The sequence below is a fragment of the Cervus elaphus genome, chromosome 22 (assembly GCF_910594005.1).
Source record: "Cervus elaphus chromosome 22, mCerEla1.1, whole genome shotgun sequence".
In the NCBI taxonomy this organism is placed as follows: Eukaryota; Metazoa; Chordata; class Mammalia; order Artiodactyla; family Cervidae; genus Cervus; species Cervus elaphus.
The window spans coordinates 67,872,925-67,945,013 of NC_057836.1; positions in this window are offsets into that span (position 1 = coordinate 67,872,925).

Below are 72,089 nucleotides of genomic sequence, written 5' to 3' on the forward strand. Positions count from 1 at the left end.
CCAATTGCCCTGCCAAGCCTCGAGGAGAATCCCGAGTTGTCCCTCACAACTAGGCAGGAGTCCTGCCATCGCTGAACAAACACGTGTGTAGAAGGGTCATCCTCGTTGTAACTCGAGAATATACCCCAGGTTCCCGCCGCAACTCGAGATAAACCATGAGACTTCCCCCTCGCTGCGAGATGAGGCCTGATTCCCCTGCACTGCGTGCAGAGCAATACCGCGTTGCAGATCACACATGAAAGGAGCCTTGATTTTCTTGATGCCACTCCAGAGAAACCCCAAGAACACTGTTTCAAGGCTAGCGGGATCCTGAGGTCACTGTAGCAAAACGAAAGAGCTCCGTGGACCAAAAATCAACTCGAGATGAGAGGTTAGTTCCTAACTTCAACTCCAGAGGAATACCACCTTACCACAAGCACCTCAAGAGGAGGTTTCTCTCAGCTCTAGGTATGTCAGAGGGACCCTGAGTTTGCGGCCTCAAGTGGAATGGACACTGCGATGACCTGACGCGAAATAAGGCCGGATATCCCTGCAGTGACTTGAATGCAGGCTCGTTTTGCATCTCCCAAGACGAAAGGATGTCTGAGTCCCCTGTGGAGACCACAGAGAAAGACCTAGTTCCCCACCTCATCGCGACCGGAGGCCTCACATCCTTTGAAAATTCCAGAGGTACGCTGAGATCAGTGCCTCCAAATGAGAGGATGCCTGACTCCTCGGGAAACTTGATAGGAGTCCCAGGATTCCTGTGGCACTTGGAAATGGACCCTTGGTCTCCCGCCTCAGCTGGAGAGGTGTCCCAATTGCCCTGCCAAGCCTCGAGGAGAATCCCGAGTTGTCCCTCGCAACTAGGCAGGAGTCCTGACGTCGCTGAACAAACACGTGGGTGGAAGGGCCATCCCCGTCGTAACTCGAGAATATACCCCATGTTCCCGCCGCAACTCGAGAAAAACCATGAGACTTCCCCCTCGCCGCGAGATGAGGCCCGATCCCCTACACTGCGTGCATAGCAATTCCATGTGGCACATCACACATGAAAGGAGCCTTGATTTCCTTGATGGCACTCCAGAGAAACCCCAAGAACACTGTTTCAAGGCTAGAGGGATCCTGAGGTCACTGTCGCCACACGAAAGAGCTCCGTGGACCAAAAATCAACTCGAGATGAGAGGTTAGTCCCTGGCTTCGACTCCAGAAGAATACCACCTTACCACAAGCACCTCAAGAGGAGGCTTCTCTCAGCTCTAGGTATGTGAAAGGGACCCTGATTTTGTGGCCTCAAGTGGAATGGACCCTGCGATGCTCTGACGCGAAATAAGGCCGAATATTCCTGCAGTGACTTGAATGCAGGCTCTTCTTGCATCTCCCAAGACGAAAGGATGTCTGAATCCCCTGTGGAGACCACAGAAAAAGACCTAGTTCCCCATCTCATCGCGACCGGAGGCCTCACATCCTTTGAAAACTCCAGAGGTACGCGGAGATCAGTGCCTCCAAAGGAGACGATGCCTGACTCCTCGGGAAACTTGATAGGAGTCCCAGGATTCCTGTGGCACGTGGAAAGGGACCCTTGGTCTCCCGCCTCAGCTGGAGAGGCGTCCCAATTGCCCTGTCAAGCCTCGAGGAGAATCCCGAGTTGTCCCTCCCAACTAGGCAGGAGTCCTGACGTCGCTGAACAAACACGTGGGTGGATGGGCCATTCCCATCATAACTCGATAATATAGCCCAGGTTCCCGCCGCAACTCGAGAAAAACCATGAGACTTCCCCCTCGCCGCGAGATGAGGCCCGATTCCCTTACACTGCGTGCAGAGCAATTCCGTGTTGCACATCAAACATGAAAGGAGCCTTTATTTCCTTGATGACACTCCAGAGAAAACCCAAGAACACTGTTTCAAGGATAGAGGGATCCTGAGGTCACTATCGCCACACAAAAGAGCTCCGTGGACCAAAAATCAACTCGAGATGAGAGGTTAGTCCCTGGCTTCGACTCCAGAGGAATACCACCTTACCACAAGCACCTCAAGAGGAGGATTCTCTCAGCTCTAGGTATGTGAAAGGGACCCTGATTTTGTGGCCTCAAGTGGAATGGACCCTGCGATGCTCTGACGCGAAATGAGGCCTGATATTCCTGCAGTGACTTGAATGCAGGCTGGTCTTGCATCTCCCAAGACGAAAGGATGTCTGAATCCCCTGTGCAGACCACAGAGAAAGACCTAGTTCCCCACCTCATCGCGGCCGGATGCCTCACATCCTTTGAAAACTTCAGAGGGACGCGGAGATCAGTGCCTCCAAAGGAGACGATGCCTGACTCCTCGTGAAACTTGATAGGAGTCCCAGGATTCCTGTGGCATGTGAAAGGGACCCTTGGTCTCCCGCCTCAGCTGGAGAGGCGTCCCAATTGCCCTGCCAAGCCTCGAGGATAATCCCGAGTTGTCCCTCGCAACTAGGCAGGAGTCCTGACGCCGCTGAACAAAAACGTGGGTGGAAAGGCCATCCCCGTCGTAACTCGAGAATATACCCCAGGTTCCCGCCGCAACTCGAGAAAAACCATGAGACTTCCCCCTCGCCACGAGATGAGGCCCGATTCCCCTGCACTGCGTGCAGAGCAATTCCGTGTTGCACATCACACATGAAAGGAGCCTTGATTTTCGTGATGCCACTCCAGAGAAACCCCAAGAACACTGTTTCAAGGCTAGCGGGACCCTGAGGTCACTGTCGCCACACGAAAGAGCTCCGTGGACCAAAAATCAACTCGAGATGAGAGGTTAGTCCCTAACTTCAACTCCAGAGGAATACCACCTTACCACAAGCACCTCAAGAGGAGGCTTCTCTCAGCTCTAGGTATGTGAGAGGGACCCTGAGTTTGCGGGCTCAAGTGGAATGGACACTGCGATGACCTGACACGAAATAAGGCCGGATATCCCTGCAGTGACTTTAATGCAGGCTCGTCTTGCATTTTCCAAGATGAAAGGATGTCTAAATCCCCTGTGGAGACCACAGAGAAAGACCTAGTTCCCCACCTCATGGCGACCAGAGGCCTCACATCATTTGAAAACTCCAGAGGTACGCGGAGATCAGTGCCTCCGAAGGAGACAATGCCTGACTCCTCGTGAAACTTGATAGGAGTCCTAGGATTCCTGTGGCACGTGGACAAGGACACTTGGTCTCCCGCCTCAGCTGGAGAGGCGTCCCAATTGCCCTGCCAAGCCTCGAGGAGAATCCCGAGTTGTCCCTCGCAACTAGGCAGGAGTCCTGACGTCGCTGAACAAACACGTGGGTGGAAGGGCCATGCCCGTCGTAACTCGAGAATATACCCCAGGTTCCCGCCGCTACTCGAGAAAAACCATGAAACTTCCCCCTCGCCGCGAGATGAGGCCCGATTCCCCTGCACTGCGGGCAGAGCAATTCCGTGTTGCACATCACACATGAAAGGAGCCTTGATTTCCTTGATGGCACTCCAGAGAAACCCCAAGAACACTGTTTCAAGTCTAGAGGATCCTGAGGTCACTGTAGCAACACGAAAGAGCTCCGTGGACCAAGAATCAACTCGAGATGAGAGGTTAGTCCCTGGCTTCGACTCCAGTGGAATACCACCTTACCACAAGCACCTCAAGAGGAGGCTTCTCTCAGCTCTAGGTATGTGAGAGGGACCCTGATATTGCGGCCTCAAGTGGAATGGAGACTGCGATGCCCTGACTCGAAATAAGGCCGGATATCCCTGCAGTGACTTGAATGCAGGCTCGTCTTGCAGCTCCCAAAACGAAAGGATGTCTGAATCCCCTGTGGAGACCACAGAGAAAGACCTAGTTCCCCACCTCATGGCGACCGGAGGCCTCACATCCTTTGAAAAGTTCAGAGGTACGCGGAGATCAGTGCCTCCAAAGGAGACGATGCCTGACTCCTCGTGAAACTTGATAGGAGTCCCAGGATTCCTGTGGCACGTGGAAAGGGACCCTTGGTTTCCTGCCTCAGCTGGAGAGGCGTCCCAATTGCCCTGCCAAGCCTCGAGGCGAATCCCGAGTTGTCCCTCACAACTAGGCAGGAGTCCTGACGTCGCTGAACAAACACGTTTGTGGAAGGGCCATCCCATTCGTAACTTGAGAATATACCCAGGTTCCCGCCGCAACTCGAGAAAAACCATGAGACTTCCCCCTCGCCGCGAGATGAGGCCCGATTCCCCTGCACTGCGTGCAGAGCAATTCCGCGTTGCACATCACACATGAAAGGAGCCTTGATTTCCTTGGTGGCACTCCAGAGAATCCCCAATAACACTGTTTCAAGGCTAGAGGGATCCTGAGGACACTGTAGCAACATGAAAGAGCTCCGTGGACCACAAATCAACTCGAGATGAGAGGTTAGTCCCTGGCTTCGACTCCAGAGCAATAGCACCTTAGCAGAAGCACCTCAAGAGGAGGCTTCTCTCAGCTCTAGGTATGTGAGAGGGACCCTGAGTTTGCGGCGTCATGTGGAATGGCCACTGCGATGCCCTGACGCGAAATAAGGCCGGATATCCCTGCAGTGACTTGAATGCAGGCTCGTCTTGCATTTCCCAAGATGAAAGAATGTCTGAAACCCCTGTGGAGACCACAGAGAAAGACCTAGTTTCCTACCTCATGGCGAGGGGAGGCCTCACATCCTTTGAAAACTCCAGAGGTACGCGGAGATCAGTGCCTCCAAAGGAGAGGATGCCTGACTCCTCGTGAGACTTGATAGGAGTCCCAGGATTCCTGTGGCACGTGGAAAGGGACACTTGGTCTCCCGCCTCAGCTGGAGAGGCGTCCCAATTGCCCTGCCAAGCCTCGAGGAGAATCCCGAGTTGTCCCTCACAAATAGGCAGGAGTCCTGACGTCGCTGAACAAACACGTGTGTGGAAGGGCCATCCCCGTCGTAACTCGAGAATATACCCCAGGTTCCCGCCGCAACTCGAGAAAAACCATGAGACTTCCCACTCGCCGTGAGATGAGGCCCGATTCCCCTGCACTGCATGCAGAGCAATTCCATGTTGCACATCACACATGAAAGGAGCCTTGATTTCCTTGGTGGCACTCCAGAGAAACCCCAAGAACACTGTTTCAAGGCTAGAGGGATCCTGAGGTCACTGTAGCAACACGAAAGAGCTCCGTGGACCACAAATCAACTCGAGATGAGGGGTTAGTCCCTGGCTTCGTCTCCAGAGGAATACCACCTTACCACAAGCACCTCAAAAGGAGGCTTCTCTCAGCTCTAGGTATGTGAGAGGGACCCTGATTTTGCGGCCTCAAGTGGAATGGACACCGCGATGCCCTGACTCGAAATAAGGCCGGATATCCCTGCAGTGACTTGAATGCAGGCTCGTCTTGCATCTCCCAAGACGAAAGGATGTCTGAATCCCCTGTGGAGACCACAGAGAAAGACGTAGTTCACCACCTCATCGCGACCGGAGGCCTCACATCCTTTGAAAACTCCAGAGGTACGCGGAGATCAGTGCCTCCAAAGGAGACGATGCCTGACTCCTCGTGAAACTTGATAGGAGTCCCAGGATTCCTGTGGCACGTGGAAAGGGACACTTGGTCTCCCGCCTCAGCTGGAGAGGTGTCCCAATTGCCCTGCCAAGCCTCGAGGAGAATCGCGAGTTGTCCCTCGCAACTAGGCAGGAATCCTGACGTCGCTGAACAAACACGTGGGTGGAAAGGCCATCCCCGTCGTAACTCGAGAATATACCGCAGGTTCCCGCCGCAACTCGAGAAAAACCATGAGACTTCCCCCTCGCTGCGAGATGAGGCCCGATTCCCCTGCACTGCGTGCAGCGCAATTCCGTGTTGCACATCACATATGAAAGGAGCCTTGATTTCCTTGATGGCACTCCAGAGAAACCCCAAGAACACTGTTTCAAGGCCAGAGGGATCCTGAGTTCACTGTAGCAACACGAAAGAGCGCCGTGGAACAAAAATCAACTCGAGATGAGAGGTTAGTCCCTAACTTCGACTCCAGAGGAATACCACCTTACCACATGCACCTCAAGAGGAGGCTTCTCTCAGCTCTAGGTATGTGAGAGGGACCCTGATATTGCGGCCTCAAGTGGAATGGACACTGTGATGCCCTGACGCGAAATAAGGCCGGATATCCCTGCAGTGACTTGAATGCAGGCTCGTCTTGCATCTCCCAAGATGAACGGAAGTCTGAATCCACTGTGGAGAACACAGAGAAAGACCTAGTTCCCCACCTCATGGCGACCGGAGGCCTCACATCCTTTGAAAACTCCAGAGGTACGCGGAGATCTATGCCTCCAAAGGAGACGATGCCTGACTCCTCGTGAAACTCGATAGGAGTCCCAGGATTCCTCTGGCACGTGGAAAGGGACACTTGGTCTCCCGCCTCAGCTGGAGAGGCGTCCCAATTGCCCTGCCAAGCCTCGAGGAGAATCCCGAGTTGTCCCTCACAACTAGGCAGGAGTCCTGACGTCGCTGAACAAACACGTGTGTGGAAGGGCCATCCCATTCGTAACTTGAGAATATACCCAGGTTCCCGCCGCAACTCGAGAAAAACCATGAGACTTCCTCCTCGCCGCGAGATGAGGCCCGATTCCCCTGCACTGCGTGCAGAGCAATTCCGTGTTGCACATCACACATGAAAGGAGCCTTGATTTCCTTGGTGGCACTCCAGAGAATCCCCAAGAACACTGTTTCAACGCTAGAGGGATCCTGAGGACACTGTAGCAACATGAAAGAGCTCCGTGGACCACAAATCAACTCGAGATGAGAGGTTAGTCCCTGGCTTCGACTCCAGAGCAATAGCACCTTACCAGAAGCACCTCAAGAGGAGGCTTCTCTCAGCTCTAGGTATGTGAGAGGGACCCTGAGTTTGCGGCCTCATGTGGAATGGCCACTGCGATGCCCTGACGCGAAATAAGGCCGGATATCCCTGCAGTGACTTGAATGCAGGCTTGTCTTGCATTTTCCAAGATGAAAGAATGTCTGAAACCCCTGTGGAGACCACAGAGAAAGACCTAGTTTCCTTCCTCATGGCGAGCGGAGGCCTCACATCCTTTGAAAACTCCAGAGGTACGCGGAGATCAGTGCCTCCAAAGGAGACGATGCCTGACTCCTCGTGAGACTTGATAGGAGTCCCAGGATTCCTGTGGCACGTGGAAAGGGACACTTGGTCTCCCGCCTCAGCTGGAGAGGCGTCCCAATTGCCCTGCCAAGCCTCGAGGAGAATCCCGAGTTGTCCCTCACAAATAGGCAGGAGTCCTGACGTCGCTGAACAAACACGTGTGTGGAAGGGCCATCCTCGTCGTAACTCGAGAATATACCCCAGGTTCACGCCGCAACTCGAGAAAAACCATGAGACTTCCCACTCGCCGTGAGATGAGGCCCGATTCCCCTGCACTGCATGCAGAGCAATTCCATGTTGCACATCACACATGAAAGGAGCCTTGATTTCCTTGGTGGCACTCCAGAGAAACCCCAAGAACACTGTTTCAAGGCTAGAGGGATCCTGAGGTCACTGTAGCAACACGAAAGAGCTCCCTGGACCACAAATCAACTCGAGATGAGGGGTTAGTCCCTGGCTTCGTCTCCAGAGGAATACCACCTTACCACAAGCACCTCAAAAGGAGGCTTCTCTCAGCTCTAGGTATGTGAGAGGGACCCTGAGTTTGCGGCCTCAAGTGGAATGGACACCGCGATGCCCTGACTCGAAATAAGGCCGGATATCCCTGCAGTGACATGAATGCAGGCTCGTCTTGCATCTCCCAAGACGAAAGGATGTCTGAATCCCCTGTGGAGACCACAGAGAAAGACGTAGTTCACCACCTCATCGCGACCGGAGGCCTCACATCCTTTGAAAACTCCAGAGGTACGCGGAGATCAGTGCCTCCAAAGGAGACGATGCCTGACTCCTCGTGAAACTTGATAGGAGTCCCAGGATTCCTGTGGCACGTGGAAAGGGACACTTGGTCTCCCGCCTCAGCTGGAGAGGCGTCCCAATTGCCCTGCCAAGCCTCGAGGAGAATCCCGAGTTGTCCCTCACAACTAGGCAGGAGTCCTGCCATCGCTGAACAAACACGTGTGTAGAAGTGTCATCCTCGTTGTAACTCGAGAATATACCCCAGGTTCCCGCCGCAACTCGAGATAAACCATGAGACTTCCCCCTCGCTGCGAGATGAGGCCTGATTCCCCTGCACTGCGTGCAGAGCAATACCGCGTTGCAGATCACACATGAAAGGAGCCTTGATTTTCTTGATGCCACTCCAGAGAAACCCCAAGAACACTGTTTCAAGGCTAGCGGGATCCTGAGGTCACTGTAGCAACACGAAAGAGCTCCGTGGACCAAAAATCAACTCGAGATGAGAGGTTAGTTCCTAACTTCAACTCCAGAGGAATACCACCTTACCACAAGCACCTCAAGAGGAGGTTTCTCTCAGCTCTAGGTATGTGAGAGGGACCCTGAGTTTGCGGCCTCAAGTGGAATGGACACTGCGATGACCTGACGCGAAATAAGGCCGGATATCCCTGCAGTGACTTGAATGCAGGCTCGTCTTGCATCTCCCAAGATGAAAGGATGTCTGAACCCCTGTGGAGACCACAGAGAAAGATCTAGTTCCCCACCTCATGGCGACCAGAGGCCTCACATCATTTGAAAACTCCAGAGGTACGCGGAGATCAGTGCCTCCGAAGGAGACGATGCCTGACTCCTCGTGAAACTTGATAGGAGTCCCAGGATTCCTGTGGCACGTGGACAGGGACACTTGGTCTCCCGCCTCAGCTGGAGAGGCGTCCCAATTGCCCTGCCAAGCCTCGAGGAGAATCCCGAGTTGTCCCTCGCAACTAGGCAGGAGTCCTGACGTCGCTGAACAAACACGTGGGTGGAAGGGCCATCCCCGTCGTAACTCGAGAATATACCGCAGGTTCCCGCCGCAACTCGAGAAAAACCAGGAGACTTCCCCCTCGCAGCGAGATGAGGACTGATTCCCCTGCACTGCGTGCAGAGCAATTCCGTGTTGCACATCACACATGAAAGGAGCCTTGATTTCCTTGATGGCACACCAGAGAAACCCCAAGAACACTGTTTCAAGGCTAGAGGGATCCTGAGGTCACTGTAGCAACACGAAAGAGCTCCGTGGACCAGAAATCAACTCGAGATGAGAGGTTAGTCCCTGGCTTCGAATCCAGAGGAATACCACCTTACCACAAGCACCTCAAGAGGAGGCTTCTCTCAGCTCTAGGTATGTGAGAGGGACCCTGAGTTTGTGGCCTCAAGTGGAATGGACACCACGATGCCCTGACTCGAAGTAAGGCCGGATATCCCTGCAGTGACTTGAATGCAGGCTCGTCTTGCATCTCCCAAGATGAAAGGATGTCTGAATCCCCTGTGGAGACCACAGAGAAAGACCTAGTTCCCCACCTCATGGCGACCGGAGGCCTCACATCCTTTGAAAACTCCAGAGGTACGCGGAGATCAGTGCCTCCAAAGGAGACGATGCCTGACTCCTCGTGAAACTTGATAGGAGTCCCAGGATTCCTGTGGCACGTGGATAGGGACCCTTGGTCTCCCGCCTCAGCTGGAGAGGCGTCCCAATTGCCCTGCCAAGCCTCGAGGAGAATCCCGAGTTGTCCCTCGCAACTAGGCAGGAGTCCTGACGTCGCTGAACAAACACGTGTGTGGAAGGGCCATCCCCTTCGTAACTCGAGAGTACACCCCATGTTCCCGCCGCAACTCGAGAAAAACCATGAGACTTCCCCCTCGCCGCGAGATGAGGCCTGATTCCCCTGCACTGCGTGCAGAGCAATTCCGTGTTGCACATCACACATGAAAGGAGCCTTGATTTCCTTGATGGCACTCCAGAGAAACCCCAAGAACACTGTTTCAAGGCTAGAGGGATCCTGAGGACACTGTAGCAACATGAAAGAGCTCCGTGGACCACAAATCAACTCGAGATGAGAGGTTAGTCCCTGGCTTCGACTCCAGAGCAATACCACCTTACCACAAGCACCTCAAGAGGAGGCTTCTCTCAGCTCTAGGTATGTGAGAGGGACCCTGAGTTTGCGGCCTCGTGTGGAATGGCCACTGCGATGCCCTGACGCGAAATAAGGCCGGATATCCCTGCAGTGACTTGAATGCAGGCTCGTCTTGCATTTCCCAAGATGAAAGAATGTCTGAAACCCCTGTGGAGACCACAGAGAAAGACGTAGTTTCCTACCTCATGGCGAGCGGAGGCCTCACATCCTTTGAAAACTCCAGAGGCACGCGGAGATCAGTGCCTCCAAAGGAGACGATGCCTGACTCCTCGTGAGACTTGATAGGAGTCCCAGGATTCCTGTGGCACGTGGAAAGGGACACTTGGTCTCCCGCCTCAGCTGGAGAGGCGTCCCAATTGCCCTGCCAAGCCTCGAGGAGAATCCCGAGTTGTCCCTCACAAATAGGCAGGAGTCCTGACGTCGCTGAACAAACACGTGTGTGGAAGGGCCATCGCCGTCGTAACTCGAGAATATACCCCAGGTTCACGCCGCAACTCGAGAAAAACCATGAGACTTCCCACTCGCCGTGAGATGAGGCCCGATTCCCCTGCACTGCATGCAGAGCAATTCCATGTTGCACATCACACATGAAAGGAGCCTTGATTTCCTTGGTGGCACTCCAGAGAAACCCCAAGAACACTGTTTCAAGGCTAGAGGGATCCTGAGGTCACTGTAGCAACACGAAAGAGCTCCGTGGACCACAAATCAACTCGAGATGAGGGGTTAGTCCCTGGCTTCGTCTCCAGAGGAATACCACCTTACCACAAGCACCTCAAAAAGGAGGCTTCTCTCAGCTCTAGGTATGTGAGAGGGACCCTGATTTTGCGGCCTCAAGTGGAATGGACACCGCGATACCCTGACTCGAAATAAGGCCGGATATCCCTGCAGTGACTTGAATGCAGGCTCGTCTTGCATCTCCCAAGACGAAAGGATGTCTGAATCCCCTGTGGAGACCACAGAGAAAGACGTAGTTCACCACCTCATCGCGACCGGAGGCCTCACATCCTTTGAAAACTCCAGAGGTACGCGGAGATCAGTGCCTCCAAAGGAGACGATGCCTGACTCCTCGTGAAACTTGATAGGAGTCCCAGGATTCCTGTGGCACGTGGAAAGGGACTCTTGGTCTCCCGCCTCAGCTGGAGAGGCGTCCCAATTGCCCTGCCAAGCCTCGAGGAGAATCCCGAGTTGTCCCTCGCAACTAGGCAGGAATCCTGACGTCGCTGAACAAACACGTGGGTGGAAAGGCCATCCCCGTCGTAACTCGAGAATATACACCAGGTTCCCGCCGCAACTCGAGAAAAACCATGAGACTTCCCCCTCGCTGCGAGATGAGGCCCGATTCCCCTGCACTGCGTGCAGCGCAATTCCGTGTTGCACATCACATATGAAAGGAGCGTTGATTTCCTTGATGGCACTCCAGAGAAACCCCAGAACACTATTTCAAGGCCAGAGGGATCCTGAGTTCACTGTAGCAACACGAAAGAGCGCCGTGGAACAAAAATCAACTCGAGATGAGAGGTTAGTCCCTAACTTCGACTCCAGAGGAATACCACCTTACCACATGCACCTCAAGAGGAGGCTTCTCTCAGCTCTAGGTATGTGAGAGGGACCCTGAGTTTGCGCCCTCAAGTAGAATGGACACTGTGATGCCCTGACGAGAAATAAGGCCGGATATCCCTGCAGTGACTTGAATGCAGGCTCGTCTTGCATCTCACAAGATGAAAGGATGTCTGAATCCCCTGTGGAGAACACAGAGAAAGACCTAGTTCCCCACCTCATGGCGACCGGAGGCCTCACATCCTTTGAAAACTCCAGAGGTACGCGGAGATCAGTGCCTCCAAAGGAGACGATGCCTGACTCCTCGTGAAACTCGATAGGAGTCCCAGGATTCCTGTGGCACGTGGAAAGGGACACTTGGTCTCCCGCCTCAGCTGGAGAGGCGTCCCAATTGCCCTGCCAAGCCTCGAGGAGAATCCCGAGTTGTCCCTCACAACTAGGCAGGAGTCCTGCCATCGCTGAACAAACACGTGTGTAGAAGGGTCATCCCCGTTGTAACTCGAGAATATACCCCAGGTTCCCGCCGCAACTCGAGATAAACCATGAGACTTCCCCCTCGCTGCGAGATGAGGCCTGATTCCCCTGCACTGCGTGCAGAGCAATACCGCGTTGCAGATCACACATGAAAGGAGCCTTGATTTTCTTGATGCCACTCCAGAGAAACCCCAAGAACACTGTTTCAAGGCTAGCGGGATCCTGAGGTCACTGTAGCAACAAGAAAGAGCTCCGTGGACCAAAAATCAACTCGAGATGAGAGGTTAGTCCCTAACTTCAACTCCAGAGGAATAACACCTTACCACAAGCACCTCAAGAGGAGGCTTCTCTCAGCTCTAGGTATGTGAGAGGGACCCTGAGTTTGCGGCCTCAAGTGGAATGGACACTGCGATGACCTGACGCGAAATAAGGCCTGATATCCCTGCAGTGACTTGAATGCAGGCTCGTCTTGCATCTCCCAAGATGAAAGGATGTCTGAATCCCCTGTGGAGACCACAGAGAAAGACCTAGTTCCCCACCTCACGGCGACCAGAGGCCTCACATGATTTGAAAACTCCAGAGGTACGCGGAGATCAGTGCCTCCGAAGGAGACGATGCCTGACTCCTCGTGAAACTTGATAGGAGTCCCAGGATTCCTGTGGCACGTGGACAGGGACACTTGGTCTCCCGCCTCAGCTGGAGAGGCGTCCCAATTGCCCTGCCAAGCCTCGAGGAGAATTCCGAGTTGTCCCTCACAAATAGGCAGGAGTCCTGACGTCGCTGAACAAACACGTGTGTGGAAGGGCCATCCCATTCGTAACTTGAGAATATACCCAGGTTCCCGCCGCAACTCGAGAAAAACCATGAGACTTCCCCCTCGCCACGAGATGAGGCCCGATTCCCCTGCACTGCGTGCAGAGCAATTCCGTGTTGCACATCACACATGAAAGGAGCCTTGATTTCCTTGGTGGCACTCCAGAGAATCCCCAAGAACACTGTTTCAACGCTAGAGGGATCCTGAGGACACTGTAGCAACATGAAAGAGCTCCGTGGACCACAAATCAACTCGAGATGAGAGGTTAGTCCCTGGCTTCGACTCCAGAGCAATAGCACCTTACCAGAAGCACCTCAAGAGGAGGCTTCTCTCAGCTCTAGGTATGTGAGAGGGACCCTGAGTTTGCGGCCTCATGTGGAATGGCCACTGCGATGCCCTGACGCGAAATAAGGCCGGATATCCCTGCAGTGACTTGAATGCAGGCTCGTCTTGCATTTCCCAAGATGAAAGAATGTCTGAAACCCCTGTGGAGACCACAGAGAAAGACCTAGTTTCCTACCTCATGGCGAGCGGAGGCCTCACATCCTTTGAAAACTCCAGAGGTACGCGGAGATCAGTGCCTCCAAAGGAGACGATGCCTGACTCCTCGTGAGACTTGATAGGAGTCCCAGGAATCCTGTGGCACGTGGAAAGGGACACTTGGTCTCCCGCCTCAGCTGGAGAGGCGTCCCAATTGCCCTGCCAAGCCTCGAGGAGAATCCCGAGTTGTCCCTCACAAATAGGCAGGAGTCCTGACGTCGCTGAACAAACACGTGTGTGGAAGGGCCATCGCCGTCGTAACTCGAGAATATACCCCAGGTTCACGCCGCAACTCGAGAAAAACCATGAGACTTCCCACTCGCCGTGAGATGAGGCCCGATTCCCCTGCACTGCATGCAGAGCAATTCCATGTTGCACATCACACATGAAAGGAGCCTTGATTTCCTTGGTGGCACTCCAGAGAAACCCCAAGAACACTGTTTCAAGGCTAGAGGGATCCTGAGGTCACTGTAGCAACACGAAAGAGCTCCGTGGACCACAAATCAACTCGAGATGAGGGGTTAGTCCCTGGCTTCGTCTCCAGAGAAATACCACCTTACCACAAGCACCTCAAAAGGAGGCTTCTCTCAGCTCTAGGTATGTGAGAGGGACCCTGATTTTGTGGCCTCAAGTGGAATGGACACCGCGATGCCCTGACTCGAAATAAGGCCGGATATCCCTGCAGTGACTTGAAGGCAGGCTCGTCTTGCATCTCCCAAGACGAAAGGATGTCTGAATCCCCTGTGGAGACCACAGAGAAAGACGTAGTTCACCACCTCATCGCGACCGGAGGCCTCACATCCTTTGAAAACTCCAGAGGTACGCGGAGATCAGTGCCTCCAAAGGAGACGATGCCTGACTCCTCGTGAAACTTGATAGGAGTCCCAGGATTCCTGTGGCACGTGGAAAGGGACTCTTGGTCTCCCGCCTCAGCTGGAGAGGCGTCCCAATTGCCCTGCCAAGCCTCGAGGAGAATCCCGAGTTGTCCCTCGCAACTAGGCAGGAGTCCTGACGTCGCTGAACAAACACGTGGGTGGAAAGGCCATCCCCGTCGTAACTCGAGAATATACCGCAGGTTCCCGCCGCAACTCGAGAAAAACCATGAGACTTCCCTCTCGCTGCGAGATGAGGCCCGATTCCCCTGCACTGCGTGCAGCGCAATTCCGTGTTGCACATCACATATGAAAGGAGCCTTGATTTCCTTGATGGCACTCCAGAGAAACCCCAAGAACACTGTTTCAAGGCCAGAGGGATCCTGAGTTCACTGTAGCAACACGAAAGAGCTCCGTGGAACAAAAATCAACTCGAGATGAGAGGTTAGTCCCTAACTTCGACTCCAGAGGAATACCACCTTACCACATGCACCTCAAGAGGAGGCTTCTCTCAGCTCTAGGTATGTGAGAGGGACCCTGATTTTGCGGCCTCAAGTGGAATGGACACTGTGATGCCCTGACGCGAAATAAGGCCGGATATCCCTGCAGTGACTTGAATGCAGGCTCGTCTTGCATCTCCCAAGATGAACGGACGTCTGAATCCACTGTGGAGACCACAGAGAAAGACCTAGTTCCCCACCTCATGGCGACCGGAGGCCTCACATCCTTTGAAAACTCCAGAGGTACGCGGAGATCAGTGCCTCCAAAGGAGACGATGCCTGACTCCTCGTGAAACTCGATAGGAGTCCCAGGATTCCTGTGGCACGTGGAAAGGGACACTTGGTCTCCCGCCTCAGCTAGAGAGGCGTCCCAATTGCCAGGCCAAGCCTCGAGGAGAATCCCGAGTTGTCCCTCACAACTAGGCAGGAGTCCTGCCATCGCTGAACTAACACGTGTGTAGAAGGGTCATCCCCGTTGTAACTCGAGAATATACCCCAGGTTCCCGCCGCAACTCGAGATAAACCATGAGACTTCCCCCTCGCTGCGAGATGAGGCCTGATTCCCCTGCACTGCGTGCAGAGCAATACCGCGTTGCAGATCACACATGAAAGGAGCCTTGATTTTCTTGATGCCACTCCAGAGAAACCCCAAGAACACTGTTTCAAGGCTAGCGGGATCCTGAGGTCACTGTAGCAACAAGAAAGAGCTCCGTGGACCAAAAATCAACTCGAGATGAGAGGTTAGTCCCTAACTTCAACTCCAGAGGAATAACACCTTACCACAAGCACCTCAAGAGGAGGCTTCTCTCAGCTCTAGGTATGTGAGAGGGACCCTGAGTTTGCGGCCTCAAGTGGAATGGACACTGCGATGACCTGACGCGAAATAAGGCCGGATATCCCTGCAGTGACTTGAATGCAGGCTCGTCTTGCATCTCCCAAGATGAAAGGATGTCTGAATCCCCTGTGGAGACCACAGAGAAAGACCTAGTTCCCCACCTCATGTCGACCAGAGGCCTCACATCATTTGAAAACTCCAGAGGTACGCGGAGATCAGTGCCTCCAAAGGAGACGATGCCTGACTCCTCGTGAAACTTGATAGGAGTCCCAGGATTCCTGTGGCACGTGGACAGGGACACTTGGTCTCCCGCCTCAGCTGGAGAGGCGTCCCAATTGCCCTGCCAAGCCTCGAGGAGAATCCCGAGTTGTCCCTCGCAACTAGGCAGGAGTCCTGACGTCGCTGAACAAACACGTGGGAGGAAGGGCCATCCCCGTCGAAACTCGAGAATATACCGCAGGTTCCCACCGCAACTCGAGAAAAACCATGAGACTTCCCCCTCGCCGCGAGATGAGGCCCGATTCCCCTGCACTGCGGGCAGAGCAATTCCGTGTTGCACATCACACATGAAAGGAGCCTTGATTTCCTTGATGGCACACCAGAGAAACCCAAAGAACACTGTTTCAAGGCTAGAGGGATCCTGAGGTCACTGTAGCAACACGAAAGAGCTCCGTGGACCAGAAATCAACTCGAGATGAGAGGTTAGTCCCTGGCTTCGACTCCAGAGGAATACCACCTTACCACAAGCACCTCAAGAGGAGGCTTCTCTCAGCTCTAGGTATGTGAGAGGGACCCTGAGTTTGCGCCCTCAAGTGGAATGGACACTGCGATGCCCTGACGCGAAATAAGGCCGGATATCCGTGCAGTGACTTGAATGTAGGCTCGTCTTGCATTTCCCAAAATGAAAAAATGTCTGAATCCCCTGTGGAGACCACAGAGAAAGACCTAGTTTCCTACCTCATGGCGACCGGAGGCCTCATATCCTTTGAAAACTCCAGAGGTACGCGGAGATCAGTGCCTCCAAAGGAGACGATGCCTGACTACTCGTGAAACTTGATAGGAGTCCCAGGATTCCTGTGGCACGTGGATAGGGTCCCTTGGTCTCACGACTCAGCTGGAGAGGCGTCCCAATTGCCCTGCCAAGCCTCGAGGAGAATCCCGAGTTGTCCCTCGCAACTAGGCAGGAGTCCTGACGTCGCTGAACAAACACGTGTGTGGAAGGGACATCCCCTTCGTAACTCGAAAATACACCCCATGTTCCCGCCGCAAGTCGAGAAAAACCATGAGACTTCCCCCTCGCAGCGAGATGAGGACTGATTCCCCTGCACTGCGTGCAGAGCAATTCCGTGTTGCACATCACACAGGAAAGGAGCCTTGATTTCCTTGATGGCACTCCAAAGAAACCCCAAGAACACTGATTCAAGGCTAGAGGGATCCTGAGGTCACTGTAGCAACACGAAAGAGCTCCGTGGACCCAAAATCAACTCGAGATGAGAGGTTAGTCCCTGGCTTCGACTCCAGAGGAATACCACCTTACCACAAGCACCTCAAGAGGAGGCTTCTCTCAGCTCTAGGTATGTGAGAGGGACCCTGAGTTTGCGGCCTCAAGTGGAATGGACACCACGATGCCCTGACTCGAAATAAGGCCGGATATCCCTGCAGTGACTTGAATGCAGGCTCGTCTTGCATCTCCCAAGATGAAAGGATGTCTGAATCCCCTGTGGAGACCACAGAGAAAGACCTAGTTCCCCACCTCATGGCGACCGGAGGCCTCACATCCTTTGAAAACTCCATAGGTACGCGGAGATCAGTGCCTCCAAAGGAGACGATGCCTGACTCCTCGTGAAACTTGATAGGAGTCCCAGGAATCCTGTGGCACGTGGATAGGGTCCCTTGGTCTCACGACTCAGCTGGAGAGGCGTCCCTATTGCCCTGCCAAGCCTCGAGGAGAATCGCGAGTTGTCCCTCGCAACTAGGCAGGAGTCCTGACGTCGCTGAACAAACACGTGGGTGGAAGGGCCATCCCCGTCGTAACTCGAGAATATACCCCAGGTTCCCGCCGCAACTCGAGAAAAACCATGAGACTTCCCCCTCGCCGCGAGATGAGGCCCGATTCCCCTGCACTGCGTGCAGAGCAATTCCGTATTGCACATTACATATGAAAGGAGCCTTGATTTCCTTGATGGCACTCCAGAGAAACCCCAAGAACTCTGTTTCAAGGCTAGAGGGATCCTGAGGTCACTGTAGCAACACGAAAGAGCTCCGTGGACCAGAAATCAACTCGAGATGAGAGGTTAGTCCCTGGCTTCGACTCCAGAGGAATACCACCTTACCACAAGCACCTCAAGAGGAGGCTTCTCTCAGCTCTAGGTATGTGAGAGGGACCCTGAGTTTGCGCCCTCAAGTGGAATGGACACTGCGATGCCCTGACGCGAAATAAGGCCGGATATCCCTGCAGTGACTTGAATGCAGGCTCGTCTTGCATTTCCCAAGATGAAAGAATGTCTGAATCCCCAGTGGAGACCACAGAGAAAGACCTAGTTTCCTACCTCATGGCGACCGGAGGCCTCACATCCTTTGAAAACTCCAGAGGTACGCGGAGATCAGTGCCTCCAAAGGAGACGATGCCTGACTCCTCGTGAAACTTGATAGGAGTCCCAGGATTCCTGTGGCACGTGGATAGGGACCCTTTGTCTCCCGCCTCAGCTGGAGAGGCGTCCCAATTGCCCTGCCAAGCCTCGAGGAGAATCCCGAGTTGTCCCTCGCAACTAGGCAGGAGTCCTGACGTTGCTGAACAAACACGTGTGTGGAAGGGCCATCCCCGTCGTAACTCGAGAATACACCCCATGTTCCCGCCGCAACTCGAGAAAAACCATGAGATTTCCCCCTTGCCGCGAGATGAGGCCTGATTCCCCTGCACTGCGTGCAGAGCAATTCCGTGTTGCACATCACACATGAAAGGAGCCTTGATTTCCTTGATGGCACTCCAGAGAAACCCCAAGAACACTGTTTCAAGGCTAGAGGGATCCTGAGGTCACTGTAGCAACACGAAAGAGCTCCGGGGACCAAAATTCAACTCGAGATGAGAGGTTAGTCCCTGGCTTCGACTCCAGAGGAATACCACCTTACCACAAGCACCTCAAGAGGAGGCTTCTCTCAGCTCTAGGTATGTGAGAGGGACCCTGATTTTGCGGCCTCAAGTGGAATGGACACTGCGATGCCCTGGCTCGAAATAAGGCCTGATATCCCTGCAGTGACTTGAATGCAGGCTCGTCTTGCATCTCCCAAGACGAAAGGATGTCTGAATCCCCTGTGGAGACCACAGAGAAAGACCTAGTTCCCCACCTCATCGCGACCGGAGGCCTCACAGACTTTGAAAACTCCATAGGTACGCGGAGATCAGTGCCTCCAAAGCAGACGATGCCTGACTCCTCGTGAAACTTGATAGGAGTCCCAGGATTCCTGTGGCACGTGGACAGGAACCCTTGGTCTCCCGCCTCAGCTGGAGAGGCACCCCAATTGCCCTGCCAAGCCTCGAGGAGAATCCCGAGTTGTCCCTCGCAACTAGGCAGGAGTCCTGACGTCGCTGAACAAACACGTGGGTGGAAGGGCCATCCCCGTCATAACTCGAGAATATACCCCAGGTTCCCGCCGCAACTCGAGAAAAACCATGAGACTTCCCCCTCGCCGTGAGATGAGGCCCGATTCCCCTGCACTGCGTGCAGCGCAATTCCGTGTTGCACATCACATATGAAAGGAGCCTTGATTTCCTTGATGGCACTCCAGAGAAACCCCAAGAACACTGTTTCAAGGCTAGAGGGATCCTGAGGTCACTGTAGCAACACGAAAGAGCTCCGTGGACCAAAAATCAACTCGAGATGAGAGGTTAGTCCCTAACTTCGACTCCAGAGGAATACCACCTTACCACAAGCACCTCAAGAGGAGGCTTCTCTCAGCTCTAGGTATGTGAGAGGGACCCTGATTTTGCGGCCTCAAGTGGAATGGACACTGTGATGCCCTGACGCGAAATAAGGCCGGATATCCCTGCAGTGACTTGAATGCAGGCTCGTCTTGCATCTCCCAAGTTGAAAGGATGTCTGAATCCCCTGTGGAGACCACAGAGAAAGACCTAGTTCCCCACCTCATGGCGACCGGAGGCCTCACATCCTTTGAAAACTCCAGAGGTACGCGGAGATCAGTGCCTCCAAAGGAGACGATGCCTGACTCCTTGTGAAACTCGATAGGAGTCCCAGGATCCCTGTGGCACGTGGAAAGGGCCCCTTGGTGTCCCGCCTCAGCTGGAGAGGCGTCCCAATTGCCCTGCCAAGCCTCGAGGAGAATCCCGAGTTGTCTCTCACAACTAGGCAGGAGTCCTGCCATCGCTGAACAAACACGTGTGTGGAAGGGCCATCCCCGTCGTAACTCGAGAATATACCCCAGGTTCCCGCCGCAACTCGAGATAAACCATGAGACTTCCCCCTCGCCGCGAGATGAGGCCTGATTCCCCTGCACTGTGTGCAGAGCAATACCCGTTGCAGATCACACATGAAAGGAGCCTTGATTTCCTTGATGGCACTCCAGAGAAACCCAAAGAACACTGTTTCAAGGCTAGAGGGATCCTGAGGTCACTGTAGCAACACGAAAGAGCTCCGTGGACCAAAAATCAACTCGAGATGAGAGGTTAGTCCATGGCTTCGACTCCAGAGGAATACCACCTTACCACACGCACCTCAAGAGGAGGCTTCTCTCAGCTCTAGGTATGTGAGAGGGACCCTGAGTTTGCGGCCTCAAGTGGAATGGACACCGCGATGCCCTGGCTCGAAATAAGGCCGGATTACCCTGCAGTGACTTGAATGCAGGCTCGTCTTGCATCTCCCAAGACGAAAGGATGTCTGAATCCCCTGTGGAGACCACAGAGAAAGACCTAGTTCCCCACCTCATCGCGACCGGAGGCCTCACATCCTTTGAAAACTCCAGAGGTACGCTGAGGTCAGTGCCTCCAAAGGAGACGATACCTGACTCCTCGTGAAACTTGAAAGGAGTCCCAGGATTCCTGTGGCACGTGGAAAGGGACCCTTGGTCTCCCGCCTCAGCTGGAGAGGCGTCCCAATTGCCCTGCCAAGCCTCGAGGAGAATCCCGAGTTGTCCCTCGCAAATAGGCAGGAGTCCTGCCGTCGCTGATCAAACACGTGGGTGGAAGGGCCATCCCCGTCGTAACTCGAGAATATACCCCAGGTTCCCGCCGCAACTCGAGAAAAACCATGAGATTTCCCCCTTGCCGCGAGATGAGGCCCGATTCCCCTGCACTGCGTGCAGAGCAATTCCGTGTTGCACATCAGACATGAAAGGAGCCTTGATTTCCTTGCTGGCACTCCAGAGAAACCCCAAGAACACTGTTTCAAGGCTAGAGGGATCCTGAGGTCACTGTAGCAACACGAAAGAGCTCCGTGGACCAAAAATCAACTTGAGATGAGAGGTTAGTCCCTGCCTTCGAATCCAGAGGAATACCACCTTACCACAAGCACCTCAAGAGGAGGCTTCTCTCAGCTCTAGGTATGTGAGAGGGACCCTGAGTTTGCGGCCTCAAGTGGAATGGACACTGTGATGCCCTGACGCGAAATAAGGCCGGATATCCCTGCAGTGACTTGAATGCAGGCTCGTCTTGCATCGCCCAAGGTGAAAGGATGTCTGAATCCCCTGCGGAGACCACAGAGAAAGACCTAGTTCCCCACCTCATGGCGACCGGAGGCCTCACATCCTTTGAAAACTCCATAGGTACGCGGAGATCAGTGCCTCCAAAGGAGACGATGCCTGACTCCTCGTGAAACTTGATAGGAGTCCCAGGAATCCTGTGGCACGTGGATAGGGTCCCTTGGTCTCACGACTCAGCTGGAGAGGCGTCCCTATTGCCCTGCCAAGCCTCGAGGAGAATCGCGAGTTGTCCCTCGCAACTAGGCAGGAGTCCTGACGTCGCTGAACAAACACGTGGGTGGAAGGGCCATCCCCGTCGTAACTCGAGAATATACCCCAGGTTCCCGCCGCAACTCGAGAAAAACCATGAGACTTCCCCCTCGCCGCGAGATGAGGCCCGATTCCCCTGCACTGCGTGCAGAGCAATTCCGTATTGCACATTACATATGAAAGGAGCCTTGATTTCCTTGATGGCACTCCAGAGAAACCCCAAGAACTCTGTTTCAAGGCTAGAGGGATCCTGAGGTCACTGTAGCAACACGAAAGAGCTCCGTGGACCAGAAATCAACTCGAGATGAGAGGTTAGTCCCTGGCTTCGACTCCAGAGGAATACCACCTTACCACAAGCACCTCAAGAGGAGGCTTCTCTCAGCTCTAGGTATGTGAGAGGGACCCTGAGTTTGCGCCCTCAAGTGGAATGGACACTGCGATGCCCTGACGCGAAATAAGGCCGGATATCCCTGCAGTGACTTGAATGCAGGCTCGTCTTGCATTTCCCAAGATGAAAGAATGTCTGAATCCCCAGTGGAGACCACAGAGAAAGACCTAGTTTCCTACCTCATGGCGACCGGAGGCCTCACATCCTTTGAAAACTCCAGAGGTACGCGGAGATCAGTGCCTCCAAAGGAGACGATGCCTGACTCCTCGTGAAACTTGATAGGAGTCCCAGGATTCCTGTGGCACGTGGATAGGGACCCTTTGTCTCCCGCCTCAGCTGGAGAGGCGTCCCAATTGCCCTGCCAAGCCTCGAGGAGAATCCCGAGTTGTCCCTCGCAACTAGGCAGGAGTCCTGACGTTGCTGAACAAACACGTGTGTGGAAGGGCCATCCCCGTCGTAACTCGAGAATACACCCCATGTTCCCGCCGCAACTCGAGAAAAACCATGAGATTTCCCCCTTGCCGCGAGATGAGGCCTGATTCCCCTGCACTGCGTGCAGAGCAATTCCGTGTTGCACATCACACATGAAAGGAGCCTTGATTTCCTTGATGGCACTCCAGAGAAACCCCAAGAACACTGTTTCAAGGCTAGAGGGATCCTGAGGTCACTGTAGCAACACGAAAGAGCTCCGGGGACCAAAATTCAACTCGAGATGAGAGGTTAGTCCCTGGCTTCGACTCCAGAGGAATACCACCTTACCACAAGCACCTCAAGAGGAGGCTTCTCTCAGCTCTAGGTATGTGAGAGGGACCCTGATTTTGCGGCCTCAAGTGGAATGGACACTGCGATGCCCTGGCTCGAAATAAGGCCTGATATCCCTGCAGTGACTTGAATGCAGGCTCGTCTTGCATCTCCCAAGACGAAAGGATGTCTGAATCCCCTGTGGAGACCACAGAGAAAGACCTAGTTCCCCACCTCATCGCGACCGGAGGCCTCACAGACTTTGAAAACTCCATAGGTACGCGGAGATCAGTGCCTCCAAAGCAGACGATGCCTGACTCCTCGTGAAACTTGATAGGAGTCCCAGGATTCCTGTGGCACGTGGACAGGAACCCTTGGTCTCCCGCCTCAGCTGGAGAGGCACCCCAATTGCCCTGCCAAGCCTCGAGGAGAATCCCGAGTTGTCCCTCGCAACTAGGCAGGAGTCCTGACGTCGCTGAACAAACACGTGGGTGGAAGGGCCATCCCCGTCATAACTCGAGAATATACCCCAGGTTCCCGCCGCAACTCGAGAAAAACCATGAGACTTCCCCCTCGCCGTGAGATGAGGCCCGATTCCCCTGCACTGCGTGCAGCGCAATTCCGTGTTGCACATCACATATGAAAGGAGCCTTGATTTCCTTGATGGCACTCCAGAGAAACCCCAAGAACACTGTTTCAAGGCTAGAGGGATCCTGAGGTCACTGTAGCCACACGAAAGAGCTCCGTGGACCAAAAATCAACTCGAGATGAGAGGTTAGTCCCTAACTTCGACTCCAGAGGAATACCACCTTACCACAAGCACCTCAAGAGGAGGCTTCTCTCAGCTCTAGGTATGTGAGAGGGACCCTGATTTTGCGGCCTCAAGTGGAATGGACACTGTGATGCCCTGACGCGAAATAAGGCCGGATATCCCTGCAGTGACTTGAATGCAGGCTCGTCTTGCATCTCCCAAGATGAAAGGATGTCTGAATCCCCTGTGGAGACCACAGAGAAAAACCTAGTTCCCCACCTCATGGCGACCGGAGGCCTCACATCCTTTGAAAACTCCAGAGGTACGCGGAGATCAGTGCCTCCAAAGGAGACGATGCCTGACTCCTTGTGAAACTCGATAGGAGTCCCAGGATCCCTGTGGCACGTGGAAAGGGCCCCTTGGTGTCCCGCCTCAGCTGGAGAGGCGTCCCAATTGCCCTGCCAAGCCTCGAGGAGAATCCCGAGTTGTCTCTCACAACTAGGCAGGAGTCCTGCCATCGCTGAACAAACACGTGTGTGGAAGGGCCATCCCCGTCGTAACTCGAGAATATACCCCAGGTTCCCGCCGCAACTCGAGATAAACCATGAGACTTCCCCCTCGCCGCGAGATGAGGCCTGATTCCCCTGCACTGTGTGCAGAGCAATACCCGTTGCAGATCACACATGAAAGGAGCCTTGATTTCCTTGATGGCACTCCAGAGAAACCCAAAGAACACTGTTTCAAGGCTAGAGGGATCCTGAGGTCACTGTAGCAACACGAAAGAGCTCCGTGGACCAAAAATCAACTCGAGATGAGAGGTTAGTCCATGGCTTCGACTCCAGAGGAATACCACCTTACCACACGCACCTCAAGAGGAGGCTTCTCTCAGCTCTAGGTATGTGAGAGGGACCCTGTGTTTGCGGCCTCAAGTGGAATGGACACCGCGATGCCCTGGCTCGAAATAAGGCCGGATTACCCTGCAGTGACTTGAATGCAGGCTCGTCTTGCATCTCCCAAGACGAAAGGATGTCTGAATCACCTGTGGAGACCACAGAGAAAGACCTAGTTCCCCACCTCATCGCGACCGGAGGCCTCACATCCTTTGAAAACTCCAGAGGTACGCTGAGGTCAGTGCCTCCAAAGGAGACGATACCTGACTCCTCGTGAAACTTGAAAGGAGTCCCAGGATTCCTGTGGCACGTGGAAAGGGACCCTTGGTCTCCCGCCTCAGCTGGAGAGGCGTCCCAATTGCCCTGCCAAGCCTCGAGGAGAATCCCGAGTTGTCCCTCGCAAATAGGCAGGAGTCCTGCCGTCGCTGATCAAACACGTGTGTAGAAGGGCCATCCCCGTTGTAACTCGAGAATATAACCCTGGTTCCCGCCGCAACTCGAGATAAACCATGAGACTTCCCCCTCGCCGCGAGATGAGGCCCGATTCCCCTGCACTGCGTGCAGAGCAATTCCGTGTTGCACATCACACATGAAAGGAGCCTTGATTTCCTTGATGGCACTCCAAAGAAACCCCAAGAACACTGTTTCAAGGCAAGAGGGATCCTGAGGTCACTGTAGCAACACGAAAGAGCTCCGTGGACCAAAAATCAACTCGAGATGAGAGGTTAGTCCCTGGCTTCGACTCCAGAGGAATACCACCTTACCACAAGCACCTCAAGAGGAGGCTTCTCTCAGCTCTAGGTATGTGAGAGGGACCCTGAGTTTGCGGCCTCAAGTGGAATGGACACCGCGATGCCCTGACTCGAAATAAGGCCGCATATCCCTGCAGTGACTTGAATGCAGGCTCGTCTTGCATCTCCCAAGACGAAAGGATGTATGAATCCCCTGTGGAAACCACAGAAAAAGACGTAGTTCCCCACCTCATCGCGAGCGGAGGCCTCACATCCTTTGAAAACTCCAGAGGTACGCGGAGATCAGTGCCTCCAAAGGAGACGATGCCTGACTCCTCGTGAAACTTGATAGGAGTCCCAGGATTCCTGTGGCACGTGGAAAGGGACCCTTGGTCTCCCGCCTCAGCTGGAGAGGCGTCCAAATTGCCCTGCCAAGCCTCGAGGAGAATCCCGAGTTGTCCCTCGCAACTAGGCAGGAGTCCTGACGTCGCTGAACAAACATGTGGGTGGAAGGGCCATCCCTGTCGTAACTCGAGAATATACCCCAGGTTCCCGCCGCAACTCGAGAAAAACCATGAGACTTCACCCTCGCCGCGAGATGACGCCCGATTCCCCTGCACTGCATGCAGAGCAATTCCGTGTTGCACATCACACATGAAAGGAGCCTTGATTTCCTTGGTGGCACTCCAGAGAAACCCCAAGAACACTGTTTCAAGGCTAGAGGGATCCTGAGGTCACTGTAACAACACGAAAGAGCTCCGTGGACCAGAACTCAACTCGAGATGAGAGGATAGTCCCTGGCTTCGACTCCAGAGGAATACCACCTTACCACAAGCACCTCAAGAGGAGGCTTCTCTCAGCTCTAAGTATGTGAGAGGGACCCTGAGTTTGCGGCCTCAAGTTGAATGGACACTGCGATGCCCTGACTCGAAATAAGGCCGGATATCCCTGCAGTGAATTGAATGCAGGCTCGTCTTGCATCTCCCAAGATGAAAGGTTGTCTGAATCACCTGTGGAGACCACAGAGAAGACCTAGTTCCCCACCTCATCGCGACCGGAGGCCTCACATCCTTTGAAAACTTCAGAGGTACGCGGAGATCAGTGTCTCCAAAGGAGACGATGCCTGACTCCTCGTGAAACTTGATAGGAGTCCCAGGATTCCTGTGCACGTGGAAAGGGACCACTGGTCTCCCCGCTCAGCTGGAGAGGCTTCCAAATTGCCCTGCCAAGCCTCGAGGAGAATCCCGAGCTGTCCCTCGCAACTAGGCAGGAGTCCTGCCATCGCTGAACAAACACGTGGGTTGAAGGGCCATCCCCGTTGTAATTCGAGAATATACCCCAGGTTCCCGCCGCAACTCGAGAAAAACCATGAGACTTCCCACTCGCCGCGAGATGAGGCCCGATTCCCCTGCACTGCGTGCAGAGCAATTACGTGTTGCACATCACACATGAAAGGAGCCTTGATTTCCTTGATGGCACTCCAGAGAAACCCCAAGAACACTGTTTCAAGGCTAGAGGGATCCTGAGGTCACTGTAGCAACACGAAAGAGCTCCGTGGACCAAACATCAACTCGAGATGAGAGGTTAGTCCCTGGCTTCGACTCCAGAGGAATACCACCTTACCACAAGCACCTCAAGAGGAGGCTTCTCTCAGCTCTAGCTATGTGAGAGGGACCTTGAATTTGCGGCCTCAAGTGGAATGGACACCGCGATGCCCTGACTCGAAATAAGACCGGATATCCCTGCAGTGACTTGAATGCAGGCTCGTCTTGCATCTCACACGATGAAAGGATGTCTGAATCCCCTGTGGAGACCACAGAGAAAGACCTAGTTCCCCACCTCATCGCGACCGGAGGCCTCACATCCTTTGAAAACTCCAAAGGTACACGGAGATCAGTGTCTCCAAAGGAGACGATGCCTGACTCCTCATGAAACTTGATACGAGTCCCAGGATTCCTGTGGCACGTGGAAAGGGACCCTTGGTCTCCCGCCTCAGCTGGAGAGGCGGCCCATTTGCCCTGCCAAGCCTCGAGGAGAGTCTCGAGTTGTCCCTCGCAACTAGGCAGGAGTCCTGACGTCACTGAACAAACACGTGGCTGGAAGACCCATCCCCGTCGTAACTCGAGAATATACCCCAGGTTCCCGCCGCAACTCGAGAAAAACCATGGGACTTCCCCCTCGCCGCGAGATGAGGCCCGATTCCCCTACACTGCGTGCAGAGCAATTCCGTGTTGCACATCACACATGAAAGGACCCTTGATTTCCTTGATGGCACTCCAGAGAACCCCCAAGAACACTGTTTCAAGGCTAGAGGGATTCTTAGGTCACTGTAGCAACACGAAAGAGCTCCGTGGACCAAAAATCAACTCGAGATGAGATGTTAGTCCCTGGCTTCGACTCCAGAGGAATACCACCTTACCACAAGCACCTCAAGAGGAGGCTTCTCTCAGCTCTAGGTATGTGAGAGGGACCCTGAGTTTGCGGCCTCAAGTAGAATGGACACCGCGATGCCCTGACTCGAAATAAGGCCGGATATCCCTGCAGTGACTTGAATGCAGGCTCGTCTTGCATCTCCCAAGACGAATGGATGTCTGAACCCCTGTGGAGACCACAGAGAAAGACCTAGTTGCCCACCTCATCGCGACCGGAGGCCTCACATCCTTTGAAAATTTCAGAGGTACACGGAGATCAGTGCCTCCAAAGGAGACGATGCCTGACTCCTCGTGAAACTTGATAGGACTCCCAGGATTCCTGTGCACGGGGAAAGGGACACTTTGTCCCCCGCCTCAGCTGGAGAGGCGTCCCAGTTTCCCTGCCAAGCCTCGAGGAGAATCCCGAGTTGTCCCTTGCAACTAGGCAGGAGTCCTGACGTCGCTGAACAAACACATGTGTGGAAGGGCCATCCCCGTCGTAACTCGAGAATATACCCCAGGTTCCCGCCGCAACTCGAGAAAAACCATGAGACTTCCCACTCGCCGTGAGATGAGGCCCGATTCCCCTGCACTGCGTGCAGAGCAATTACATGTTGCACATCACACATGAAAGGAGCCTTGATTTCCTTGATGGCACTCCAGAGAAACCCCAAGAACACTGTTTCAAGGCTAGAGGGATCCTGAGGTCACTGTAGCAACACGAAAGAGCTCCGTGGACCAAACATCAACTCGAGATGAGAGGTTAGTCCCTGGGTTCGACTCCAGAGGAATACCACCTTACCACAAGCACCTCAAGAGGAGGCTTCTCTCAGCTCTAGCTATGTGAGAGGGACCTTGAATTTGCGGCCTCAAGTGGAATGGACACCGCGATGCCCTGACTCGAAATAAGACCGGATATCCCTGCAGTGACTTGAATGCAGGCTCGTCTTGCATCTCACACGATGAAAGGATGTCTGAATCCCCTGTGGAGACCACAGAGAAAGACCTAGTTCCCCACCTCATCGCGACCGGAGGCCTCACATCCTTTGAAAACTGCAGAGGTACACGGAGATCAGTGTCTCCAAAGGAGACGATGCCTGACTCCTCATGAAACTTGATACGAGTCCCAGGATTCCTGTGGCACGTGGAAAGGGACCCTTGGTCTCCCGCCTCAGCTGGAGAGGCGGCCCATTTGCCCTGCCAAGCCTCGAGGAGAGTCTCGAGTTGTCCCTCGCAACTAGGCAGGAGTCCTGACGTCACTGAACAAACACGTGGCTGGAAGACCCATCCCCGTCGTAACTCGAGAATATACCCCAGGTTCCCGCCGCAACTTGAGAAAAACCATGAGACTTCCCCTTGCCGCGAGATGAGGCCCGATTCCCCTGCACTGCGTGCAGAGCAATTCCGTGTTGCACATCACACATGAAAGGAGCCTTGATTTCCTTGATGGCACTCCAGAGAACCCCCAAGAACACTGTTTCAAGGCTAGAGGGATCCTGAGGTCACTGTAGCAACACGAAAGAGCTCCGTGGACCAAAAATCAACTCGAGATGGGATGTTAGTCCCTGGCTTCGACTCCAGAGGAATACCACCTTACCACAAGCACCTCAAGAGGAGGCTTCTCTCAGCTCTAGGTATGTGAGAGGGACCCTGAGTTTGCGGCCTCAAGTAGAATGGACACCGCGATGCCCTGATTCGAAATAAGGCCGGATATCCCTGCAGTGACTTGAATGCAGGCTCGTCTTGCATCTCCCAAGACGAAAGGATGTCTGAACCCCTGTGGAGACCACAGAGAAAGACCTAGTTCCCCACCTCATCGCGACCGGAGGCCTCACATCCTTTGAAAACTCCAGAGGTACGCGGAGATCAGTGCCTCCAAAGGAGACGATGCCTGACTCCTCGTGAAACTTGATAGGAGTCCCAGGATTCCTGTGCACGTGGAAAGGGACACTTTGTCTCCCGCCTCAGCTGGAGAGGCGTCCCAGTTTCCCTGCCAAGCCTCGAGGAGAATCCCGAGTTGTCCCTTGCAACTAGGCAGGAGTCCTGACGTCGCTGAACAAACACATGTGTGGAAGGGCCATCCCCGTCGTAACTCGAGAATATACCCCAGGTTCCCGCCGCAACTCGAGAAAAACCATGAGACGTCCCCCTCGCCGCGAGATGATGCCAGATTCCCCTGCACTGCGTGCAGAGCAATTCCGTGTTGCACATCACACATGAAAGGAGCCTTGATTTCCTTGATGGCACTCCAGAGAAACCCCAAGAACACTGTTTCAAGGCTAGAGGGATCCTGAGGTCACTGTGGCAACACAAAAGAGCTCCGTGGACCGAAAATCAACTGGAGATTAGAGGTTAGTCCCTGGCTTCGACTCCAGTGGAATACCACCTTACCACAAGCACCTCAAGTGGAGGCTTCTCTCAGCTCTAGGTATGGGAGAGGGACCCTGATTTTGTGGCCTCAAGTGGAATGGACACCACGATGCCCTGACTCGAAATAAGGCCGGATATCCCTGCAGTGACTTGAATGCAGGCTCGTCTTGCTTCTCCCAAGACGAAAGGATGTCTGAATCCCCTGTGAAGACCACAGAGAAAGACCTAGTTCCCTACCTCATTGCGACCGAAGGCCTCACATCCTTTGAAAACTCAAGAGGTACGTGGAGATCACTGCCTCCAAAGGAGAAGATGCCTGACTCCTCGTGAAACTTGATAGGAGTCCCAGGATTCCTGTTGCACGTGGAAAGGGACCCTTGGTCTCCCGCCTCAGCTGGAGAGGCGTCCCAATTGCCTGCCAAGCCTCGAGGAGAATCCGGAGTTGTCCCTCGCAACTAGGCAGGAGTCCTGATGTCGCTGAACAAACACGTGGGTGGAAGGGCCATCCCCGTCATAACTCGAGAATATATCCCAGGTTCCCGCCGCAACTCGAGAAAAACCATGAGACTTCCCCCTCGCCGTGAGATGAGGCTCGATTCTCCTGTACTGCATGCAGAGCAATTCCGTGTTGCACATCACACATGAAAGGAGCCTTGATTTCCTTGATGGCACTCCAGAGAAACCCCAAGAACACTGTTTCAATGCTAGAGGGATCCTGAGGTCACTGTAGCAACACGAAAGAGCTCCGTGAACCAGAATTCAACTCGAGATGAGAGGTTAGTTCCTGGCTTCGACTCCAGAGGAATAACACGTTACCACAAGCAGCTCAAGAGGAGGCTTCTCTCAGCTCTAGGTATGTGAGAGGGACCCTGATTTTGCGGCCTCACGTGGAATGGACACTGCGATGCCATGACGCGAAATAAGGCCAGATATCCCTGCAGTGACTTGAATGCAGGCTCGTCTTGCATCTCCCAAGACGAAAGGATGTCTGAATCCCCTGTGGAGACCACAGAGAAAGACCTAGTTCCCCACCTCATCGCGACCGTAGGCTTCAAATTCTTTGAAAATTCCAGAGGTACGAGGAGATCTGTGCCTCCAAAGGAGACGATGCCTGACTCCTCGTGAAACTTGCTAGGAGTTCCAGGATTCCTGTGGCACGTGGAAAGGGACCCTTGGTCTCCTGCCTCAGCTGGAGAGGCGTCCCAATTGCCCTGCAAAGCCTTGAGGAGAATCCCGAGTTGTCCCTCGCAACTAGGCTGGAGTCCTGACGTGGCTGAACAAACACGTGGGTGGAAGGGACATCCCCGTCATAACTCGAGAATATACCCCAGGTCCCCGCCTCAACTCAAGAAAAACCATGAGACTTCCCGCTCGCCGCGAAATGAGGCCGGATTGCCCTGCACTGCGAGCAGAGCAATTCCGTGATGCACATCACACATGAAAGGAGCCTTGATTTCCTTGATGGTACTCCAGAGAAACACCAAGAACACTGTTTCAAGGCTAGAGGGATCCTGAGGTCACTGTAGCAACACGAAAGAGCTCCGTGGACCAAAAATCAACTCGAGATGAGAGGTTAGTCCCTGGCTTCGACTCCAGAGGAATACCACCTTACCACAAGCACCTCAAGAGGAGGCTTCTCTCAGCTCTAGGTATGTGAGAGGGACCCTGAGTTTACGGCCTCAAGTGGAATGAACACCGCGATAACCTGACTCGAAATAAGGCCAGATATCCCTGCAGTGACTTGAATGCAGGCTCGTCTTGAATCTCCCAAGAAGAAAGGATGTCTGAATCCCCTGTGGAGACCACAGGAAAGACCTAGTTCCCTACCTCTTCGCGACCGGAGGCCTTACATCGTTTGAAAACTCCAGAGGTACGCGGAGATCAGTGCCTCCAAAGGAGATGATGCCTGACTCCTCGTGAAACTTGATAGGAGTCCCAGGATTCCTGTGGCACGTGGAAAGGGACTCTTGGTCTCCCGCCTCAGCTGGAGAGGCGTCTCAATTGCCCTGCCAAGCCTCGAGGAGAATCCCGAGTTGTCCCTCGCAACTAGGCAGGAGTCCTGACGTCGCTGAACAAAGACGTGTGTGGAAGGGCATCCCCGTCGTAACTCGAGAATATACCCCAGGTTCCCGCCGCAACTCGAGAAAAACCATGAGACTTCCCCCTCGCCGCGAGATGAGACCCGATTCCCCTGCACTGCGTGCAGAGCCATTCTGTGTTGCACATCACACATGAAAGGAGCCTTGATTTCCTTGATGGCACTCCTGAGAAACCCCAAGAACACTGTTTCAAGGCTAGCAGGATCCTGAGGTCACTGTAGCAACACGAAAGAGCTCCGTGGACCAAGAATCAACTCGAGATGAGAGGTTAGTCCCTGGCTTCGATTGCGGAGAACTACCACCTGACCACAAGCACCTCAAGAGGAGGCTTCTCTCAGCTCTAGGTATGGGAGAGGGACCCTGAGTTTGCGGCCTCAAGTGGAATGGACACCGCGATGCCCTGACTCGAAATAAGGCCGGATATCCCTGCAGTGACTTGAATGCCAGCTCGTCTTGCATCTCCCAAGATGAAAGGATGTCTGAATCCCCGGTGGAGACCACAGAGAAAGACCTAGTTCCCCACCTCATCGCGACCGGAGGCCTCAAATCCTTTGAAAACTCCAGAGGTACGCGGAGATCAGTGTCTCCAAAAGGGACGATGCCTGACTCCTCGTGAAACTTGATAGGAGTCCCAGGATTTCTGTGGCATATGGAAAGGGAAGCTTGGTCTCCCGCCTCAGCTGGAGAGGCGTCCCAATTGCCCTGCCAAGCCTCGAGGAGAATCCCGAGTTGTCCCTCGCAACTAGGCAGGAGTCTTGCCGTCGCTGATCAAACACGTGTGTGGAAGGGACATCCCCGTCCTAACTCGAGAATATACCCCAGGTTCCCGCCGCAACTGGAGAAAAACAATGAGACTTCCCCCTCGCCGCGAGACGAGGCCCGATTCCCCTGAACTGCCTGCAGAGCAATTCCGTGTTGCACATCACACATGAAAGGAGCCTTGATTTTCTTGATGGCACTCCAGAGAAACCACAAGAACACTGCTTCAAGGCTAGAGGGATCCTTAGGTCATTCTAGCAACATGAAAGAGCTCCGTGGACCAAAAATCAACTCGAGATGAGAGGTTAGTCCCTGGCTTCGACTCCAGAGGAATACCACCTTACACAAGCACCTCAAGAGGAGGCTTCTCTCAGCTATAGGTATGTGAGAGGGACCTTGAGTTTGCGGCCTCAAGTGGAATGGACACCGCGTTGCCCTGGCTCGAAATAAGGCCGGATATCCCGCAGTGACTTGAATGCAGGCTCGTCTTGCATCTCCCAAGACGAAAGGATGTCTGAATCCCTTGTGGAGACCACAGAGAAAGACCTAGTTCCCCACCTCATCGCGACCGGAGGCCTCACATCCTTTGAAAACTCCAGAGGTACACGGAGATCAGTGCCTCCAAAGGAGACGATGCCTGACTCCTCGTGAAACTTGATAGGAGTCCCAGGATTCCTGTGGCACCTGGAAAGGGACCCTTGGTCTCCCGCCTCAGCTGGAGAGGCGTCCCAATTGCTCTGCCAAGCCTCGAAGAGAATCCCGAGTTGTCCCTCGCAACTAAGCAGGAGTCCTGACGTCGCTGAAGAAACACGTGTGTGGAAGGGCCATCCCCGTCTTAACTCGAGAATATACCCCAGGTTCCCGCCGCAACTCGAGAAAAACAATGAGACTTCCCCCTTGCCGCGAGATGAGGCCCGATTCCCCTGCACTGCGTGCAGAGCAATTCCGTGTTGCACATCACACATGAAAGGAGCCTTGATTTCCTTGATGGCACTCCAGAGAAACCCCAAGAACACTGTTTCAAGGCTAGAGGGATCCTGAGGTCACTGTAGCAACACGAAGGAGCTCCGTGGACCAGAAATCAACTCGAGATGAGAGGTTAGTCCCTGGCTTCGACTCCAGAGGAATACCACCTTACCACAAGCACCTCAAGAGGAGGCTTCTCTCAGCTCTAGGTATGTGAGAGGGACCCTGAGTTTGCGCCCTCAAGTGGAATGGACACTGCGATGCCCTGACGCGAAATAAGGCCGGATATCCCTGCAGTGACTTGAATGCAGGCTCGTCTTGCATTTCCCAAGATGAAAGAATGTCTGAATCCCCAGTGGAGACCACAGAGAAAGACCTAGTTTCCTACCTCATGGCGACCGAAGGCCTCACATCCTTTGAAAACTCCAGAGGTACGCGGAGATCAGTGCCTCCAAAGGAGACGATGCCTGACTCCTCGTGAAACTTGATAGGAGTCCCAGGATTCCTGTGGCACGTGGATAGGGACCCTTGGTCTCCCGCCTCAGCTGGAGAGGCGTCCCAATTGCCCTGCCAAGCCTCGAGGAGAATCCCGAGTTGTCCCTCGCAACTAGGCAGGAGTCCTGACGTCGCTGAACAAACACGTGGGTGGAAGGGCCATCCCCGTCGAAACTCGAGAATATACCCCAGGTTCCCGCCGCAACTCGAGAAAAACCATGAGACTTCCCCCTCTCCGTGAGATGAGGCCCGATTCCCCTGCACTGCGTGCAGCGCAAATCCGTGTTGCACATCACATATGAAAGGAGCCTTGATTTCCTTGATGGCACTCCAGAGAAACCCCAAGAACACTGTTTCAAGGCTAGAGGGATCCTGAGGTCACTGTAGCAACACGAAAGAGCTCCGTGGACCAAAAATCAACTCGAGATGAGAGGTTAGTCCCTAACTTCGACTCCAGAGGAATACCACCTTACCACAAGCACCTCAAGAGGAGGCTTCTCTCAGCTCTAGGTTTGTGAGAGGGACCCTGAGTTTGCGGCCTCAAGTGGAATGGACACCGCGATGCCCTGACTCGAAATAAGGCCGCATATCCCTGCAGTGACTTGAATGCAGGCTCGTCTTGCATCTCCCAAGACGAAAGGATGTCTGAATCCCCTGTGGAGACCACAGAAAAAGACGTAGTTCCCCACCTCATCGCGAGCGGAGGCCTCACATCCTTTGAAAACTCCAGAGGTACGCGGAGATCAGTGCCTCCAAAGGAGACGATGCCTGACTCCTCGTGAAACTTGATAGGAGTCCCAGGATTCCTGTGGCACGTGGAAAGGGACCCTTGGTCTCCCGCCTCAGCTGGAGAGGCGTCCAAATTGCCCTGCCAAGCCTCGAGGAGAATCCCGAGTTGTCCCTCGCAACTAGGCAGGAGTCCTGACGTCGCTGAACAAACATGTGGGTGGAAGGGCCATCCCTGTCGTAACTCGAGAATATACCCCAGGTTCCCGCCGCAACTCGAGAAAAACCATGAGACTTCACCCTCGCCGCGAGATGACGCCCGATTCCCCAGCACTGCATGCAGAGCAATTCCGTGTTGCACATCACACATGAAAGGAGCCTTGATTTCCTTGGTGGCACTCCAGAGAAACCCCAAGAACACTGTTTCAAGGCTAGAGGGATCCTGAGGTCACTGTAACAACACGAAAGAGCTCCGTGGACCAAAACTCAACTCGAGATGAGAGGATAGTCCCTGGCTTCGACTCCAGAGGAATACCACCTTACCACAAGCACCTCAAGAGGAGGCTTCTCTCAGCTCTAAGTATGTGAGAGGGACCCTGAGTTTGCGGTCTCAAGTTGAATGGACACTGCGATGCCCTGACTCGAAATAAGGCCGGATATCCCTGCAGTGACTTGAATGCAGGCTCGTCTTGCATCTCCCAAGATGAAAGGTTGTCTGAATCACCTGTGGAGACCACAGAGAAAGACCTAGTTCCCCACCTCATCGCGACCGGAGGCCTCACATCCTTTGAAAACTTCAGAGGTACGCGGAGATCAGTGTCTCCAAAGGAGACGATGCCTGACTCCTCGTGAAACTTGATAGGAGTCCCAGGATTCCTGTGCACGTGGAAAGGGACCACTGGTCTCCCGGCTCAGCTGGAGAGGCTTCCAAATTGCCCTGCCAAGCCTCGAGGAGAATCCCGAGCTGTCCCTCGCAACTAGGCAGGAGTCCTGCCATCGCTGAACAAACACGTGGGTTGAAGGGCCATCCCCGTTGTAATTCGAGAATATACCCCAGGTTCCCGCCGCAACTCGAGAAAAACCATGAGACTTCCCACTCGCCGCGAGATGAGGCCCGATTCCCCTGCACTGCGTGCAGAGCAATTGCGTGTTGCACATCACACATGAAAGGAGCTTTGATTTCCTTGATGGCACTCCAGAGAAACCCCAAGAACACTGTTTCAAGGCTAGAGGGATCCTGAGGTCACTGTAGCAACACGAAAGAGCTCCGTGGACCAAACATCAACTCGAGATGAGAGGTTAGTCCCTGGCTTCGACTCCAGAGGAATACCACCTTACCACAAGCACCTCAAGAGGAGGCTTCTCTCAGCTCTAGCTATGTGAGAGGGACCTTGAATTTGCGGCCTCAAGTGGAATGGACACCGCGATGCCCTGACTCGAAATAAGACCGGATATCCCTGCAGTGACTTGAATGCAGGCTCGTCTTGCATCTCACACGATGAAAGGATGTCTGAATCCCCTGTGGAGACCACAGAGAAAGACCTAGTTCCCCACCTCATCGCGACCGGAGGCCTCACATCCTTTGAAAACTCCAGAGGTACACGGAGATCAGTGTCTCCAAAGGAGACGATGCCTGACTCCTCATGAAACTTGATACGAGTCCCAGGATTCCTGTGGCACGTGGAAAGGGACCCTTGGTCTCCCGCCTCAGCTGGAGAGGCGGCCCATTTGCCCTGCCAAGCCTCGAGGAGAGTCTCGAGTTGTCCCTCGCAACTAGGCAGGAGTCCTGACGTCACTGAACAAACACGTGGCTGGAAGACCCATCCCCGTCGTAACTCGAGAATATACCCCAGGTTCCCGCCGCAACTCGAGAAAAACCATGGGACTTCCCCCTCGCCGCGAGATGAGGCCCGATTCCCCTACACTGCGTGCAGAGCAATTCCGTGTTGCACATCACACATGAAAGGAGCCTTGATTTCCTTGATGGCACTCCAGAGAACCCCCAAGAACACTGTTTCAAGGCTAGAGGGATTCTTAGGTCACTGTAGCAACACGAAAGAGCTCCGTGGACCAAAAATCAACTCGAGATGAGATGTTAGTCCCTGGCTTCGACTCCAGAGGAATACCACCTTACCACAAGCACCTCAAGAGGAGGCTTCTCTCAGCTCTAGGTATGTGAGAGGGACCCTGAGTTTGCGGCCTCAAGTGGAATGGACACCGCGATGCCCTGACTCGAAATAAGGCCGGATATCCCTGCAGTGACTTGAATGCAGGCTCGTCTTGCATCTCCCAAGACGAAAGGATGTCTGAACCCCTGTGGAGACCACAGAGAAAGACCTAGTTGCCCACCTCATCGCGACCGGAGGCCTCACATCCTTTGAAAATTTCAGAGGTACACGGAGATCAGTGCCTCCAAAGGAGACGATGCCTGACTCCTCGTGAAACTTGATAGGACTCCCAGGATTCCTGTGCACGGGGAAAGGGACACTTTGTCCCCCGCCTCAGCTGGAGAGGCGTCCCAGTTTCCCTGCCAAGCCTCGAGGAGAATCCCGAGTTGTCCCTTGCAACTAGGCAGGAGTCCTGACGTCGCTGAACAAACACATGTGTGGAAGGGCCATCCCCGTCGTAACTCGAGAATATACCCCAGGTTCCCGCCGCAACTCGAGAAAAACCATGAGACTTCCCACTCGCCGCGAGATGAGGCCCGATTCCCCTGCACTGCCTGCAGAGCAATTACATGTTGCACATCACACATGAAAGGAGCCTTGATTTCCTTGATGGCACTCCAGAGAAACCCCAAGAACACTGTTTCAAGGCTAGAGGGATCCTGAGGTCACTGTAGCAACACGAAAGAGCTCCGTGGACCAAACATCAACTCGAGATGAGAGGTTAGTCCCTGGCTTCGACTCCAGAGGAATACCACCTTACCACAAGCACCTCAAGAGGAGGCTTCTCTCAGCTCTAGCTATGTGAGAGGGACCTTGAATTTGCGGCCTCAAGTGGAATGGACACCGCGATGCCCTGACTCGAAATAAGACCGGATATCCCTGCAGTGACTTGAATGCAGGCTCGTCTTGCATCTCACACGATGAAAGGATGTCTGAATCCCCTGTGGAGACCACAGAGAAAGACCTAGTTCCCCACCTCATGGCGACCGGAGGCCTCACATCCTTTGAAAACTGCAGAGGTACACGGAGATCAGTGTCTCCAAAGGAGACGATGCCTGACTCCTCATGAAACTTGATACGAGTCCCAGGATTCCTGTGGCACGTGGAAAGGGACACTTGGTCTCCCGCCTCAGCTGGAGAGGCGGCCCATTTGCCCTGCCAAGCCTCGAGGAGAGTCTCGAGTTGTCCCTCGCAACTAGGCAGGAGTCCTGACGTCACTGAACAAACACGTGGCTGGAAGACCCATCCCCGTCGTAACTCGAGAATATACCCCAGGTTCCCGCCGCAACTTGAGAAAAACCATGAGACTTCCCCCTCGCCGCGAGATGAGGCCCGATTCCCCTGCACTGCGTGCAGAGCAATTCCGTATTGCACATCACACATGAAAGGAGCCTTGATTTCCTTGATGGCACTCCAGAGAACCCCCAAGAACACTGTTTCAAGGCTAGAGGGATCCTGAGGTCACTGTAGCAACACGAAAGAGCTCCGTGGACCAAAAATCAACTCGAGATGGGATGTTAGTCCCTGGCTTCGACTCCAGAGGAATACCACCTTACCACAAGCACCTCAAGAGGAGGCTTCTCTCAGCTCTAGGTATGTGAGAGGGACCCTGAGTTTGCGGCCTCAAGTAGAATGGACACCGCGATGCCCTGATTCGAAATAAGGCCGGATATCCCTGCAGTGACTTGAATGCAGGCTCGTCTTGCATCTCCCAAGACGAAAGGATGTCTGAACCCCTTTGGAGACCACAGAGAAAGACCTAGTTCCCCACCTCATCGCGACCGGAGGCCTCACATCCTTTGAAAACTTCAGAGGTACACGGAGATCAGTGCCTCCAAAGGAGACGATGCCTGACTCCTCGTGAAACTTGATAGGAGTCCCAGGATTCCTGTGCACGTGGAAAGGGACACTTTGTCTTCCGCCTCAGCTGGAGAGGCGTCCCAGTTTCCCTGCCAAGCCTCGAGGAGAATCCCGAGTTGTCCCTTGCAACTAGGCAGGAGTCCTGACGTCGCTGAACAAACACATGTGTGGAAGGGCCATCCCCGTCGTAACTCGAGAATATACCCCAGGTTCCCGCCGCAACTCGAGAAAAACCATGAGACGTCCCCCTCGCCGCGAGATGATGCCAGATTCCCCTGCACTGCGTGCAGAGCAATTCCGTGTTGCACATCACACATGAAAGGAGCCTTGATTTCCTTGATGGCACTCCAGAGAAACCCCAAGAACACTGTTTCAAGGCTAGAGGGATCCTGAGGTCACTGTGGCAACACAAAAGAGCTCCGTGGACCAAAAATCAACTGGAGATGAGAGGTTAGTCCCTGGCTTCGACTCCAGTGGAATACCACCTTACCACAAGCACCTCAAGAGGAGGCTTCTCTCAGCTCTAGGTATGGGAGAGGGACCCTGAGTTTGTGGAATCAAGTGGAATGGACACCACGATGCCCTGACTCGAAATAAGGCCGGATATCCCTGCAGTGACTTGAATGCAGGCTCGTCTTGCTTCTCCCAAGACGAAAGGATGTCTGAATCCCCTGTGAAGACCACAGAGAAAGACCTAGTTCCCTTCCTCATTGCGACCGAAGGCCTCACATCCTTTGAAAACTCAAGAGGTACGTGGAGATCACTGCCTCCAAAGGAGAAGATACCTGACTCCTCGTGAAACTTGATAGGAGTCCCAGGATTCCTGTTGCACGTGGAAAGGGACCCTTGGTCTCCCGCCTCAGCTGGAGAGGCGTCCCAATTGCCCTGCCAAGCCTCGAGGAGAATCCGGAGTTGTCCCTCGCAACTAGGCAGGAGTCCTGATGTCGCTGAACAAACACGTGGGTGGAAGGGCCATCCCCGTCATAACTCGAGAATATACCCCAGGTTCCCGCCGCAACTCGAGAAAAACCATGAGACTTCCCCCTCGCCGTGAGATGAGGCTCGATTCTCCTGTACTGCATGCAGAGCAATTCCGTGTTGCACATCACACATGAAAGGAGCCTTGATTTCCTTGATGGCACTCCAGAGAAACCCCAAGAACACTCTTTCAAGGCTAGAGGGATCCTGAGGTCACTGTAGCAACACGAAAGAGCTCCGTGAACCAGAATTCAACTCGAGATGAGAGGTTAGTTCCTGGCTTCGACTCCAGAGGAATAACACGTTACCACAAGCAGCTCAAGAGGAGGCTTCTCTCAGCTCTAGGTATGTGAGAGGGACCCTGATTTTGCGGCCTCACGTGGAATGGACACTGCGATGCCATGACGCGAAATAAGGCCAGATATCCCTGCAGTGACTTGAATGCAGGCTCGTCTTGCATCTCCCAAGACGAAAGGATGTCTGAATCCCCTGTGGAGACCACTGAGAAAGACCTAGTTCCCCACCTCATCGCGACCGTAGGCTTCAAATTCTTTGAAAATTCCAGAGGTACGAGGAGATCTGTGCCTCCAAAGGAGACGATGCCTGACTCCTCGTGAAACTTGCTAGGAGTTCCAGGATTCCTGTGGCACGTGGAAAGGGACCCTTGGTCTCCTGCCTCAGCTGGAGAGGCGTCCCAATTGCCCTGCAAAGCCTTGAGGAGAATCCCGAGTTGTCCCTCGCAACTAGCCTGGAGTCCTGACGTGGCTGAACAAACACGTGGGTGGAAGGGACATCCCCGTCATAACTCGAGAATATACCCCAGGTCCCCGCCTCAACTCAAGAAAAACCATGAGACTTCCCGCTCGCCGCGAAATGAGGCCGGATTGCCCTGCACTGCGAGCAGAGCAATTCCGTGATGCACATCACACATGAAAGGAGCCTTGATTTCCTTGATGGTACTCCAGAGAAACACCAAGAACACTGTTTCAAGGCTAGAGGGATCCTGAGGTCACTGTAGCAACACGAAAGAGCTCCGTGGACCAAAAATCAACTCGAGATGAGAGGTTAGTCCCTGGCTTCGACTCCAGAGGAATACCACCTTACCCCAAGCACCTCAAGAGGAGGCTTCTCTCAGCTCTAGGTATGTGAGAGGGACCCTGAGTTTACGGCCTCAAGTGGAATGAACACCGCGATAACCTGACTCGAAATAAGGCCAGATATCCCTGCAGTGACTTGAATGCAGGCTCGTCTTGCATCTCCCAAGAAGAAAGGATGTCTGAATCCCCTGTGGAGACCACAGGAAAGACCTATTTCCCTACCTCTTCTCGACCGGAGGCCTTACATCGTTTGAAAACTCCAGAGGTACGCGGAGATCAGTGCCTCCAAAGGAGATGATGCCTGACTCCTCGTGAAACTTGATAGGAGTCCCAGGTTTCCTGTGGCACGTGGAAAGGGACTCTTGGTCTCCCGCCTCAGCTGGAGAGGCGTCTCAATTGCCCTGCCAAGCCTCGAGGAGAATCCCGAGTTGTCCCTCGCAACTAGGCAGGAGTCCTGACGTCGCTGAACAAAGACGCGTGTGGAAGGGCATCCCCGTCGTAACTCGAGAATATACCCCAGGTTACCGCCGCAACTCGATAAAAACCATGAGACTTCCCCCTCGCCGCGAGATGATACCCGATTCCCCTGCACTGCGTGCAGAGCCATTCTGTGTTGCACATCACACATGAAAGGAGCCTTGATTTCCTTGATGGCACTCCTGAGAAACCCCAAGAACACTGTTTCAAGGCTCGAGGGATCCTCAGGTCACTGTAGCAACACGAAAGAGCTCCGTGGACCAAGAATCAACTCGAGATGAGAGGTTAGTCCCTGGCTTCGATTGCGAAGAACTACCACCTGACCACAAGCACCTCAAGAGGAGGCTTCTCTCAGCTCTAGGTATGGGAGAGGGACCCTGAGTTTGCGGCCTCAAGTGGAATGGACACCGCGATGCCCTGACTCGAAATAAGGCCGGATATCCCTGCAGTGACTTGAATGCCAGCTCGTCTTGCATCTCCCAAGATGAAAGGATGTCTGAATCCCCGGTGGAGACCACAGAGAAAGACCTAGTTCCCCACCTCATCGCTACCGGAGGCCTCAAATCCTTTGAAAACTCCAGAGGTACGCGGAGATCAGTGTCTCCAAAAGGGACGATGCCTGACTCCTCGTGAAACTTGATAGGAGTCCCAGGATTTCTGTGGTACATGGAAAGGGAAGCTTGGTCTCCCGCCTCAGCTGGAGAGGCGTCCCAATTGCCCTGCCAAGCCTCGAGGAGAATCCCGAGTTGTCCCTCGCAACTAGGCAGGAGTCTTGCCGTCGCTGATCAAACACGTGTGTGGAAGGGACATCCCCGTCCTAACTCGAGAATATACCCCAGGTTCCCGCCGCAACTCGAGAAAAACAATGAGACTTCCCCCTCGCCGCGAGACGAGGCCCGATTCCCCTGAACTGCCTGCAGAGCAATTCCGTGTTGCACATCACACATGAAAGGAGCCTTGATTTTCTTGATGGCACTCCAGAGAAACCACAAGAACACTGCTTCAAGGCTAGAGGGATCCTTAGGTCATTCTAGCAACATGAAAGAGCTCCGTAGACCAAAAATCAACTCGAGATGAGAGGTTAGTCCCTGGCTTCGACTCCAGAGGAATACCACCTTACACAAGCACCTCAAGAGGAGGCTTCTCTCAGCTATAGGTATGTGAGAGGGACCTTGAGTTTGCGGCCTCAAGTGGAATGGACACCGCGTTGCCCTGACTCGAAATAAGGCCGGATATCCCGCAGTGACTTGAATGCAGGCTCGTCTTGCATCTCCCAAGACGAAAGGATGTCTGAATCCCTTGTGGAGACCACAGAGAAAGACCTAGTTCCCCACCTCATCGCGACCGGAGGCCTCACATCCTTTGAAAACTCCAGAGGTACACGGAGATCAGTGCCTCCAAAGGAGACGATGCCTGACTCCTCGTGAAACTTGATAGGAGTCCCAGGATTCCTGTGGCACCTGGAAAGGGACCCTTGGTCTCCCGCCTCAGCTGGAGAGGCGTCCCAATTGCCCTGCCAAGCCTCGAAGAGAATCCCGAGTTGTCCCTTGCAACTAGGCAGGAGTCCTGACGTCGCTGAACAAACACATGTGTGGAAGGGCCATCCCCGTCGTAACTCGAGAATATACCCCAGGTTCCCGCCGCAACTCGAGAAAAACCATGAGACGTCCCCCTCGCCGCGAGATGATGCCAGATTCCCCTGCACTGCGTGCAGAGCAATTCCGTGTTGCACATCACACATGAAAGGAGCCTTGATTTCCTTGATGGCACTCCAGAGAAACCCCAAGAACACTGTTTCAAGGCTAGAGGGATCCTGAGGTCACTGTGGCAACACAAAAGAGCTCCGTGGACCAAAAATCAACTGGAGATGAGAGGTTAGTCCCTGGCTTCGACTCCAGTGGAATACCACCTTACCACAAGCACCTCAAGAGGAGGCTTCTCTCAGCTCTAGGTATGGGAGAGGGACCCTGAGTTTGTGGAATCAAGTGGAATGGACACCACGATGCCCTGACTCGAAATAAGGCCGGATATCCCTGCAGTGACTTGAATGCAGGCTCGTCTTGCTTCTCCCAAGACGAAAGGATGTCTGAATCCCCTGTGAAGACCACAGAGAAAGACCTAGTTCCCTTCCTCATTGCGACCGAAGGCCTCACATCCTTTGAAAACTCAAGAGGTACGTGGAGATCACTGCCTCCAAAGGAGAAGATACCTGACTCCTCGTGAAACTTGATAGGAGTCCCAGGATTCCTGTTGCACGTGGAAAGGGACCCTTGGTCTCCCGCCTCAGCTGGAGAGGCGTCCCAATTGCCCTGCCAAGCCTCGAGGAGAATCCGGAGTTGTCCCTCGCAACTAGGCAGGAGTCCTGATGTCGCTGAACAAACACGTGGGTGGAAGGGCCATCCCCGTCATAACTCGAGAATATACCCCAGGTTCCCGCCGCAACTCGAGAAAAACCATGAGACTTCCCCCTCGCCGTGAGATGAGGCTCGATTCTCCTGTACTGCATGCAGAGCAATTCCGTGTTGCACATCACACATGAAAGGAGCCTTGATTTCCTTGATGGCACTCCAGAGAAACCCCAAGAACACTCTTTCAAGGCTAGAGGGATCCTGAGGTCACTGTAGCAACACGAAAGAGCTCCGTGAACCAGAATTCAACTCGAGATGAGAGGTTAGTTCCTGGCTTCGACTCCAGAGGAATAACACGTTACCACAAGCAGCTCAAGAGGAGGCTTCTCTCAGCTCTAGGTATGTGAGAGGGACCCTGATTTTGCGGCCTCACGTGGAATGGACACTGCGATGCCATGACGCGAAATAAGGCCAGATATCCCTGCAGTGACTTGAATGCAGGCTCGTCTTGCATCTCCCAAGACGAAAGGATGTCTGAATCCCCTGTGGAGACCACTGAGAAAGACCTAGTTCCCCACCTCATCGCGACCGTAGGCTTCAAATTCTTTGAAAATTCCAGAGGTACGAGGAGATCTGTGCCTCCAAAGGAGACGATGCCTGACTCCTCGTGAAACTTGCTAGGAGTTCCAGGATTCCTGTGGCACGTGGAAAGGGACCCTTGGTCTCCTGCCTCAGCTGGAGAGGCGTCCCAATTGCCCTGCAAAGCCTTGAGGAGAATCCCGAGTTGTCCCTCGCAACTAGCCTGGAGTCCTGACGTGGCTGAACAAACACGTGGGTGGAAGGGACATCCCCGTCATAACTCGAGAATATACCCCAGGTCCCCGCCTCAACTCAAGAAAAACCATGAGACTTCCCGCTCGCCGCGAAATGAGGCCGGATTGCCCTGCACTGCGAGCAGAGCAATTCCGTGATGCACATCACACATGAAAGGAGCCTTGATTTCCTTGATGGTACTCCAGAGAAACACCAAGAACACTGTTTCAAGGCTAGAGGGATCCTGAGGTCACTGTAGCAACACGAAAGAGCTCCGTGGACCAAAAATCAACTCGAGATGAGAGGTTAGTCCCTGGCTTCGACTCCAGAGGAATACCACCTTACCCCAAGCACCTCAAGAGGAGGCTTCTCTCAGCTCTAGGTATGTGAGAGGGACCCTGAGTTTACGGCCTCAAGTGGAATGAACACCGCGATAACCTGACTCGAAATAAGGCCAGATATCCCTGCAGTGACTTGAATGCAGGCTCGTCTTGCATCTCCCAAGAAGAAAGGATGTCTGAATCCCCTGTGGAGACCACAGGAAAGACCTATTTCCCTACCTCTTCTCGACCGGAGGCCTTACATCGTTTGAAAACTCCAGAGGTACGCGGAGATCAGTGCCTCCAAAGGAGATGATGCCTGACTCCTCGTGAAACTTGATAGGAGTCCCAGGTTTCCTGTGGCACGTGGAAAGGGACTCTTGGTCTCCCGCCTCAGCTGGAGAGGCGTCTCAATTGCCCTGCCAAGCCTCGAGGAGAATCCCGAGTTGTCCCTCGCAACTAGGCAGGAGTCCTGACGTCGCTGAACAAAGACGCGTGTGGAAGGGCATCCCCGTCGTAACTCGAGAATATACCCCAGGTTACCGCCGCAACTCGATAAAAACCATGAGACTTCCCCCTCGCCGCGAGATGATACCCGATTCCCCTGCACTGCGTGCAGAGCCATTCTGTGTTGCACATCACACATGAAAGGAGCCTTGATTTCCTTGATGGCACTCCTGAGAAACCCCAAGAACACTGTTTCAAGGCTCGAGGGATCCTCAGGTCACTGTAGCAACACGAAAGAGCTCCGTGGACCAAGAATCAACTCGAGATGAGAGGTTAGTCCCTGGCTTCGATTGCGAAGAACTACCACCTGACCACAAGCACCTCAAGAGGAGGCTTCTCTCAGCTCTAGGTATGGGAGAGGGACCCTGAGTTTGCGGCCTCAAGTGGAATGGACACCGCGATGCCCTGACTCGAAATAAGGCCGGATATCCCTGCAGTGACTTGAATGCCAGCTCGTCTTGCATCTCCCAAGATGAAAGGATGTCTGAATCCCCGGTGGAGACCACAGAGAAAGACCTAGTTCCCCACCTCATCGCTACCGGAGGCCTCAAATCCTTTGAAAACTCCAGAGGTACGCGGAGATCAGTGTCTCCAAAAGGGACGATGCCTGACTCCTCGTGAAACTTGATAGGAGTCCCAGGATTTCTGTGGTACATGGAAAGGGAAGCTTGGTCTCCCGCCTCAGCTGGAGAGGCGTCCCAATTGCCCTGCCAAGCCTCGAGGAGAATCCCGAGTTGTCCCTCGCAACTAGGCAGGAGTCTTGCCGTCGCTGATCAAACACGTGTGTGGAAGGGACATCCCCGTCCTAACTCGAGAATATACCCCAGGTTCCCGCCGCAACTCGAGAAAAACAATGAGACTTCCCCCTCGCCGCGAGACGAGGCCCGATTCCCCTGAACTGCCTGCAGAGCAATTCCGTGTTGCACATCACACATGAAAGGAGCCTTGATTTTCTTGATGGCACTCCAGAGAAACCACAAGAACACTGCTTCAAGGCTAGAGGGATCCTTAGGTCATTCTAGCAACATGAAAGAGCTCCGTAGACCAAAAATCAACTCGAGATGAGAGGTTAGTCCCTGGCTTCGACTCCAGAGGAATACCACCTTACACAAGCACCTCAAGAGGAGGCTTCTCTCAGCTATAGGTATGTGAGAGGGACCTTGAGTTTGCGGCCTCAAGTGGAATGGACACCGCGTTGCCCTGACTCGAAATAAGGCCGGATATCCCGCAGTGACTTGAATGCAGGCTCGTCTTGCATCTCCCAAGACGAAAGGATGTCTGAATCCCTTGTGGAGACCACAGAGAAAGACCTAGTTCCCCACCTCATCGCGACCGGAGGCCTCACATCCTTTGAAAACTCCAGAGGTACACGGAGATCAGTGCCTCCAAAGGAGACGATGCCTGACTCCTCGTGAAACTTGATAGGAGTCCCAGGATTCCTGTGGCACCTGGAAAGGGACCCTTGGTCTCCCGCCTCAGCTGGAGAGGCGTCCCAATTGCCCTGCCAAGCCTCGAAGAGAATCCCGAGTTGTCCCTCGCAACTAAGCAGGAGTCCTGACGTCGCTGAAGAAACACGTGTGTGGAAGGGCCATCCCCGTCTTAACTCGAGAATATACCCCAGGTTCCCGCCGCAACTCGAGAAAAACCATGAGACTTCCCCCTTGCCGCGAGATGAGGCCCGATTCCCCTGCACTGCGTGCAGAGCAATTCCGTGCTGCACATCACACATGAAAGGAGCCTTGATTTCCTTGATGGCCCTCCAGAGAATCCCCAAGAACACTGTTTCAAGGCTAGAGGGATCCTGAGGTCATTGTAGCAACACGAAAGAGCTCCGTGGACCAAAAATCAACTTGAGATGAGAGGTTAGTCCCTGGCTTTGACTCCAGAGGAATACCACCTTACCACAAGCACCTCAAGAGGAGGCTTCTCTCAGCTCCCGCTATGTGAGAGGGACCCTGAGTTTGCGCCCTCAAGTGGAATGAACACCGCGACGCCCTGATTCGAAATAAGGCCGGATATCCCTGCAGTGACTTGAATGCAGGCTTGTCTTGCATCTCCCAAGACGAAAGGATGTCTGAATCCCCTGTGGAGACCGCAGAGAAAGACCTAGTTCCCCACCTCATCGTGACCGGAGGCCTCACATCCCTTGAAAATTCCAGAGGTACGCGGAGATCAGTGCCTCCAAAGGAGACGATGCCTGACTCCTAGTGAAACTTGATAGGAGTCCCAGGATTCCTGTGGCACTTGGAAAGCGACCCTTGGTCTCCCGCCTCAGCTGGAGAGGCGTCCCAATTGCCCTGCCAAGCCTCGAGGAGAATCCCGAGTTGTCCCTCGCAACTAAGCAGGAGTCCTGACGTCGCTGAACAAACACGTGTGTGGAAGGCCATCCCCGGCTTAACTCGAGAATATTCCCCAGGTTCCCACCGCAACTCGAGAAAAACCATGAGACTTCCCCCTCGCCGCGAGATGAGGCCCGATTCCCCTGCACTGCGTGCAGAGCAATTCCGTGTTGCACATCAAATATGAAAGGAGCCTTGATGTCCTTGATGGCCCTCCAGAGAATCCCCAAGAACACTCTTTCAAGGCTAGAGGGATGCTGAGGTCACTGTAGCAACACGAAAGAGCTCCGTGTACCAAAAATCAACTCAAGATGAGAGGTTAGTCCCTGGCTTCGACTCCAGAGGAATACCACTTTACCACAAGCACCTCAAGAGGAGGTTTCTCTCAGCTCTAGGTATCTGAGAGGGACCCTGATTTTGCGGCCTCAAGTGGAATGGACACTGCGATGCCCTGAAGGGAAATAAGGCCGGATGTCCCTGCAGTGACTTGAATGCAGGCTCGTCTTGCATCTCCCAAGATGAAAGGATGTGTGAATCCCCTGTGGAAACCACAGAGAAAGACCTAGTTCCCCACCTCATCGTTACCGGAGGCCTCACATCCTTTGAAAACTCCAGAGGTACGCGGAGATCAGTGCCTCAAAAGGAGACGATGCCTGACTCCTCGTGAAACTTGATAGGATTCCCAGCATTCCTGTGGCACGTGGAAAGGGACACTTGGTCTCCCGCCTCAGCTGGAGAGGCGTCCCAATTGCCCTGCCAAGCCTCGAGGAGAATCCCGAGTTGTCCCTCGCAACTAGGCAGGAGTCCTGACGTCGCTGAACAAACACGAGTGTGGAAGGGCCATCCCCGTTGTAACTCGAGATTATACCCCAGGTTCCCGCCGCAACTCGAGAAAAACCATGAGACTTCCCCATCGCCGCGAGATGAGGCCCGATTCCCCTGCACTGCATGCAGAGCAATTCCGTGCTGCAGATCACACATGAAAGGATCCTTGATTTCCTTGATGGCACTCCAGAGAAACCCCAAGAACACTGTTTCAAGGCTAGAGGGATCCTGAGGTCACTGTAGCCACACGAAAGAGCTCCGTGGACCAAAAATCAACTCGAGATGAGAGGTTAGTCCCTGGCTTCGACTCCAGAGGAAACCACCTTACCACAAGCACCTCAAGAGGAGGCTTCTCTCAGCTCTAGGTATGTGAGAGGGACCCTGAGTTTGCGGCTTCAAGTGGAATGGACACTGCGATGCCCTGGCTCGAAATAAGGCCGGATATCCCTGCAGTGACTTGAATGCAGGCTCGTCTTGCATCTCCCAAGACGAAAGGATGTCTGAATCCCCTGTGGAGACCACAGAGAAAGACCTAGTTCCCCACCTCATCGCGACCGGAGGCCTCACATACTTTGAAAACTCCAGAGGTACACGGAGATCAGTGCCTCCAAAGGAGACGATGCCTGACTCCTCGTGAAACTTGATAGGAGTCCCAGGATTCCTGTGGCACGTGGAAAGGGACCCTCGGTCTCCCGCCTCAGCTGGAGAGGCGTCCCAATTGCCCTGCCATGCCTCGAGGAGAATCCCGAGTTGTCCCTCGCAACTAGGCAGGAGTCCTGACGTTGCTGAACAAACACGTGTGTGGAAGGGCCATCCCCGTCGTAACTCGAGAATATACCCCAGGTTCCCGCCGCAACTCGATAAAAACCATGAGACTTCCCCCTCGCCGCGAGATGAGGCTCGATTCCCCTGCACTGTATGCAGAGCAATTCCGTGTTGCGCATTTAACATGAAAGGAGCCTTGATTTCCTTGAGGGCACTCCAGAGAAACCCCAAGAACACTCTTTCAAGGCTAGAGGGATCCTGAGGTCACTGTAGCAACACGAAAGAGCTCCGTGAACCAGAATTCAACTCGAGATGAGAGGTTAGTTCCTGGCTTCGACTCCAGAGGAATAACACGTTACCACAAGCAGCTCAAGAGGAGGCTTCTCTCAGCTCTAGGTATGTGAGAGGGACCCTGATTTTGCGGCCTCACGTGGAATGGACACTGCGATGCCATGACGCGAAATAAGGCCAGATATCCCTGCAGTGACTTGAATGCAGGCTCGTCTTGCATCTCCCAAGACGAAAGGATGTCTGAATCCCCTGTGGAGACCACTGAGAAAGACCTAGTTCCCCACCTCATCGCGACCGTAGGCTTCAAATTCTTTGAAAATTCCAGAGGTACGAGGAGATCTGTGCCTCCAAAGGAGACGATGCCTGACTCCTCGTGAAACTTGCTAGGAGTTCCAGGATTCCTGTGGCACGTGGAAAGGGACCCTTGGTCTCCTGCCTCAGCTGGAGAGGCGTCCCAATTGCCCTGCAAAGCCTTGAGGAGAATCCCGAGTTGTCCCTCGCAACTAGCCTGGAGTCCTGACGTGGCTGAACAAACACGTGGGTGGAAGGGACATCCCCGTCATAACTCGAGAATATACCCCAGGTCCCCGCCTCAACTCAAGAAAAACCATGAGACTTCCCGCTCGCCGCGAAATGAGGCCGGATTGCCCTGCACTGCGAGCAGAGCAATTCCGTGATGCACATCACACATGAAAGGAGCCTTGATTTCCTTGATGGTACTCCAGAGAAACACCAAGAACACTGTTTCAAGGCTAGAGGGATCCTGAGGTCACTGTAGCAACACGAAAGAGCTCCGTGGACCAAAAATCAACTCGAGATGAGAGGTTAGTCCCTGGCTTCGACTCCAGAGGAATACCACCTTACCCCAAGCACCTCAAGAGGAGGCTTCTCTCAGCTCTAGGTATGTGAGAGGGACCCTGAGTTTACGGCCTCAAGTGGAATGAACACCGCGATAACCTGACTCGAAATAAGGCCAGATATCCCTGCAGTGACTTGAATGCAGGCTCGTCTTGCATCTCCCAAGAAGAAAGGATGTCTGAATCCCCTGTGGAGACCACAGGAAAGACCTATTTCCCTACCTCTTCTCGACCGGAGGCCTTACATCGTTTGAAAACTCCAGAGGTACGCGGAGATCAGTGCCTCCAAAGGAGATGATGCCTGACTCCTCGTGAAACTTGATAGGAGTCCCAGGTTTCCTGTGGCACGTGGAAAGGGACTCTTGGTCTCCCGCCTCAGCTGGAGAGGCGTCTCAATTGCCCTGCCAAGCCTCGAGGAGAATCCCGAGTTGTCCCTCGCAACTAGGCAGGAGTCCTGACGTCGCTGAACAAAGACGCGTGTGGAAGGGCATCCCCGTCGTAACTCGAGAATATACCCCAGGTTACCGCCGCAACTCGATAAAAACCATGAGACTTCCCCCTCGCCGCGAGATGATACCCGATTCCCCTGCACTGCGTGCAGAGCCATTCTGTGTTGCACATCACACATGAAAGGAGCCTTGATTTCCTTGATGGCACTCCTGAGAAACCCCAAGAACACTGTTTCAAGGCTCGAGGGATCCTCAGGTCACTGTAGCAACACGAAAGAGCTCCGTGGACCAAGAATCAACTCGAGATGAGAGGTTAGTCCCTGGCTTCGATTGCGAAGAACTACCACCTGACCACAAGCACCTCAAGAGGAGGCTTCTCTCAGCTCTAGGTATGGGAGAGGGACCCTGAGTTTGCGGCCTCAAGTGGAATGGACACCGCGATGCCCTGACTCGAAATAAGGCCGGATATCCCTGCAGTGACTTGAATGCCAGCTCGTCTTGCATCTCCCAAGATGAAAGGATGTCTGAATCCCCGGTGGAGACCACAGAGAAAGACCTAGTTCCCCACCTCATCGCTACCGGAGGCCTCAAATCCTTTGAAAACTCCAGAGGTACGCGGAGATCAGTGTCTCCAAAAGGGACGATGCCTGACTCCTCGTGAAACTTGATAGGAGTCCCAGGATTTCTGTGGTACATGGAAAGGGAAGCTTGGTCTCCCGCCTCAGCTGGAGAGGCGTCCCAATTGCCCTGCCAAGCCTCGAGGAGAATCCCGAGTTGTCCCTCGCAACTAGGCAGGAGTCTTGCCGTCGCTGATCAAACACGTGTGTGGAAGGGACATCCCCGTCCTAACTCGAGAATATACCCCAGGTTCCCGCCGCAACTCGAGAAAAACAATGAGACTTCCCCCTCGCCGCGAGACGAGGCCCGATTCCCCTGAACTGCCTGCAGAGCAATTCCGTGTTGCACATCACACATGAAAGGAGCCTTGATTTTCTTGATGGCACTCCAGAGAAACCACAAGAACACTGCTTCAAGGCTAGAGGGATCCTTAGGTCATTCTAGCAACATGAAAGAGCTCCGTGGACCAAAAATCAACTCGAGATGAGAGGTTAGTCCCTGGCTTCGACTCCAGAGGAATACCACCTTACACAAGCACCTCAAGAGGAGGCTTCTCTCAGCTATAGGTATGTGAGAGGGACCTTGAGTTTGCGGCCTCAAGTGGAATGGACACCGCGTTGCCCTGACTCGAAATAAGGCCGGATATCCCGCAGTGACTTGAATGCAGGCTCGTCTTGCATCTCCCAAGACGAAAGGATGTCTGAATCCCTTGTGGAGACCACAGAGAAAGACCTAGTTCCCCACCTCATCGCGACCGGAGGCCTCACATCCTTTGAAAACTCCAGAGGTACACGGAGATCAGTGCCTCCAAAGGAGACGATGCCTGACTCCTCGTGAAACTTGATAGGAGTCCCAGGATTCCTGTGGCACCTGGAAAGGGACCCTTGGTCTCCCGCCTCAGCTGGAGAGGCGTCCCAATTGCCCTGCCAAGCCTCGAAGAGAATCCCGAGTTGTCCCTCGCAACTAAGCAGGAGTCCTGACGTCGCTGAAGAAACACGTGTGTGGAAGGGCCATCCCCGTCTTAACTCGAGAATATACCCCAGGTTCCCGCCGCAACTCGAGAAAAACAATGAGACTTCCCCCTCGCCGCGAGATGAGGCCCGATTCCCCTGCACTGCGTGCAGAGCAATTCCGTGCTGCACATCACACATGAAAGGAGCCTTGATTTCCTTGATGGCCCTCCAGAGAATCCCCAAGAACACTGTTTCAAGGCTAGAGGGATCCTGAGGTCATTGTAGCAACACGAAAGAGCTCCGTGGACCAAAAATCAACTTGAGATGAGAGGTTAGTCCCTGGCTTTGACTCCAGAGGAATACCACCTTACCACAAGCACCTCAAGAGGAGGCTTCTCTCAGCTCCCGCTATGTGAGAGGGACCCTGAGTTTGCGCCCTCAAGTGGAATGAACACCGCGACGCCCTGATTCGAAATAAGGCCGGATATCCCTGCAGTGACTTGAATGCAGGCTTGTCTTGCATCTCCCAAGACGAAAGGATGTCTGAATCCCCTGTGGAGACCGCAGAGAAAGACCTAGTTCCCCACCTCATCGTGACCGGAGGCCTCACATCCCTTGAAAATTCCAGAGGTACGCGGAGATCAGTGCCTCCAAAGGAGACGATGCCTGACTCCTAGTGAAACTTGATAGGAGTCCCAGGATTCCTGTGGCACTTGGAAAGCGACCCTTGGTCTCCCGCCTCAGCTGGAGAGGCGTCCCAATTGCCCTGCCAAGCCTCGAGGAGAATCCCGAGTTGTCCCTCGCAACTAAGCAGGAGTCCTGACGTCGCTGAACAAACACGTGTGTGGAAGGGCCATCCCCGGCTTAACTCGAGAATATTCCCCAGGTTCCCACCGCAACTCGAGAAAAACCATGAGACTTCCCCCTCGCCGCGAGATGAGGCCCGATTCCCCTGCACTGCGTGCAGAGCAATTCCGTGTTGCACATCAAATATGAAAGGAGCCTTGATGTCCTTGATGGCCCTCCAGAGAATCCCCAAGAACACTCTTTCAAGGCTAGAGGGATGCTGAGGTCACTGTAGCAACACGAAAGAGCTCCGTGTACCAAAAATCAACTCAAGATGAGAGGTTAGTCCCTGGCTTCGACTCCAGAGGAATACCACTTTACCACAAGCACCTCAAGAGGAGGTTTCTCTCAGCTCTAGGTATCTGAGAGGGACCCTGATTTTGCGGCCTCAAGTGGAATGGACACTGCGATGCCCTGAAGGGAAATAAGGCCGGATGTCCCTGCAGTGACTTGAATGCAGGCTCGTCTTGCATCTCCCAAGATGAAAGGATGTCTGAATCCCCTGTGGAAACCACAGAGAAAGACCTAGTTCCCCACCTCATCGTTACCGGAGGCCTCACATCCTTTGAAAACTCCAGAGGTACGCGGAGATCAGTGCCTCAAAAGGAGACGATGCCTGACTCCTCGTGAAACTTGATAGGATTCCCAGCATTCCTGTGGCACGTGGAAAGGGACACTTGGTCTCCCGCCTCAGCTGGAGAGGCGTCCCAATTGCCCTGCCAAGCCTCGAGGAGAATCCCGAGTTGTCCCTCGCAACTAGGCAGGAGTCCTGACGTCGCTGAACAAACACGAGTGTGGAAGGGCCATCCCCGTTGTAACTCGAGATTATACCCCAGGTTCCCGCCGCAACTCGAGAAAAACCATGAGACTTCCCCATCGCCGCGAGATGAGGCCCGATTCCCCTGCACTGCATGCAGAGCAATTCCGTGCTGCAGATCACACATGAAAGGATCCTTGATTTCCTTGATGGCACTCCAGAGAAACCCCAAGAACACTGTTTCAAGGCTAGAGGGATCCTGAGGTCACTGTAGCCACACGAAAGAGCTCCGTGGACCAAAAATCAACTCGAGATGAGAGGTTAGTCCCTGGCTTCGACTCCAGAGGAAACCACCTTACCACAAGCACCTCAAGAGGAGGCTTCTCTCAGCTCTAGGTATGTGAGAGGGACCCTGAGTTTGCGGCTTCAAGTGGAATGGACACTGCGATGCCCTGGCTCGAAATAAGGCCGGATATCCCTGCAGTGACTTGAATGCAGGCTCGTCTTGCATCTCCCAAGACGAAAGGATGTCTGAATCCCCTGTGGAGACCACAGAGAAAGACCTAGTTCCCCACCTCATCGCGACCGGAGGCCTCACATACTTTGAAAACTCCAGAGGTACACGGAGATCAGTGCCTCCAAAGGAGACGATGCCTGACTCCTCGTGAAACTTGATAGGAGTCCCAGGATTCCTGTGGCACGTGGAAAGGGACCCTCGGTCTCCCGCCTCAGCTGGAGAGGCGTCCCAATTGCCCTGCCATGCCTCGAGGAGAATCCCGAGTTGTCCCTCGCAACTAGGCAGGAGTCCTGACGTTGCTGAACAAACACGTGTGTGGAAGGGCCATCCCCGTCGTAACTCGAGAATATACCCCAGGTTCCCGCCGCAACTCGATAAAAACCATGAGACTTCCCCCTCGCCGCGAGATGAGGCTCGATTCCCCTGCACTGTATGCAGAGCAATTCCGTGTTGCGCATTTAACATGAAAGGAGCCTTGATTTCCTTGAGGGCACTCCAGAGAAACCCCAAGAACACTGTTTCAAGGCTAGAGCGATCCTGAAGTCACTGTAGCAACACGAAAGAGCTCCGTGGACCAAAATTCAACTCGAGATGAGAGGTTAGTCCCTGGCTTCGACTCCAGAGGAATACCACCTTACCACAAGCACCTCAAGAGGAGGCTTCTCTCAGCTCTAAGTATGTGAGAGGGACCCTGATTTTGCGGCCTAAAGTGGAATGGACACTGCGATGCCCTGAGGCGAAATAAGGCCGGATATCCCTGCAGTGACTTGAATGCAGGCTCGTCTTGCATCTCCCAAGATGAAAGGATGTCTGAATCCCCTCTGGAGACCACAGAGAAAGACCTAGTTCCCCACCTCATCGCGACCGGAGGCCTCACATCCTTTGAAAACTCCAGAGGTACGCGGAGATCAGTGCCTCCAAAGGAGACGATGCCTGACTCCTCGTGAAACTTGATAGGGGTCCCAGGATTCCTGTGGCACGTGGAAAGGGACCCTTGGTCTCCCGCCTCAGCTGGAGAGGCGTCCCAATTGCCCTGCCAAGCCTCGAGGAGAATCCCGAGTTGTCCCTCGCAACTAGGCAGGAGACCTGCCATCGCTGAACAAACACGTGTGTAGAAGGGCCATCCCCGTTGTAATTCGAGAATATACCCCAGGTTCCCGCCGCAACTCGAGAAAAACCATGAGACTTCCCACTCGCCGCGAGATGAGGCCCGATTCCCCTGCACTGCGTGCAGAGCAATTACGTGTTGCACATCACACATGAAAGGAGCCTTGATTTCCTTGATGGCACTCCAGAGAAACCCCAAGAACACTGTTTCAAGGCTAGAGGGATCCTGAGGTCACTCTAGCAACACCAAAGAGCTCCGTGGACCAAACATCAACTCGAGATGAGAGGTTAGTCCCTGGCTTCGACTCCAGAGGAATACCACCTTACCACAAGCACCTCAAGAGGAGGCTTCTCTCAGCTCTAGCTATGTGAGAGGGACCTTGAATTTGCGGCCTCAAGTGGAATGGACACCGCGATGCCCTGACTCGAAATAAGACCGGATATCCCTGCAGTGACTTGAATGCAGGCTCGTCTTGCATCTCACACGATGAAAGGATGTCTGAATCCCCTGTGGAGACCACAGAGAAAGACCTAGTTCCCCACCTCATCGCGACCGGAGGCCTCACATCCTTTGAAAACTCCAGAGGTACGCGGAGATCAGTGTCTCCAAAGGAGACGATGCCTGACTCCTCATGAAACTTGATACGAGTCCCAGGATTCCTGTGGCACGTGGAAAGGGACCCTTGGTCTCCCGCCTCAGCTGGAGAGGCGGCCCATTTGCCCTGCCTAGCCTCGAGGAGAGTCTCGAGTTGTCCCTCGCAACTAGGCAGGAGTCCTGACGTCCCTGAACAAGCACGTGGCTGGAAGACCGATCCCCGTCGTAACTCGAGAATATACCCCAGGTTCCCGCCGCAACTCGAGAAAAACCATGGGACTTCCCCCTCGCCGCGAGATGAGGCCCGATTCCCCTACACTGCGTGCAGAGCAATTCCGTGTTGCACATCACACATGAAAGGAGCCTTGATTTCCTTGATGGCACTCCAGAGAACCCCCAAGAACACTGTTTCAAGGCTAGAGGGATTCTTAGGTCACTGTAGCAACACGAAAGAGCTCCGTGGACCAAAAATCAACTCGAGATGAGATGTTAGTCCCTGGCTTCGACTCCAGAGGAATACCACCTTACCCCAAGCACCTCAAGAGGAGGCTTCTCTCAGCTCTAGGTATGTGAGAGGGACCCTGAGTTTGCGGCCTCAAGTAGAATGGACACCGCGATGCCCTGACTCGAAATAAGGCCGGATATCCCTGCAGTGACTTGAATGCAGGCTCGTCTTGCATCTCCCAAGACGAAAGGATGTCTGAACCCCTGTGGAGACCACAGAGAAAGACCTAGTTGCCCACCTCATCGCGACCGGAGGCCTCACATCCTTTGAAAATTTCAGAGGTACACGGAGATCAGTGCCTCCAAAGGAGACGATGCCTGACTCCTCGTGAAACTTGATAGGACTCCCAGGATTCCTGTGCCCGGGGAAAGGGACACTTTGTCCCGCGCCTCAGCTGGAGAGGCGTCCCAGTTTCCCTGCCAAGCCTCGAGGAGAATCCCGAGTTGTCCCTTGCAACTAGGCAGGAGTCCTGACGTCGCTGAACAAACACATGTGTGGAAGGGCCATCCCCGTCGTAACTCGAGAATATACCCCAGGTTCCCGCCGCAACTCGAGAAAAACCATGAGACTTCCCCGTCGCCGCGAGATGAGGACCGTTTCCCCTGCACTGCGTGCAGAGCAATTCCGTGTTGCACATCACACATGAAATGAGCCGTGATTTCCTTGATGGCACTCCAGAGAAACCCCAAGAACACTGTTTCAAGCCTAGAGGGATCCTGAGGTCACTGTAGCAACACAAAAGAGTTCCGTGGACCAAAAATCAACTCGAGATTAGAGGTTAGTCCCTGGCTTCGACTCCAGAGGAATACCACCTTACCACAAGCACCTCAAGAGGAGGCTTCTCTCAGCTCTAGGTATGGGAGAGGGACCCTGAGTTTGCGGCCTCAAGTGGAATGGACACCACGATGCCCTGACTCGAAATAAGGCCGGATATCCCTGCAGTGACTTGAATGCAGGCTCGTCTTGCTTCTCCCAAGACGAAAGGATGTCTGAATCCCCTGTGAAGACCACAGAGAAAGACCTAGTTCCCTACCTCATTGCGACCGGAGGCCTCACAATCTTTGAAAACTCCAGAGGTACGTGGAGATCACTGCCTCCAAAGGAGACGATGCCTGACTCCTCGTGAAACTTGATAGGAGTCCCAGGATTCCTGTGGCACGTGGAAAGGGACCCTTGGTCTCCCGCCTCAGCTGGAGAGGCGTCCCAATTGCCCTGCCAAGCCTCGAGGAGAATCCGGAGTTGTCCCTCGCAACTAGGCAGGAGTCCTGATGTCGCTGAACAAACACGTGGGTGGAAGGGCCATCCCCGTCGTAACTCGAGAATATACCCCAGGTTCCCGCCGCAACTCGAGAAAAACCATGAGACTTCCCCCTCGCCGTGAGATGAGGCTCGATTCTCCTGTACTGCATGCAGAGCAATTCCGTGTTGCACATCACACATGAAAGGAGCCTTGATTTCCTTGATGGCACTACAGAGAAACCCCAAGAACACTCTTTCAAGGCTAGAGGGATCCTGAGGTCACTGTAGCAACACGAAAGAGCTCCGTGAACCAGAATTCAACTCGAGATGAGAGGTTAGTCCCTGGCTTCGACTCCAGAGGAATAACACGTTACCACAAGCAGCTCAAGAGGAGGCTTCTCTCAGCTCTAGGTATGTGAGAGGGACCCTTATTTTGCGGCCTCAAGTGGAATGGACACTGCGATGCCATGACGCGAAATAAGGCCAGATATCCCTGCAGTGACTTGAATGCAGGCTCGTCTTGCATCTCCCAAGACGAAAGGATGTCTGAATCCCCTGTGGAGACCACAGAGAAAGACCTAGTTCCCCACCTCATCGCGACCAGAGGCTTCAAATTCTTTGAAAATTCCAGAGGTACGAGGAGATCTGTGCCTCCAAAGGAGACGATGCCTGACTCCTCGTGAAACTTGCTAGGAGTCCCAGGATTCCTGTGGCACGTGGAAAGGGACCCTTGGTCTCCTGCCTCAGCTGGAGAGGCGTCCCAATTGCCCTGCAAAGCCTTGAGGAGAATCCCGAGTTGTCCCTCGCAACTAGGCTGGAGTCCTGACGTGGCTGAACAAACACGTGGGTGGAAGGGACATCCCCGTCATAACTCGAGAATATACCCCAGGTCCCCGCCTCAACTCAAGAAAAACCATGAGACTTCCCGCTCGCCGCGAAATGAGGCCGGATTGCCCTGCACTGCGAGCAGAGCAATTCCGTGATGCACATCACACATGAAAGGAGCCTTGATTTCCTTGATGGTACTCCAGAGAAACACCAAGAACACTGTTTCAAGGCTAGAGGGATCCTGAGGTCACTGTAGCAACACGAAAGAGCTCCGTGGCCCAAAAATCAACTCGAGATGAGAGGTTAGTCCCTGGCTTCGAATCCAGAGGAATACCACCTTACCCCAAGCACCTCAAGAGGAGGCTTCTCTCAGCTCTAGGTATGTGAGAGGGACCCTGAGTTTACGGCCTCAAGTGGAATGAACACCGCGATAACCTGACTCGAAATAAGGCCAGATATCCCTGCAGTGACTTGAATGCAGGCTCGTCTTGCATCTCCCAAGAAGAAAGGATGTCTGAATCCCCTGTGGAGACCACAGAGAAAGACCTAGTTCCCTACCTCTTCGCGACCGGAGGCCTTACATCGTTTGAAAACTCCAGAGGTACGCGGAGATCAGTGCCTCCAAAGGAGACGATGCCTGACTCCTCGTGAAACTTGATAGGAGTCCCAGGATTCCTGTGGCACGTGGAAAGGGACTCTTGGTCCCCCGCCTCAGCTGGAGAGGCGTCTCAATTGCCCTGCCAAGCCTCGAGGAGAATCCCGAGTTGTCCCTCGCAACTAGGCAGGAGTCCTGACGTGGCTGAACAAACACGTGTGTGGAAGGGCATCCCCGTCGTAACTCGAGAATATACCCCAGGTTCCCGCCGCAACTCGAGAAAAACCATGAGACTTCCCCCTCGCCGCGAGATGAGGCCCGATTCCGCTGCACTGCGTGCACAGCCATTCTGTGTTGCACATCACACATGAAAGGAGCCTTGATTTCCTTGATGGCACTGCTGAGAAACAACAAGAACACTGTTTCAAGGCTTGAGGGATCCTCAGGTCACTGTAGCAACACGAAAGAGCTCCGTGGACCAAGAATCAACTCGAGATGAGAGGTTAGTCCCTGGCTTCGACTCCAGAGGACTACCACTTTACCACAAGCACCTCAAGAGGAGGCTTCTCTCAGCTCTAGGTATGTGAGAGGGACCCTGAGTTTGCGGCCTCAAGTGGAATGAACACCTCGATGCCCTGACTCGAAATAAGGCCGGATATCCCTGCAGTGACTTGAATGCAGGCTCGTCTTGCATCTCCCAAGACGAAAGGATGTCTGAATCCCCTGTGTAGACCACAGAGAAAGACCTAGTTCCCCACCTCATCGCGACCGGAGGCCTCACATCCTTTGAAAACTCCAGAGGTACGCGGAGATCAATGCCTCCAAAGGAGACGATGCCTGACTCCTCGTGAAACTTGATAGGAGCCCCAGGATTCCTGTGGCACGTGGAAAGGGACCCTTGGTCTCCCGCCACAGCTGGAGAGGCGTCCCAATTGCCCTGCCAAGCCTCGAGGAGAATCCCGAGTTGTCCCTCGCAACTAGGCAGGAGTCCTGCCGTCGGTGTACAAACACATGTGTGGAAGGGCCATCCTCGTCGTAACTCGAGAATATACCCCAAGTTACCGCCGCAACTCGATAGAAACCATGAGACTTCACCCTCGCCGCAAAATGAGGCCCGATTCCCCTGCACTGCGTGCAGAGCAATTCCGTGTTGCACATCACACATGAAAGGAGCCTTGATTTCCTTAGTGGCACTCCAGAGAAACCCCAAGAACACTGCTTAAAGGCTAGAGGGATCCTTAGGTCACTGTAGCAACACGAAAGAGCTCCGTGGACCACAAATCAACTCGAGATGAGAGGTTAGTCCCTGGCTTCGACTCCAGAGGAATACCACCTTACCACAAGCACCTCAAGAGGAGGCTTCTCTCAGCTCTAGGTATGTGAGAGGGACCCTGATTTTGCGGCCTCAAGTGGAATGGACACCGCGATGCCCTGACTCGAAATAAGGCCGGATATCCCTGCAGTGACTTGAATGCAGGTTCGTCTTGCATCTTGCAAGACGAAAGGATGTCTGATTCACCTGTGGAGACCACAGAGAAAGACCTAGTTCCCCACCTCATCGCGCCCGGAGGCCTCACATCCTTTGAAAACTCTAGAGGTACGCGGAGATCAGTGCCTCCAAAGGAGACGATGCCTGACTCCTCGTGAAACTTGATAGGAGTCCCAGGATTCCTGTGGCATGTGGAAAGGGACGCTTGGTCTCCCGCCTCAGCTGGAGAGGCGTCCCAATTGCCCTGCCAAGCCTCGAGGAGAATCCCGAGTTGTCCCTTGCAACTAGGCAATAGTCCTGCCATCGCTGAACAAACACGTGTGTGTAAGGGCCATCCCCGTCGTAACTCGAGAATATACCCCAGGTTCCCGCCGCAACTCGAGAAAAACCATGAGACTTCCCCCTCGCCGCGAGATGAGGCCTGATTCCCCTGCCCTGCGTCAGGGCAATTCCGTGTTGCACATCACACATGAAAGGAGCCTTGATTTCCTTGATGGCACTCCAGAGAAACCCCAAGAACACTGTTTCAAGGCTAGAGGGATCCTGAGGTCACTGTAGCAACACGAAAGAGCTCCGTGGACCAAAAATCAACTCGAGATGAGAGGTTAGTCCCTGGCTTCGACTCCAGAGGAATACCACCTTACCACAAGCACCTCAAGAAGAGGCTTCTCTCAGCTCTAGGTATGTGAGAGGGACCCTGAGTTTGCGGCCTCAAGTGAAATGGACACTGCGATGCCCTGACTCGAAATAAGGCCGGATAACCCTGCAGTGACTTGAATGCAGGCTCGTCTTGCATCTCCCAAGAAGAAAGGATGTCTGAATCCCCTGTGGAGAACAAAGAGAAAGACCTAGTTCCCCACCTCATCGCGACCGGAGGCCTCACATCCTTTGAAAACTCTAGAGGTACGCAGAGATCAGTGCCTCCACAGGAGATGATGCCTGACTCCTCGTGAAAGTTGATAGGAGTCCCAGGATTCCTGTGGCACGTGGAAAGGGACCCTTGGTCTCCCGCCTCAGCTGCAGAGGCGTCCCAATTGCCCTGCCAAGCCTCGAGGAGAATCCCGAGTTGTCCCTCGCAACTAGGCAGGAGTCCTGACGTCGCTGAAAAAACACGTAGGTGGAAGAGCCATCCCCGTCGTAACTCGAGAATATACCCCAGGTTCCCGCCGCAACTCGAGAAAAACCATGAGACTTCCCCCTCGCCGCGAGATGAGGCCCGATTCCCCTGCACTGCGTGCAGAGCAATTCCGTGTTGCACGTCAAACATGAAAGGAGCCTTGATTTCCTTGATGGCACTCCAGAGAAACCCCAAGAACACTGTTTCAAGGCTAGAGGGATCCTGAGGTCACTGTAGCAACAAGAAAGAGCTCCGTGGACCAAAAATCAACTCGAGATGAGAGGTTAGTCCCTGGCTTCGACTCCAGAGGAATACCACCTTACCACAAGCACCTCAAGAGGAGGCTTCTCTCAGCTCTAGGTATGTGAGAGGGACCCTGAGTTTGCGGCCTCAAGTGGAATGGACACTGCGATGCCCTGACTCGAAATAAGGCCGGATATCCCTGCAGTGACTTGAATGCAGGCTCGTCTTGCATCTCCCAAGACGAAAGGATGTCTGAATCCCCTGTGGAGACCACAGAGAAAGACCTAGTTCCCCACCTCATCCCAACCGGCGGCCTCACATCCTTTGAAAACTCGAGAGGTACGTGGAGATCAGTGCCTCCAAAGGAGACGATGCCTGACTCCTCGTGAAACTTGATAGGAGTCCCAGAATTCCTGTGGCACGTGGAAAGGGACCCTTGGTCTCCCGCCTCAGCTGGAGAGGCTTCCCAATTTCCCTGCTAAGCCTCGAAGAGAATCCCGACTTGTCCCTCGCAACTAGGCAGCAGTCTGACGTCGCTGAACAAACACGTGGGTGGAAGGGCCATCCCCGTCGTAACTCGAGAATATACCCCAGGTTCCCATCGCAACTCGAGAAAAACCATGAGACTTCCCCCTCGCCGCAAAATGAGGCCCGATACCCTGCACTGCATGCAGAGCAATTCCGTGTTGCACATCACACATGAAAGGAGCCTTGATTTCCTTGATGGCACTCCAGAGAAACCCCAAGAACACTGTTTCAAGGCTAGAGGGATCCTGAGGTCACTGTAGCAACAAGAAAGAGCTCCGTGGACCAAAAATCAACTCGAGATGAGAGGTTAGTCCCTGGCTTCGACTCCAGAGGAATACCACCTTACCACAAGCACCTCAAGAGGAGGCTTCTCTCAGCTCTAGGTATGTGAGAGGGACCCTGAGTTTGCGGCCTCAAGTGGAATGGACACCGCGATGACCTGACTCGAAATAAGGCCGGATATCCCTGCAGTGACTTGAATGCAGGCTCGTCTTGCATCTCCCAAGACGAAAGGATGTCTGAATCCCCTGTGGAGAACAAAGAGAAAGACCTAGATCCCCACCTCATCGCGACCGGAGGCCTCACATCCTTTGAAAACTCCAGAGGTACGCAGAGATTAGTGCCTCCATAGGAGACGATGCCTGACTCCTCGTGAAAGTTGATAGGAGTCCCAGGATTTCTGTGGCACGTGGAAAGGGACCCTTGGTCTTCTGCCTCAGCTGGAGAGGCGTCCCAATTGCCCTGCCAAGCCTCGAGGACAATCCCGAGTTGTCCCTCGCAACTAGGCAGGAGTCCTGACGTCGCTGAACAAACACGTGTGTGGAAGGGCCATCCCCGTCGTAACTCGAGAATATACCCCAGGTTCCCGCCGCAACTCGAGAAAAACCATGAGACTTCCCCCTCGCCGCAAAATGAGGCCCGATACCCTGCACTGCATGCAGAGCAATTCCGTGTTGCACATCACACATGAAAGGAGCCTTGATTTCCTTGATGGCACTCCAGAGAAACCCCAAGAACACTGTTTCAAGGCTAGAGGAATACTGAGGTCACTGTAGCAACATGAAAGAGCTCCGTGGACCAAAAATCAACTCGAGATGAGAGGTTAGTCCCTGGCTTCGACTCCAGAGGAATACCACCTTACCAGAAGCACCTCAAGAGGAGGCTTCTCTCAGCTCTAGGTATGTGAGAGGGACCCTGAGTTTGCGGCCTCAAGTGGAATGGACACCGCGATGCCATGACTCGAAATAAGGCCGGATATCCCTGCAGTGACTTGAATGCAGGCTCGTTTTGCATCTCCTAAGACGAAAGGATGTCTGAATCCCCTGTGGATACCACAGAGAAAGACCTAGTTCCCCACCTCATCGCGACCGGAGGCCTCACATCCTTTGAAAACTCCAGAGGTACGCGGAGATCAGTGCCTCCACAGGAGACGATGCCTGACTCCTCGTGAAACTTGATAGGAGTCCCAGGATTTCTGTGGCACGTGGAAAGGGACCCTTGGTCTCCCGCCTCAGCTGGAGAGGCGTCCCAATTGCCCTGCCAAGCCTCGAGGAGAATTCCGAGTTGTCCCTCGCAACTAGGCAGGAGTCCTGACGTCGCTGAGCAAACACGTAGGTGGAAGCGCCATCCCCGTCGTAACTCGAGAATATACCCCAGGTTCCCGCCGCAACTCGAGAAAAACCATGAGACTTCCCCCTCGCCGCGAGATGAGGCCCGATTCCCATGCACTGCATGCAGAGCAATTCCGTGCTGCACATCAAACATGAAAGGACACTTGATTTCCTTGATGGCACTCCAGAGAAACCCCAAGGACACTGTTTCAAGGCTAGAGGGATCCTGAGGACACTGTAGCAACAAGAAAGAGCTCCGTGGACCAAAAATCAACTCGAGATGAGAGGTTAGTCCCTGGCTTCGATTCCAGAGGAATACAACTTTACCACAAGCACCTCAAGAGGAGGCTTCTCTCAGCTCTAGGTATGTGAGAGGGACCCTGAGTTTTCGGCCTCAAGTGGAATGAACACTGCGATGCCCTGACTCGAAATAAGGCCGGATATCCCTGCAGTGACTTGAATGCAGGCTCGTCTTGCATCTCCGAAGACGAAAGGATGTCTGAATCCCCTGTGGAGACCACAGAGAAAGACCAAGTTCCCCACATCATCGCGACCGGAGGCCTCACATCCTTTGAAAACTCCAGAGGTACAAGGAGATCAGTGCCTCCAAAGGAGACGATGCCTGACTCCTCGTGAAACTTGATAGGAGTCCCAGAATTCCTGTGGCACGTGGAAAGGGACCCTTGGTCTCCCGCCTCAGCTCGAGAGGCGTCCCAATTGCCCTGCCAAGCCTCGAGGGAAATCCCGAGTTGTCACTTGCAACTAGTCAGGAGTCTGACGTCGCGGAACAAACACGTGGGTGGATGGGCCATCCCCGTCGTAACTCGAGAATATACCCCACGTTCCCATCGCAACTCGAGAAAAACCATGAGACTTCCCCCTCGCCGCAAAATGAGGCCCGATACCCTGCACTGCATGCAGAGCAATTCCGTGTTGCACATCGCACATGAAAGGAGCCTTGATTTCCTTGATGGCACTCCAGAGAAACGCCAAGAACACTCTTTCAAGGCTAGAGGGATCCTGAGGTCACTGTAGCAACACGAAAGAGCTCCGTGGACCAAAAATCAACTCGAGATGAGAGGTTAGTCCCTGGCTTCGACTCCAGAGGAATACCACCTTACCACAAGCACCTCAAGAGGAGGCTTCTCTCAGCTCTAGGTATGTGAGAGGGACCCTGAGTTTGCGGCCTCAAGTGGAATGGACACTGCGATGCCCTGACTCGAAATAAGGCCGGATATGCCTGCAGTGACTTGAATGCAGGCTCGTCTCGCATCTCCCATGACGAAAGAATGTCTGAATCCCCTGTGGAGACCACAGAGAAAGACCTAGTTCCCCACCTCATCGCGACTGGCGGCCTCACATCTTTTGAAAACTCGAGAGGTACGTGGAGATCAGTGCCTCCAAAGGAGACGATGCCTGACCCCTCGTGAAACTTGATAGGAGTCCCAGAATTCCTGTGGCACGTGGAAAGGGACACTTGATCTCCCGCCTCAGCTGGAGAGGCGTTCCAATTGCCCTGCCAAGCCTCGAGGAGAATCCCGAATTGTCCCTCGCAACTAGGCAGGAGTCTGACGTCGCTGAACAAACACGTGGGTGGAAGGGCCATCCCCGTCGTAACTCGAGAATATACCCCAGGTTCCCGCCGCAACTCGAGAAAAACCATGAGACTTCCCCCTCGCTGCAAAATGAGGCCCGATAACCTGCACTGCATGCAGAGCAATTCCGTGTTGCACATCACACATGAAAGGAGCCTTGATTTCCTTGATGGCACTCCAGAGAAACCCCAAGAACACTGTTTCAAGAGGGATCCTGAGGTCACTGTAGCAACACGAAAGAGCTCCGTGGACCAAAAATCAACTCGAGATGAGAGGTTAGTCCCTGGCTTCGACTCCAGAGGAATACCACCTTACCACAAGCACCTCAAGAGAAGGCTTCTCTCAGCTCTAGGTATGTGAGAGGGACCCTGATTTTTCGGCCTCAAGTGGAATGGACACCGCGATGCCCTGACTCGAAATAAGGCTGGATATCCCTGCAGTGACTTGAATGCAGGCTCGTCTTGCATCTCCCAAGACGAAAGGATGTCTGAATCCCCTGTGGAGACCACAGAGAAAGACCTAGTTCCCCACCTCATCGCGACCGGACGCCTCACATCCTTTGAAAACTCCAGAGGTAGGCGGAGATCAGTGCCTCCAAAGGAGACGATGCCTGACTCCTCGTGAAACTTGATAGGAGTCCCAGGATTCCTGTGGCACGTGGAAAGGGACCCTTGGTCTCCCGCCTCAGCTGGAGAGGCGTTCCAATTGCCCTGCCAAGCCTCGAGGAGAATCCCGAGTTGTCCCTCGCAACTAGGCAGGAGTCCTGACGTCGCTGAACAAACACGTGTGTGGAAGGGCCGTTCCCGTCGTAACTCGAGAAGATATACCAGGTTCCCGCCGCAACTCGAGAAAAACCATGAGACTTCCCCCTCATCGCGAGATGAGGCCCGATTCCCCTGCACTGCGTGCAGAGCAATTCCGTGTTGCACATCACACATTAAAGGAGCCTTGATTTCCTTGATGGCACTCCAGAGAAACCCCAAGAACACTGTTTCAAGGCTAGAGGGATCCTGAGGTCACTGTAGCAACACGAAAGAGCTCCGTGGACCAAACATCAACTCGAGATGAGAGGTTAGTCCCTGGCTTCGACTCCAGAGGAATACCACCTTTCCACAAGCACCTCAAGAGGAGGCTTCTCTCAGCTCTAGGTATGTGAGAGGGACCCTGACTTTGCGGCCTCTAGTGGAATGGACACCGCGATACCCTGACTCGAAATAAGGTTGGTTATCCCTGCAGTGACTTGAATGCAGGCTCGTCTTGCATCTCCCAAGACGAAAGGATGTCTGAATCCCCTGTGGAGACCACAGAGAAAGACCTAGTTCCCCACCTCATCGCGACCGGAGGCCTCACATCCTTTGAAAACTCCAGAGGTACGCGGAGATCAGTGCCTCCAAAGGAGACGATGCCTGACTCCTCGTGAAACTTGATAGGAGTCCCAGGATTCCTGTGACACTTGGAAAGGGACCCTTGGTCTCCCGCCTCAGCTGGAGAGGCGTCCCAATTGCCCTGCCAAGCCTCGAGGAGAATCCCGAGTTGTCCCTGGCAGCTAGGCAGGAGTCCTGACGTCGCTGAACAAACACGTGTGTGGAAGGGCCATCCCCGTCGTAACTCGAGAACATACCCCAGGTTCCCACCGCAACTCGAGAAAAACCATGAGACTTCCCCCTCGCCGCGAGATGAGGCCCGATTCCCCTGCACTGCATGCAGAGCAATTCCGTGTTGGACATCACACATGAAAGGAGCCTTGATTTCCTTGATGGCACTCCAGAGAAACCCCAAGAACACTGTTTCAAGGCTAGAGGGATCCTGAGGTTACTGTAGCAACACGAAAGAGCTCCGTGGACGAAAAATCAACTCGAGATGAGAGGTTAGTCCCTGGCTTCGAATTCTGAGGAATACCACCATACCACAAGCACCTCAAGAAGAAGGTTCTCTCAGCTCTAGGTATGTGAGAGGGACCCTGAGTTTGCGGCCTCAAGTGGAATGGACACCGCGATGTCCTGGCTCGAAATAAGGCCGGATATCCCTGCAGTGACTTGAATGCAGGCTCGTCTTGCATCTCCCAAGACGAAAGGTTGTCTGAATCCCCTGTGGAGACCACAGAGAAAGACCTAGTTCCCCACCTCATCGTGACCGGAGGCCTCACATTCTTTGAAAACTCCAGAGGTATGCGGAGATCAGTGCCTCCAAAGGAGACGATGCCTGACTCCTCGTGAAACTTGATAGGAGTCCCAGAATTCCTGTGGCACTTGGAAAGGGACCCTTGGTCTCCCGCCTCAGCTGGAGAGGCGTTCCACTTGCCCTGCCAAGCCTCGAGGAGAATCCCAAGCTGTCCCTCGCAACTAGGCAGGAGTCCTGACGTCGCTGAACAAACACGTGGGTGGAAGGGCCATCCCCGTCGTAACTCGAGAATATACCACAGGTTCTCGCCGCAACTCGAGAAAAACCATGAGACTTCCCCCTCGCCGTGAGATGAGGCCCGATTCCCCTGCACTGCATGCGGAGCAATTCCGTGTTGCACATGAAACATGAAAGGAGCCTTGATTTCCTTGATGGCAATCCAGAGAAAACCTAAGAACACTGTTTCAAGGCTAGAGGGGTTCTGAGGTCACTGTAGCAACACGAAAGAGCTCCGTGGACCAAAAATCAACTCGAGATGAGAGGCTAGTCCCTGGCTTGGACTCCAGAGGAATACCACCTTACCACAAGCACCTCAAGAGGAGGCTTCTCTCAGCTCTAGGTATGTGAGAGGGACCCCGAGCTTGTGGCCTCAAGTGGAATGGACACCGCGATGCCCTGACTCGAGATAAGGCCGGATATCCCTGCAGTGACTTGAATGCAGGCTCGTCTTACATCTCCCAAGACGAAAGGATGTCTGAATCCCCTTCGGAGACACAGAAAACGACCTAGTTCCCCACCTCATCGCGACCGGAGGCCTCACATCCTTTGAAAACTCCAGAGATACGCGGAGATCAGTGCCTCCAAAGGAGACGATGCCTGACTCCTCGTGAAACTTGATAGGAGTCCCAGGATTCCTGTGGCACGTGGAAAGGGACCCTTGGTCTCCCGCCTCAGCTGGAGAGGCGTCCCAATTGCCCTGCCAAGCCTCGAGGAGAATCCCGAGTTGTCCCTCGCAACTAGGCAGGAGTCCTGACGTCGCTGAACAAGCACGTGTGTGGAAAGGCCATCCCCGTCGTAACTCGAGAATATACCCCAGGTTCCCGTCGCAACTCGAGAAAAACCATGAGACTTCCCCCTCGCCGCGAGATGAGGCCCGATTCCCCTGCACTGCGTGCAGAGCAATTCCGTGTTGCACATCACACATGAAAGGAGCCTTGATTTCCTTGATGGCACTCCAGAGAAACCCCAAGAACACTGTTTCAAGGCTAGAGGGATCCTGAGGTCACTGTAGCAACACGAAAGAGCTCCGTGGACCTAAAATCAACTCGAGATGAGAGGTTAGTCCCTGGCTTCGACTCCAGAGGAATACCACCTTAGCACAAGCACCTCAAGAGGAGGCTTCTCTCAGCTCTAGGTATGTGAGAGGGACCCTGAGTTTGCGGCCTCAAGTGGAATGGACACCGCGATGCCCTGACTCGAAATAAGGCCGGATATCCCTGCAGTGACTTGAATGCAGGCTCGTCTTGCATCTCCCAATAAGAAAGGTTGTCTGATTCCCCTGTGGAGACCACAGAGAAAGACCTAGTTCCCCACCTCATCGCGACCGGAGGCCTCACATCCTTTGAAAACTCCAGAGGTACGCGGAGATCAGTGCCTCCAAAGGAGACGATGCCTGACTCCTCGTGAAACTTGATAGGAGTCCCAGGATTCCTGTGGCACGTGGAAAGGGACACTAGGTCTCCCGCCTCAGCTGGAGAGTCGTCCCAATTGCCCTGCCAAGCCTCGAGGAGAATCCCGAATCGTCACTCACATCTAGGCAGGAGTCCTGACATCGCTGAACAAACACGTGTGTGGAAGGGCCATCCCCATCGTAACTCGAGAATATACCCCAGGTTCCCGCCGCAACTAGAGAAAAACCATGAGACTTCCCCCTCGCCGCGAGATGAGGCCCGATTCCCCTGCACTGCGTGCAGAGCAATTCCGTGTTGCACATCAAACATGAAAGGAGCCTTGATTTCCTTGATGGCACTCCAGAGAAACCCCAAGAACACTGTTTCAAGGCTAGAGGGATCCTGAGGTCACTGTAGCAACATGAAAGAGCTCCGTGGACCAAAAATCAACTCGAGATGAGAGGTTAGTCCCTGGTTTCGACTCCAGAGGAATACCACCTTACCACAAGCACCTCAAGAGGAGGCTTCTCTCAGCTCTAGGTATGTGAGAGGGACCCTGAGTTTGCGGCCTCAAGTGAAATGGACACCGCGATGCCCTGACTCGAAATAAGGCCGGATATCCCTGCAGTGACTTGAATGCAGGCTCGTCTTGCATCTCCGAAGACGAAAGGATGTCTGAATCCCCTGTGGAGACCACAGAGAAAGACCTAGTTCCCCACCTCATCGCGACCGGAGGCCTCACATCTTTTGAAAACTCCAGAGGTACGCGGAGATCAGTGCCTCCAAAGGAGACGATGCCTGACACCTCGTGAAACTTGATAGGAGTCCCAGGATTCCTGTGGCACGTGGAAAGGGACCCTTGGTCTCCCGCCTCAGCTGGAGAGGCGTCCCAATTGCCCTGCCAAGCCTCGAGGAGAATCCCGAGTTGTCCCTCGCAACTAGGCAGGAGTCCTGACGTCGCTGAACAAACACGTGTGTGGAAGGGCCATCCCCGTCGTAACTCGAGAATATACCCCAGGTTCCCGCCGCAACTCGAGAAAAACCATGAGACTTCCCCCTCGCCGCAAGATGAGGCCCGATTCCCCTGCACTGCGTGCAGAGCAATTCCGTGTTGCACATCACACATGAAAGGAGCCTTGATTTCCTTGATGGCACTCCAGAGAAATCCCAAGAACACTGTTTCAAGGCTAGAGGGATCCTGAGGTCACTGTAGCAACACGAAAGAGCTCCGTGGACCAAACATCAACTCGAGATGAGAGGTTAGTCCCTGGCTTCGACTCCAGAGGAATACCACCTTTCCACAAGCACCTCAAGAGGAGGCTTCTCTCAGCTCTAGGTATGTGAGAGGGACCCTGACTTTGCGGCCTCTAGTGGAATGGACACCGCGATACCCTGACTCGAAATAAGGTCGGTTATCCCTGCAGTGACTTGAATGCAGGCTCGTCTTGCATCTCCCAAGACGAAAGGATGTCTGAATCCCCTGTGGAGACCACAGAGAAAGACCTAGTTCCCCACCTCATCGCGACCGGAGGCCTCACATCCTTTGAAAACTCCAGAGGTACGCGGAGATCAGTGCCTCCAAAGGAGACGATGCCTGACTCCTCGTGAAACTTGATAGGAGTCCCAGGATTCCTGTGACACTTGGAAAGGGACCCTTGGTCTCCCGCCTCAGCTGGAGAGGCGTCCCAATTGCCCTGCCAAGCCTCGAGGACAATCCCGAGTTGTCCCTGGCAACTAGGCAGGAGTCCTGACGTCGCTGAACAAACACGTGTGTGGAAGGGCCATCCCCGTCGTAACTCGAGAACATGCCCCAGGTTCCCACCGCAACTCGAGAAAAACCATGAGACTTCCCCCTCGCCACGAGATGAGGCCCGATTCCCCTGCACTGCGTGCAGAGCAATTCCATGTTGCACATCACACATGAAAGGAGCCTTGATTTCCTTGATGGCACTCCAGAGAAACCCCAAGAACACTGTTTCAAGGCTAGAGGGATCCTGAGGTTACTGTAGCAACACGAAAGAGCTCCGTGGACCAAAAATCAACTCGAGATGAGAGGTTAGTCCCTGGCTTCGAATCCTGAGGAATACCACCATACCACAAGCACCTCAAGAAGAAGGTTCTCTCAGCTCTAGGTATGTGAGAGGGACACTGAATTTGTGGCCTCAAGTGGAATGGACACCGCGATGCCCTGA